At 56.7% G+C, this 69912-nt stretch overlaps 1 protein-coding gene across 1 annotated transcript; it reads left to right on the plus strand.

Moving 5' to 3' along the window:
* Positions 1 to 4167: 4167 nt before the first annotated feature.
* HS6ST1 (heparan sulfate 6-O-sulfotransferase 1) lies at positions 4168 to 47759 on the plus strand. Its single transcript, XM_082630384.1, has 2 exons — positions 4168 to 5008; positions 44362 to 47759. The coding sequence occupies exons 1-2, from the start codon at positions 4482 to 4484 to the stop codon at positions 45068 to 45070; spliced, it is 1236 nt and encodes a 411-aa protein (XP_082486510.1). The 5' UTR covers positions 4168 to 4481; the 3' UTR covers positions 45071 to 47759.
* The last annotated feature ends 22153 nt before the right edge of the window (positions 47760 to 69912 follow it).

The raw sequence follows: 69912 nt of genomic DNA on the forward strand, positions 1-69912 counted from the left end.
TCTATTTATACTCCCACCTCCACCACCACCCCCCGCCCCCCCGCCCCGAAAGGATTTAAGGATGCCTTAAAATCCAGCAGGAGAGAACACAGAAACCAGCCACTGGCCACTCGGCGGTCAGGGCAGGCAGAGAGAGTTAGAGACCGCTGCTCTGGGGCGCCCCTCCCCCAGGCCGGGCCGGGCCCTTTCAAAGTTCAGGTGGAGGTGGGGACAGCCCTTCGACCCACAAGACCGCGCCCTGGGAAGACACTGCGCAGGCCTCTGAGCTGGGCCGAGGTGGAAGGAACTGGGTACCAAGCATAGCCTGCGGTGCAAGCCAGCCCTGGACACCGGGACAGCTCTGCGGCGGGAGGGGCGGGTGACAAGGCTCCCTGGAGGAGGAGGCCTTAAATAGGCGGGTAGGACTCCCCAGGAGACCGGGGCAAAGGCAGGAAGCACAAGGGGGAAGCGTGGGGACCCCTCGAGAGAGGCCTCCATAGAGGGGAGGACGCGCTGGTTAAACCAGAGTGGCCCTGAGTCTCCCGGCTTGGGCCCCTGGCGACCCCACACTCCCAGGTCCCACTGGGCCAGCCCCTGGGGTCACGGCAGGCCGCTCGCGGCCCCCCAGGCCGGTCTAATCGCAGCGACGCCGATTCCGCCGCGATCCAGAGTCCCCCTTAAAAGTTTGTCCCCAAAGAAACCCCTCTCTCTCTCTCTGCCCCGCCGTGGGAAGCGGGACCATCCCCGGAGGAGGCTCTGAGGACAGAAGGGGCTGCCCTCCTCCACCTCCTCGGAAACAACAATGGGCGACCGACCGAAAGAGAACGAGGGAATCAAGCGTGGAAAATCCCCCAATCCTGCAATGTCAATGCTGGGCGCGCGGCGGGCGGGCGGCCGCGGTGCTGCCTCCACGCGCCCTTCCGCGGGACTGCAGCCCGGGAGGGGGGGGTGCCACGGGTTGATCTCCTGGTTCTCGGACTCTGAGGACGCAGGGCAGGTAGGGAGGGAAAGCTTGCGTTTGGGTTCTTCTGGCTATTTTAGGCTCAAAGGAAATTGCATTTCATTCCTAAAGCCGAAATCTTCTCACTGCTTGCACTTTCCCGAAGCAGAAGTGCAACGACTTGTTTTTATTTGATGATCACATCCTACAACTAGCCGTGTTTTTTTCTCTTTCTTCGATATTTAAGCCAGAGATCATACATTAAAGATTTTATGAAGTGAATAGTCAGAGGACAAAGATAGTCATGGATCAGAAGAGCGGCGATTGCTTTTTCCTGAACTTTGAAAACACTCAAAGCTGGGCGCTGCATCCAGCAAACTATTAGCCCTCCTTCTATTCATTCATACACGATCTTAGGACCGTGGGGAACCTTGGCTACCAGGCAGATCAGGTAGGGAGAGGAAGGAAACAGCGTGTGAGGAGGACCCACTGAGTGCCAGGCGCTTGGCGATGCTGTGACCTCACTTGAGATCCACACCGCCCTTTGATGTATGTGTTTCTCCAGGTTGTCAGGAGGATGGTGGAGGCTCAACAGGGAGTAGGTTGATGAGGCTGCCAGTCGGGGAAGGGGAGAGTCTGTACTCCATCCGGCTCCCAAAGGTCCACTGATTCACTGAAGCAACTTCAGTCCATCCGTGGCTCCTCTGACTTGACTTGGAGATAAACTCACCTATGGCCTTGGGGGCTCACAGTGTGTGTGCAGCACTTAAATCAAAGGAGATAACTGAGTAAAATCCTATAGCCATCTAGAAAGATTTTCTTCCCCCTAAAGGAATTCTAGGAAGAAAGGACTTCTGAGCTGAATAGGAGGTTCCCTATGAGCCATTCTGGCAGGTACAAAGCTGGATTAAACAGCTTCCCTGGCAGAGCTGCTAATCCGAGGGTCAGGAAGCTCTGGCTCCCATTACGGCTCCTGGGAGGGGCAGCCACCCACTGCAGACCCTGTACTAGACCCTCTACCCTCTCTGGGCCTTAGTTTCCCCATTGGGACAGTCAGATTGTCACAAGATGGGGCCGCAGGCCAAGCACAGATGGTTTTGGTGGCCTTTCGGTAACACTCCAGGTTTCTCCTGGACATTCTGGACCACATTCCCATCCAGCAGCAGAGACCATCGCCAGGAGCTGAGGAATGGTCCCTCTGGACCCTCTCGCTGTGCCCTGCTCAGGCCGTGGCCCCTGGCCTGGGGGAACCGAGTGGAGTGCAGGGGTGAGTAAGGGCCAGATGGGCCAGGATCAGAATCCCAGCTCTGCTGACTTCACAAGAGTAAGAGGAGCTCTGCCAGGCCTGGGGGCCACCTGGGGTCTCCACGCTGGGCCCAGACACCCAGAGCTGAGGGGATGGGGTGCCCGCAGGGGAGGCTTTGTTCACCCTGCTCTCAGTTTTCTCTTCTGTAAGATGGGTATTATAGTCTCCTCTGCAGATTTGCTGATGGGCTCAGATATGAGACATGTCTGTGCTCCTGCCTCCAGGGCCATAAAGGAAGCCTCCCCAAGCCTCAGCCAAAAATGGGGTCAAGTGACTGCAGACAGGCAGGTGGCTCCAGGCTCCCCACTGTGTGCCAGCCTCCACTCCTGGCAAGAATGGGTCATTGCTGGAGAAGTCTGAGCAAGCTACCCGCAGGTCTGCTGGGCCAGGTCCAGTTTTCAGGCAGCTAGAGGATGGGCGGGGGCTTTGGGGCCCTGGGTCACACTGGGGACTGGCCACCCTACCCCACCCCCGGTGGGCCTTAGGTCACCCTGTATAGTGTTCAGCGTGCTGCATCAGAGTGGAAATGCCTTCAGCCCTTTCTGAAAATTGCATGCTTCCCTCTTAGTTGGATTTTTGGGGTGTCAGTCGTTGGTTTTCCAGTTCTCCGGATTTGCTACCAGAAGGGATTTCTGGCATGATTTTATATATTTTCAACAGTTTAGTTGAAGTAGAATTGACAATATAAATGCTCACAAACCCTCCCCCCGCCCCCATGCTTTCAGGACCCACGACAGAACAGAAACCAGGGGAGCTCCTGACATGGGGTGACGTGGGCATTTGAACCCAGGCCTGGCAGCCGCCTGAGTCCAAAAACTAGGACCCAACCCAGCAGTGCGGGACACTGAGATTCTCAGCAGGTCATTTCTCACCCTGGCCCACCCCATTCCACGGCGGTGCCACAGCTTCTGAGCCCAGTCAGGGCCAGGCGGCGTGGGTTTCGGGGCTAATGCGGGGAGTGTGGCTCAGGGCCCAAGCTGGCAGGCGGGGGGCAGGCTGGGCTGGCGGGGGGCAGGCTGGGCTAACGGGGAGGGAGGCCCGCAGGGCTCAGGGGCACCACCGAGGATAGGAGAGGCCCAGGGCCGCTAGACCCTCTGACCCATCTACCAAAGCCAAAAGTTAATGTTTTTGTGGACCATCAAAATTTTAAATATTGGTTCAACTTTTTATAACTTTTTCATTGGGATCATAATAAACTTGCAGGGAAAAGCGCCCATTGACTGAAATTCCTTTTAAATAACGAAGGACTGCATAAAGCTGGCCTTTGCGGACACTTCTGCATCTCTCCACGAGGGGGGAGGGGGGAGGAGGGGGGAAGGGAAGAGGGGAGGGGGAGAGGAGGGGGAAGAGGGGAGGGGAGGGGAGGGGGGAGAGGAGGGGGAAGAGGGGAGGGGAGGGGAGGGGGGAGAGGAGGGGAACGAGGGGGAGGGGGAGGAAGGTCCCACCACTGCCGTGGGTCCCAGGCTCCCCACCCCCAACCCTCCCTCGTTCCTTCCCGACCCGCGCCCCGCCCCACGCCCCCAGATCCCACCAAGTCCATCCAGCCCGAGCCCCCTCGCGTTCGGATCTTGAGAGTGCCCAGCATGCAAAGCCAAGGCTTTCCCTCCCGTGAAGCGGTGAGGGGAACCCAAGCCCCAAGGCACCCACCGCCGCGAGCCCCTCCAGCACAGAAGGGCCGTCCGCGCCCCACTACACGTTTCTCCAGTCTCTCCCCACGCCTCTGAAGACAGAGATCAGTTCCTAGTCCTCGCTGCCCGCCTCGGAGCGGCCTCCCCAAGGCCAGAGACCTGCGTCCGGGGGCCAGGTACCGGCCTGCAGCCCCGGGGCTCTGGGGGCGGAGCCGCGGATCGACGCGGGCGGCGACGGCAAGAGGCGCGGCGGGGGCGGGCCGGGAGCGGGCCGGGGCGGGGCGGCGGCAGACTGCGGAGACGCGGCGGCGCGCGGGGCGGCGCAGAGCGTTCTCGGCGCGGCGCGGAGCAGAGCTGACCGGCGGGCGAGGGGCCGCAGGGGGAGCGGACCGGGCCGGAGCCGAGCCGGAGCTGAGCCGGGGTCGGGCCGCGAAACGGGGCCCGGGCGGGGAGCAGCCATGGCGCCGCGCAAGGCCGGGGCCCGCGCCGCTGCGGGCGGCCTGGGTGCCGAGTAGCCGGGCCGGAGCGCGGGCGGCGGCGGCGGCGGCGGCGGCGGAGGCAGCTGCGCCCGTGCCCCCCGCTCTCCAGGCCCCGCGCCCCGCGCCCGGGCCTCTGGCGATGGTGACACATGCGGCGGCGGCGCGCCGGCGGCAGGACCATGGTTGAGCGCGCCAGCAAGTTCGTGCTGGTGGTGGCGGGCTCGGCGTGCTTTATGCTCATCCTCTACCAGTACGCGGGCCCGGGACTGAGCCTGGGCGCGCCCGGCGGCCGCGCGCCGCCCGACGACCTGGATCTCTTCCCCACGCCCGACCCGCACTACGAGAAGAAGTACTACTTCCCGGTGCGCGAGCTGGAGCGCGAGCTGCACTTCGACATGAAGGGCGACGACGTGATCGTCTTCCTGCACATCCAGAAAACGGGCGGCACCACCTTCGGCCGCCACCTCGTGCAGAACGTGCGCCTCGAGGTGCCCTGCGACTGCCGGCCCGGCCAGAAAAAGTGCACCTGCTACCGGCCCAACCGCCGCGAGACCTGGCTCTTCTCCCGCTTCTCCACGGGCTGGAGCTGCGGGCTGCACGCCGACTGGACCGAGCTCACCAACTGCGTGCCTGGCGTGCTGGACCGCCGCGACCCCGCCGCGCTGCGCACGCCCAGGTGAGCGCCCGCAGCCGGCCGCGCCGTCGGCCCGGGACGGCGGGGTGCCTGCTCGCGGCCGCTCCCCCGGGCCCGGCCCTCGCCGGGCGGACCTGCGCCCACCCTCGCTCCCTGCCCTCTTCTTCTGCCCTCTTGGGGACCCCACTCGCCGCGGCCCTTCTGGATCCCCTCCTGATCTCAGGGCGTCCGAGCCCCCAGTGGGTCCGCCGCGGTCCGCCGCTCGAATCCCGCTCTCACCTCCTTCTCTGTGCCTCTTTACTTTTCCGCATCACCCGGCGGGCTGCGCGGAGCCTGGGCTTCCCGGGGTCACCGCCCCCTGCCCGCGGCCCGTCACCTGTCGTGACCCAGCTCTGGGTCCAGGCTGGCCTGTGTCGTCGGGCGGGAAGACGGGTTCCTGTGCGAGTGTAACCCACCTGGAGTGCTCGCTTTCCTGCGCCGCTCTCACGCCCAAATCGGAAGTGAGAGAAGTGAGGTGCCTCTCCCCCTGCACCTGCGGGGCCCCCGGCCCACCAGCCTGCCTCGAGAGGGCTGGGGAGGAGCTGCCAGGGAAGGGGGCTGGCTCTGACGTGCCCGAGTGTGCAGGTAGAACAAAGGCCCGAGTGTCCCCTGGGGCTGGGGCCAGGGAGAAGGCAGTGCTGCCTGCCCCTGCGAGTTGGGCCAGAACCAGGCTCAAGCTCGCTCTGAAAGAAGAGCAGACGGAGGCCTAGGGCAGGTTGGGGGGAGCTGAGCTGGGTGGGGGCACCTATGCAGCCAGGTGCCTTCCCTGGGGGCCCCCATTACTGTGGAGGTTGGGAGCACAGGGCTGACCTGTGTTGGGGGACAGCTCTCCAGGGAAGCGCATTGTAGCCAGAAACACTCTCTCTCTCCCCACGGTGCTGGGTTTCCAAGGGTTAAACTTGGGAATCTTTTTCTCCTGTTCACGTGGGTGCCCTGCGGGGCCTTCTCCCCGAGATGCCTGGGCTGGGAAGGTCCTGAAAGGAGGTCTTCTTGTCGGCCTTTTGTTTATCTTCATCGTTTGCCTTAAGAGTGCGGTCACGGGCAGGATGGGCGTCGGGGCGCTGTGTGACCCGTGTAGCTGAGTTCCTCACTCCAGGGTCGAAGGTGCAAGGTCTCGGTGTGTCTGGGTGATGAAGCTTTGGTATCTGGCCAGCTCAGAGCTCTCCCTGCTCAGCCTTTCAGTCGTTCTCCTGTTGTCTTTCCCAGATGGTTAGGAAATTGGGGCCATAGAGCTGCGGGGTCGTGGGGGGAGTGTCTTCCCACTTTCCCTTGGCTGTCCCCCCACCAACAGTAGCTCCCAGCCTGAGAGGTGATGTGCTGGGTGCCTTAAGGCTACATGGCCACCAATCGGCCTGTCCAGGGGCCCTTGAAGCATTGCTTCCTGCCCAGCACTTGGTCTGATCTGCATAGATGCACTTTCCTGGCCTCGTACCATCCCCTCACCCCCTCGCTCCTCGGTGTCCTGTCACTCTGTGCTAGACTGAGCTGGGCCTGGGGGCTTGCAGCCACTTGCCCATCTATCCTTCTGCCCACCAGGGCTGCAAGCCCCCGGAACTGGGCACTAAGCAACCCACAGAAGCCCAGGTGGGCACCTCTCTGCCTGCAGGAGTCGGGGTGTGGAGGGCGGAACGGTCCTGTCTGCCAAAGGCAATTAAGAGAGCTGGGAGGGGAGAGGGTGCAGACCTCGCTCTAGGCGCTGCCGAGGGGCCTGAGTCAGGCTTGCCAGCAGACGTGGCCTCGACCCTCGTTTGCCACCAGGACACTCGTCCTACAGCCCCACCTCCTGAGACTGATTTTCTCTTCGGGTCACCAGGGTAAAGGGCCCCTGGCGTCCCTTCTCCAGAGTCTGTCCACCAGAGCAGGAGGCCCCGCTGCCCCTACAGACAGGCACGGAGGAAATGGGGAAGCAGCCAGGGCCGCCGGGTGCTGCACGAGGGTGGGTGCATGTGGCAGGGGTGGAAGACTCCGTGCGTGGTCCGCGTGCATGGTCAGCCGTGGCTCCCTCCCTCTGCAGTGGGGAAGTTGCTGAGCTCAGCAGCTGCCGGCCGTGGAGGAGGGGTTTCCAGGGTTCTCGGGAGGCCCGCCCTCTGCCGTCCGCTGGAGGAGTGGGCTGTGCCACCAGGCAGGTGACAGAGCCTTGCCGGCCTTGCATGGCGCTCTCGCCGCCTCTCCTTTCAGTTCTGGTCCAGGCGCTAGGTTGATGGCATTTTTAAGGAGCTTCCTGGAGGGGCCAGGGTAGTCTTGGCTTTGTGTGTTTACAAGCCTGTGTGCTCCCCTAGTCGGGCTGGGCCAGAGCGCTGGGGGTTCAGGAGGCAGCTCCCCCATCTGCCCAGGGACCCAGCACCCAGAGGGACGGTGGCAGTGCCCAGCCCCCATGGGATGCCTGCTGTCGGGTGGTGCCTGGTTTCAGGAGACTCGGGTGTCACCCTTGCCCTCTTCCCGCCCTCCCCAGGGCCCTGTGGTGGTGGAGCGGCCACCTGGCTGGTGAACTGAGGAGTGACATGGCACTTTGGAGTCTGGGCCTGGGCGAGAGCCCTTTCTTCCTCCTCTCCGGTCCCCAGGGCCAGCCACTTTGGGGGCTCGGGGTGGGGGGCGAATGTCTTCCCGCTGTGAGGTATGCTTCTAGAATCTCTCCACCAAGCTTCTCCCAGCTCGTGGTGCTGGCGTCCGCAGGGCTTTGGGGCCTGCGGTGCGGGGAAGTGAGGCTTTTAACGGCTCCTGTGCCCACCCCACCCCCACCCCCCCCACCCAACGACGTCAGCCGGGGTAGTTCTGAGATGGGCATGCATCGAGGTGACAAATGGAGATGGACAGGTTTCCAGCGTTTTGCTGGAATATGGTTTGGAACCTGCAGCATCTGTGAGTGCTTCTTGGCATGGAAGAGAGGAGCAGGTGTGTGAGCAAAGCACTGGCAGGTCCCTGTTTCGTCCTGTATCCAGCAAGGGAGCTGCCACACCTGCTGGCATCTGCCAGGAATGCTTGTAAGGCCCCCGGGGAGGCCTGGCCTCAGGCAGGCGGCCGACCGTTGCCAAGGGCCACTTTGGTTAGAGTGTGCCAGTGCCCCACGCTGCCATTCACCTCGTAGGGTCGGGATGGTGCTCCTAAGGTCCAAAACGTTCCTCCTTCCTGTTCCCGTCGGCCTGAAAGAGACGGAAGAGGAGACACAGTTAGGGTCTTGCCTCGGTTGCCCTGGAAATGTCCCTAAAATCGTGTAGGCTTCATCTGAAGCTGCAGAGGGCATTTGGGACCCGAGTACGGCTTCCGGGCCACCTTCGTGGGGTCCTCTCTGCAGGTGGGCCCCCAGCATCCTTGATCTCAGCCGGCAGAGGCTGTGCTTCCTCGTGGGAGGAAGGAGTCTTAGTGTCCGTCCTGCGGCCGCACTCTGGTCGCACACCCTCTCTCCACCATCCCGAGTCCCGTCTGGTTTCAGAAATCTGCCGGTGCTGCCAGCTGAGCCTGTGCCGCCCTCAGCGCAGCACGCCCTCCTCCCTCCCACTGCGCAGCCAGCTGCTCCTGTCACTTCAGCCTCAGCTTTGCTGCCCCTTCCTTCAGGAAGCCTTCCCAGATAGCGCCCTGTTGCCTTAGGTGCCCTTGGCCACTCTCCATCTGCCATCCTGGCATGTCCACGGCATGTTGGCGCAGGCCGGAGCCCGAACGGGTGCTGCCTACATGGGGCACCAACAAGAACGTTCACCTCTTGGTCCTGCAGCTTCTCCGGGAGCTGCAGTCAGCGCGCCCTTCCCACATGTGTTCTGTGGTGAGTCAGGTTCAGGAAGACAGTCTTGAGTGCAGTGCTGGTCCCAGAGAACCTCAGGGGCTTCTCAGTGGGCCCAGACAGGTTAGCTTGGAGCATTCCTATAGCACCGGACAGCTTGGCTTCACAATCACATCCTTGTGTGCAACTAAGGGACAAAACCTGCATTTGCCTGCAGTGGGGCACATGTTACCCAGAGCACATGACAGGGACCAGTGAACAGGGCCCGGCCACCTGAAGGGATCGCCCGGAGAGGTCTTGGGTTGAGACGGAAGGAATCTAAGGTCAAGAAATTCAGAGTTAGATTTTCTTTAAACACGAACAGACAACCAAAAAACCTCTTCTTTTTAAGCAATTACGTGAGAAGACAAACTTTCAAATGACTTACCGGCGATCGTTTTAAATGATGCCCTGGCTTGTGAAATCATCAGGCTCTACAACTCATGTTCTCCTCAAAGCACCACAGAACTTGCAAGACCAGGGCTTCCTGTCCTCCTAGGCGCTTCCCTTATAAAACCCAGGGCAGTGCAGAGTGGGCTGGACACGGTGCAGGGGCTTGTGTGCCCCCCGGGTCAGAGAGCCTTCCCGGTGGGTGCAGCTCCCAGCCCTGGGGCCCGGGGCTGCTAAAGCCCCTGGTCTTTGTGGAATCAGTCAGGGTCTCTTTCTCAGTGGCAGGACTGAGAGGTTTGGCTGCTGCCCTGGGAGAGTGGCAGGCCATCAGCGGGGGCCTGGCTTTGTCATCCTTAAGGGACCCTGCGTCTTTTCGTTTCATATTCTTTTCATTTTTGTTATGAAGTAATGACTGTAGTAGATAATGGGCAGTGAAGTATAAAAAAGGAAAGTTACTGTATTCTCTATGCATCCCTTTTCTTTTTATTATAATTGGAACTATAACGTAAATTGTCTACAGATGTTATTCTGTGTCATTAAAAACAATAATTTAGCGGCTACAGGTGACTCACCTCTGGGTGCACCATAGTTGGTTCTCCTCTGGTGTTGAATATGCAGATTTCCCGTTTCTGGTTCCTGTAAGTAGCGGCGCGGTGGACATCCTTGTACATAAAGTGTTTTTGCATACCCCTGACTTCCTTTGGAAATTCCTAGGTGTGGAATTTCTGAGTGGAATGGTCTGAATGTTTAAATGCTCTCAATGTAAATATTAAATTACTTTACACCTTATTTTGTAGCCAAGTATGGTATTTGAGTACTCACTTCGTTGGTATTCGATACTGTTCTGGGTTTAAAGAGTTTACTTTCTTCAGTGAGCAAACTGTCTGTATCTGGTTTTTATTGAAAAGTCCCGCCTGACAAGTGCACCCTTGAGGGTGGCCCATCACTTTGGCGGGGGGTGGACAGGGCTGTACCCAGCCACCCTGAATGCCAGCCCGTCTGGTCACAGATGTGTGCATTTCACCCCTGCCCAGAGCGGAGGTGCAGTTCTCTGCCATCTGGGGCCAGAGGGGAGGGGTGAGCGGCCACGGGGGCCTGAGTTGGGGGAGCCAGGGTCACAAACGGAAGGGCGCAGACAGGAGGTTGGCTCTTGTCCCCTGAGTGCTCTGCGGGTACTTGGAATGGGCTATCTCATTTCCCCCTCCCCACTTCCACAAAGCACGTGTGACAGTTGTGCCCATTTTCCCCGCAAGGAAGTCAAGGCCCAGAAAAGTTAGGAAGCTGACATCCCGACGTCTGTCCGTCCTATGGCCCGTGTGCCCTCCCCCTTGGTGCCCCCAGCTGGGAAGACCAACCTCGGTGAGAACCGCCACCAGCCACCAGCTGTCGCGTCTGTCCCGCCCGGGGCAGAAGGGCTCCCGAGACCCTGGGCGGACACGGGCGGTTTCACGTGCAGATCTGGGTAGTCGGTGGATTGGAGAACACCTGGCAGTCTTCGCCCCTGCGGTAGCAAGACGGGACTCAGGCCACATCCTTCTGGCTCTGGCAGAGCAGCGCAGGAGGGGCTGCGGGAGGCGTCGGCGCTGCTGACAGCGGAGAGCAGGTGAGGCTCAGGGGCTGCAGGCAGAGCGGGGCCCGCGCCTCCTGCCGCCCCTCCTGGGTGACCGGGTCCTTCTCAGGTGGTCCTGGTCCTGCAGCTGCCAGCCCCACCCCCAGCCCTGCCGGAAGGGCTGTGGAATTCAGGCCAGGACATGATTTAGCTGATCTGCGGGGAGGACGGGAAGGGGAGGGGGCACGTCTGACAGGGGGTCTCCCTGGTGGGCACTTAGAGCCGTGTGGATGCGTCTCGTGGCCGACCCGCTCTCTCGTCTTCCCAGGCCCGTCCTTTGGCCTCGCTGGCCGGCACTCGCAGGTGGGCAGGCGCGTTTGCAGGGTCTCCATCTCTCAACCCTCTTACTCCTGCTTTTTCCAGAACTCAGCGGGCTCTTTCTCTTCCTGTTACATTTTTGCTGTCAGTTTGGTTTGGGGGTTTTGGGGGGGAGGGGAGGATGTTATGCAGAAAAAAGGTCCTAAGCACAAAAACAGGCAGGCACGCGAGTGGTGACAGCAGGAGGTGTGACCTGTGGCGTCGGAGGGATTTGGAGGAGGCACCTCCGCGTGGGGTTTTGCAGGATCCGTAGGAGTAGAGACGGGAAGCAGCGCTCTGGAACCACGGTGACTCGCGTCGTCTGAGACCCGCAGCCAGTCACAGGGACAGATGGTAACAAGAGGGCAGTGGGGACAGGGAGGCGGTGTGCGTGGACAAGGGCCCTCCCAGAGGCCAGGGTGTCCAGTCTGTCCCCGAAGGCAGGCCTGTCACTTTCTGGCTGTGGGACTTGTGGCCTCATCTCTCTGTTCCTCCCGGGGTAAAATGTCCCCTTCCTGGTGTGGTGTTGTCCCAAGTCCCCAGCTTCTAGGCCCTGTTATTTTGGAAAAGCATTGCATGGCCACATCCACACACCAGAGAGCTAACAAGCTGCTCTGAGGCTGCCTGACCCGGGTGGGCACTGTTGGAGGGCATCAGGGTCAGTGGGGGGCTGGGCCCAGGGAGGAGGTGTCCAGCCGCTGGAGACCGCACACATCCTACCCCAGCCTTGGTTTAGACCTGGGGTCTCTCTTCCTAGATGTGGGAGCAGAAACCAGCCAGAGCAGCCCTGCTATCCCACTGCCAGCGAGGCCCCCGGCCAGGCTCCTAGCCGGCTCTGTGGGTGCTGGCAGCTTTGCTGAGGACACGCAGCCCCACGGCTGGCCGGCGGCCTTTCCCTGCAGCGCTGCCTGCGTCCGTGTCTCTGGAGGCTCCTCCAGGACAGCTGGACTGTTTGGAGGCCCCGCCCCACCCTAGCTGTCGGTCTGTTCACTCGCTCAGCCAGGCACCCAGGGTCTGGGGCCTCGGCTTACCAGGGGCTGCCTGCAGGGACTGACACACCCTGAGTTCTGCAGGACCTCCACAGGAGCTCCTGGGCCCTCTCTGGGTGCCCGGGGCTCAGGCTCTGGGGCAGGGCGGAGGCGCGTGGGGACTTGGCTCTTGGGTTCCTTCCGAGAAGCCCAGGCAGCAGCTCTGGGCCCCAGCAGGCCCGACTGGGAAGCAGAGGAGGAGAGAGGAGCCCCGGCAGCCTCTCTCACCTTGTGTCTGGAGCCAGTGGGTCTCATGGGCACAGAGGAACAGCCCTCTGAGCCTCAGTTTCCCCATCTCTAAAATGGGGATGTGGAGCTTGTCATTTGGTTCTGTGGAGAAACCCAGTGTCCTGTTACCCATGACCTCCTGTGACTTCCTGGGCCCTCCGGCCCCAGTTTGTGTCCGTGTCCTGTTGGAGCTGTAGCCACTCGTAACCCCGTAGAATTCTGCAATCCAGGGGTGAGCGCAGGCCTCACTGCCCAGGGGTGGGGCCCAGGTCCTCACCTGTATGGGGGCGGCTGTCAGCAGCTTCCCTCAGCGCAGAGGGAGGGAGGGGGTGGGCCTGGGGCACTGTGAGAGAGTCTGGCCTCCCGGCCGCCCATGAGCCTCTGTCACATGGGTAAAAGGCCCCGGGGTCGGGGTAGGGGGTGGGGCATCAGAGCACATCAGTAATTGTCTGGAAGGGTAGTAACTAGAGAAATTAAAACTCTGGAATTAATTGTTTACAAAGCTGTAGAGTTGAAGGAAGTCAGTGGTGCGGGGGACCCACCCCCTTGGTCACAGGCAGCAGCTGGGACCCCAGCCTCTCTGCAGGCCAGGTACCTTCACAGAAGTTGTGCTCGCCTGACGCACCAGGGTGGACACCTGAGCTCCTGAGTCAGACCCGTCTGGGTTCCCTGCTCCCCTCCTGTACACGCGTGATACTCGGAGCCACGTTTTCTCGACCTGCCTTGTAGAGCCGTGGGAGGACTCGCGGGACATGCCGGACGCCGGCAGGTGGTCAGCTCGGTAAGGTTCTCTCCACCCTCCGTGATAAGGAAGGACAGAGGTCACCTCTGGGCCACCCAGCAGTGAGGGAGCACAAGCAGCAGGCGGCCAGGCCCAGCCTTAGCCCGGGAACCCTGTCTGTGTACCAGGAGTGGTGGAGGGGGCCCAGACTTGGAGCCGCACCAGCCGGGTTGAATCCCGGTTCTGCCACCTGCGAGCTCTGTGACTTCTGTGCCTCGGTTTTCCCATTTGTGAAATGGGCGTAGTGACAGTGCCTGTCTCATAGGTAGGAGCTTGCAATTATGCCTTGTTGCTGGGGACTCCTTTTTTTTTTTTTTACAAGAGGCTACAGTGCCTCCCCTCTCTCCGGGGACAGGGCAGAGCCCTTCAGAGCCAGCTGGGAGCTCGGCTCCTGTCCCCACTCTGAGTTGGTCCGCTCAGGGGTCAGCAGGGCACTTCCCTGGCAGCAGCTGAAGTCTTGGCACTTGGCTGGGAGGCCAGTGACGTCCACAAGCGTCACTGGCCTTCCAACATGATGGCCTGGGGTGTGCTGTGTTTCGGCCCCGGGGGTCTCCTGCTCACCCCAGGCTGTGGCATTGAGGACCCCCTGTTCCTTCCCGCCTGTGCCCACTTGACAAAAGGGCTCGTTCGCTCCCCAGATCTCCAGAAGGCCCCTGCCTTCCTGTAATCATGGCCTGTGGGGACAGTGCAGGTTGGTCCTGCTGTGTGGGCAGCTTGCCCGCCTCCCCCTCTGAGGACCTGGAGACCCAACCAAGAAGAAGTCAGTGGTGAGGGGGGGAGGGGCAGCAAAGCCAGGTGGGTCCCACAGCATTACTCCTCTCCCCTCCCCGGGCCCCCGTGTGCCCCGGCCCTGGGCTGTGGTCACCCACCCACGGGCGTCGACGGGAGGGGAGCGGCAGGCAGCTCGTGTGCTCACGTGCTGTCTGCCATGAGCTGGGCCGCCAGCACCTCCGCCCCTCCCCACCACCGTGTCCCCTGCCTCCTCTTTTATGCTTTCACTCACGGCAAACACATGTATCCCTTGAACAGCACACAGCACCGTTGGGTGTTACACACTGTACTTGACCTTCTACTCCTTGCTTCCTTCACTGGGCCTTGTTGTTGAGATTTATCTGTGTTGGTCCATGACACGCATATTTAATTCATTGACTGCTGGGTTGGTCTAGACACATCTTTTTTCCTGGGCTTTGTTCTGAGAGCAGACGGGAGGCACGTTTCACAGACCAGGTGATGGCGACCGGGCTTGCCCATCCTCCCCCCGTGCCCCTCGGAGTGGAGCGAGGGAGGGCTGTCCCTCCTCAGCTCTGCCAGTGCTCTCCAGACAGGCTGCACTGGCACACACACACACACCCGCCCCAGCCATGCCTGAGGTCCCCACCATTTGGCCTGTCAGGTGCCGCCATTTCGGCAGAGCCAGCAGCCAGGAGCTGGTCCGCTATGGTCTGAGCACATGTTTCTTTTCCCCTAACTGGGTGAGACGGGCATCCTGTTGTGTGGTTACTGGCTGCTGAAGTTTCCTCCAGCTGCTTAGCTGCTCACATCTTTGGGCTGTTTCTCTCCGAGAGGTGGCTTGTCTGTATCCTGGTATGAAGTTCTGTGCGTGGTGTGCTCGGCAGGCATCTCCTCTTGACTGTCCTTCCCCTGCCTGTGGGTCTGGGCATTTGGTTTACCGGCGCCTGTACTGGGACGGGCTGGGTGGGCCAGGCATGCCCTTGCCCTTCAGCCAAGTGCACGTGCAGCGGGGGAAAGGGAGCGTGCCTGCTGACCTCTGAACCCCTCTGGGACGCCCTTGTGCTGGGGGATCAGCCAGAGGCCCGGAAGGTTGAATGAGTGGACAGGTGGCCGGCTGACCGGCCAGCCTCCCTGCGGCAGGAGCGCCCCCAGGGCCTTCCTCAGAAGCCCTGAGGAGTGCCCAGGGCACCAACTGCACAAGCCCAGAAAGCCAGACAAGTAGGCAGGCCCCCTGCTGCATCTCACTCCCATCAGCCCTGGTTTGTTGAGTTGGAAGAAAGGATCCTGCAGCCAAAACCAGAGCCTGCAGCCCACTGCTGTAAAGTCATGGGCCCTCCCTTCCCCTCCTGATGGAAATCTGGGCAGGGCTTTCGCAGAGTGAGGCCTGCCTGTGTCACGCCCCAGCCGGGTGCCTGGTCCCCCACCTGCAGCAGTCCCCCAGGGCTTAGCCCTGCATGGCCCTCCTCTGGAACAGAGCTTCCTGCATCCTCCTGGAAAGGCACATGGGGGCAGGGCAGCCTTGGACCGCAGCAACCCCTCCCCCCGCCAGGCCCCACTTGGCCCCACATTTGCAGCATTTGCCCCTAGACCCCCTCCCCGACCCGGCCTGGGAGGGGTGGCCCGTAAATCACCGTCCGTCTGAGAGTTAGCTCCTGCCAGGGTTCCCAGGGCCCCAGGAAGAAACAGCACGCATTTGTGGCCCTTGAGCAGTGGGTGAGCATCTCCCCTCTGCCTTGCGAGCTTTAAAGGCTCACTTGTAAATATTTACTTCCCTGGAGTGCTGGTGTCCTTGGAAAACGAGGACCTGCAAACACAGAGGTTCTGTGTTTGCATCAGTGCGACAGGAAGTGGGGTCGGGTGTCGTCCCAGAGCAGTGAGGGTTTTCTGTGAGTCCTGGGTCACGTTCCCTGTTAGGGAACCTGACCCTGGCCGGGGAGGGAGGGGCTGGGGAAGGCTCCGGTCTCTGTGCGCCCCACTTACAGGGTGCTGTGCACCGTGCTGGGGGCGGGGTGAGCAGGTGTCCTCGCCCGGAGGACACAGTCTGGGAACAATAAGTGGCCGTGACCAACAGCCACACTGGGTGCCAGGCCTTCCTCACTCCCACCTCACTGGCAGGGCCCCGCTCTGCAGATGAGGAAACCGAGGCTCCGAGAGCCTAAGTAACTTGTCACCACGGTCACACGTGGCAGAGCTGGGATTCATACCTGGCCTGTGGTCCCAGGGTTTCCTGTTAAGCCCTCCCCATGACAGGGAGCGGGCAGGGTCCCCCAGGAGGGGAGAGCCAGGTGTCGTCACCCAGGCGTAGGGTTCAAGCTCGCCACGCTGCCTGCCTGCGCAGGAGGGTGTCGTGGCTGCTTGGAGGGTGGGCTTTCTCAGCAGCCCAAGATGGTACAGGGTCCCGGGGTGGGGCCCGAGTGACCACTGACCCCCTCCTCCTTGGGGCCCCGCTGCATGAGTGGCCGCCCGCCGGAAACAGCCGAGCCATTAGGTCTGACGTGTCACTCCCCAGGGGGGAGGGGATCGAGGCCGGTGGAACCAGGGCAGGCAGAGCAGTTGGTCTCCCAGGGGTTTGCAGGTTTCTGATGTCGCCTGTGAGGAGGGGCCCTGCTGGGCAGGCGTGGAGCTGGGAAGCAGGTGGGCCGTGGAGTGAGAGCGCACTTCCCACCTGCCCGGGGCACCACGGCCTCGCCTGCCCAGCCTCACGGCCTTGCCACCGTGCTCGTCCCTAGCCTCTGCACCTCTGTCCCGCAGGAGAGGCCGCAGCTCGGGCACGTGCCAGCACCCTCCATTCCCTCAGCGAGCGGGTCGGCAGGCGAGCAGGTCCGGGCACCGTGTTTTGCTCAGACAGGTCCAGACGGGAGGCTGCTTGGTGGCCCACAGCATGGACCCTGCAGAAGTTGAGGGCCGACCGAGCCCTGCTTTCAGACCAGCATCCCACAGTCAGAGAGCCCAGGCCTGGGGGGAGAGCCCTGTTCCTTTGCTTTCCTGGAAGCTTGGCTCGCAGAGCGCCCAGCGGGAAACATCGTTTTTATCAAATCGGAGGCAGTCACGTTTTAGCCAAGTGGGTCAAAGGCAGGCAGTGGGGCTGGTGGCGGCCTCCCCCGGGCAGGAGCAGACCCCTGTCCTCAAGCATCGGGTCGAAAGGAGGCCCGGCAGGCGTCAGGTGGGACTCGCCACGGGGCACGGAATGCACGCCAGGCCCACAGAGGCCCAGGACATGCGTGCTAAGGAGGCTCCTCGCTCCCTTGACCCGCCCAAGCCACAGGACACTCGAGCACCCCACAGTAGCCGTCCTCAGGGCCAGCGCTTCCCATGAGACCCTCTCTGGGCGCAGATCAGTTGAGAGGAGTTGACACAGCTCCCCATGGGCCGAGAGACCCCCCAGGCAGCGGGGCGGGGGCCATGCTCACCCGGCAAGGCTGAGGGAGCCCCAGCAGTCCCTCTCGCCCTCCCGCAGCCTGAGCCCTGCTGCCTTTGGTCACCTGTCCCTCTGCTGGTCAGGCCAGCGGAGGCCTGAGGTGGTGCCGGCCGTGGAGGGGCCGTCCCGGAGCTGCTGGGGGCGCTGACTGGCCCCAAGGAGGGCCGGAGACGGGCTGGCGGGCAGGGGTGGCGGCCTCCTGCAGAGCCGTGCTATTCCGCGTCTCTGCCAGAGGAAATGCCCTTCGGAGGGTCGGTGTGTTAGCGCAGAGCCTGGGGGCGGTGGCCTGCGCCGTGTGTGGCGCTTGGTCGCTGGCCTCCCCCAGGTTCAAGGCCATGGCTGAGTGTGTCCCTGGGACTCAGCTGGCCCTGGCCTCCCCAGCCAGAACCACTCAGAGGTCCCAGCTGGCCCTGGCCACAGAGCTGGCACACGAGCCTGAGCCTTGGGGGCCGGCAGCTGTTGCCTGATGAGCTAGCACAGAAAACCCCAGCCTTGACCGCCCGGGGCTCTGTGCATGGACCCCTCTGAGTCTTTTTACATTTCTTTAGTGGGTTTTGATGGAGCCCTCACTCTGTGCAGTCTCCAGAAGGACACTGGTGTGGGATCCTGGCCCCCAGCCCTCCCTTCCAGGGCCACCCAGCTGTGTCTGCAATGGGTGCCCAGCTGTATCTGACAGGCAGCCAGGTGTGGGAGGGCCTGGGGGTCGCGGCATCTGGCATCTCCCTTGGGTTGTACTTGCAGCCCCCCTTGAGTTCCCGGGGCAGTATAAGGGCCTTGGCCCCTCGGGTGGTGACTCTGCCGTCTGTCGGCCAGGCCTTGCTCTGGTTTTCTCCAGGTGACATCAGGTCGGGGTCCCCTCACACACACCCTGCTCTGCCCCGGTCTCGGTGCATCCTGGACCCCCAGTCACTCTGCCGGCCTCTGGGTACTTGGCCCTGGCTTGCGGGGACCAGTGGGCACAGGTACTGTCCCAGGTGCGCTGAGAGGTAGCCCCACTCTTCTCCTGTTACCGGTGGGGAAGCAGAGGTACGGAGAGGTCAGGTGACTTGCCAGAGGTCCCGTGGCTCAGGCAGCAGATCCGAGTGTCCTGGAGCCCCGTCTGTACCACCCACACCTCTGGCTGCAGCTGCTTGGCAGTTGTCTTTCTGGAGCCAGTCCTCAGAGAGGGGGCGGTGCTCTGGTGGGCCGCCAGTCCTGCCCCAGGGAGCAGCGGCTTACCGACTTACCGAGGGAAGGAGGGCCATCACAGGAATGCAGCCAGCATCCTGACAGAGTCAGAGGGCGCCCAGAGGCAGCCCGGTCGGCCCCACGTGCAGCAAAAAGGAAGCTCAGGGTTGTGGAAAATTTAGTGCTAGAGCTGAAAACTATTTAAATATTTGCCTTCCGTTCTTTCTTCCTACAACAGAAGCACATACCGTAGCTCGGGAGCTGGCCCAGGAGTCATGGGGCCCAGATGGGGCGTCCTCCTCTTGCGCCTCTCTGGGGAGGCCTCGCTCGGAAGCAGCAGCGCCAGCTTAGAGTGTGGGCCTGGCTAGAAGCCTCCGTGCTGCGGCCCCACTGTGCGCGGTGAGGGGCCATGCAGTCTGGCAGCCCTCCGGGTTCCCGGGTGCCGGGTGAGCGTTCCTGAGAGATAGGATTGCCTTCGTGGGTCAGGCGGGAGTGTTTTCCGATCAACTGGGGCTCGACGTTATCCAGGGAGAGGATGGTGGGCACGTGGAGGGCTGGCACCCTGCCCCCTGCCCTGCCCCACCCTCAGGCCCAGCTGGGACCTCTGAGTGGTTCTGGCTGGGGAGGCCGGGGCCAGCTGAGTCCCGAGGACACACTCAGCCATGGTTTCCACTGGTGTTGGAGGATGCCATGGGGGCCAGGCTCTGGCGGGCAGGGCCACGGCCTTGAACCTGCACACGTGTCCCCGAGGTGGGAACGAGCGCCTCCACCTCGGTCCTGTGCACAGACGGTGCACACGACTGGCAGCTGCTGGTCCGACGCCCGCTGAGTCTCCACCCGGCTCCCAGCCCCTCCTGCCCCGACGCCTGCTGTGTGTACCACCAGGGTAAAGCTGACAGGCCGCCGCCATGGGGAGCGTGCCTTGGCCCCAGCTCTAGTTTGGAGGCCTTTTTTGAGATGTCTGCTCCACGTCAGGCCAGCCACAGCCCATCCTCCACCGCCCAGAGCAGCGGCCTTGGGCTGGGGCTGGACTTCCTCAGGGACATGGGGTCCCCTCCCCAGGGAGAGGGCCGGGTGAGGGGCCCGGGGGGCCTCTCCCGGGGCTGACCCCAGGCTGCATGAGGCACCCACACTGCCACGCAGCCACCCCACCTGTTCCCAGGCACACGCCCGCGCACACTCCCGGCAGCAGCTTGCACTGTGTGGGGCAGCGGTGACCCAGAAACGTCCTGGAACAAGAATCCTTTCTTCCTTACAAGCGGTTGGCACTTTGAGACATTTCCTCCCCTGTGAAATTCCTTCCCGCTAGCCCCCTTTAAGAGCCGAGTGATTTTTCCACCCTGTGGCTGGGCCACGCCTTCATCCCTGCCACCTGCGAACAGGCCAGGACATCAAGGAGACGTGTGTTCATGGGAAATTCGCTGTTGTTGCAGAAGTGCGGGCAGGGGGCAGCCTGGAGCTGAGCGCTCAGCCCCCTGCCCGCAGAGAGCCGGGAGGGCCGGGCCCTGGGCTTTGCAGGAGGCTGTCGTGGGGTGGAAGACCAGACTCCTGGTCTGGACCTTGGCTTCCTGCCTTCTTCCTCCTGGCCTCCCAGGAGGAGGGAGCCTGGCTGATGACAATGACAGAAGTCCTGGTTTCTCGGGCACGCGTGACGGCACGGGACACGAGGTAGGGGCAGGCCTTGGAATTAGCGGCGGAAACTCTGGGTCAAAATCTTCCTTGAGGGGGTCCCTGGAGAAGTCCCCCCCATTTTGGGGAAGGTGTGAAAAAGGAGGGGGTCCTGGAGTCCGTTTGCCAGGCAGAGCCGGGCAGAGCTCACCTGGCTGGGGTCTGATGTCCTGTTGGGTGTGGATAGGAAGAGGCCAGCAGGACCCCTGGCCGAGCCCCCACCCCCCGCCCCAGCCTCTGCCTGGCAGATGGGCAGTGTTTGCAGGGCCGGGGGCGGGTGAGAGGCCATGAGTTTCTGTCCACCATAGCCGCCCCCACCCCGCCCCTTGTTGGACTCTGTCCCGACAACCGGGCTCCCTCAAGACAGGCTTGGGCCACCATGACTCTTTGCTGAGAGGACCTGGCACAGAGTAGGTCGTGACCTTCAGAGACAGCCTAGCTCAGGCCCCCTGTGTTGTGGCCGGGCAAGTGTGACCAGTCTATGCCTCGGTTTCCCCATCTGTAAAATGGGGCCCGTGCTGCTCTCTCCGATGCCCCTGGGGGTGGGAAGTGCGCCCTGCTGGGGTGCCTGGCGCCCAAAGAGGGCCCCAGAGGAGAGGGCACTGCCCGCTGTCCCTCCTGTCCACCCTCGTGTCCCAGGTCTGAGATCAGGGAATCCTAAAAGGACCATCCGTGGTTTCCCCGTCGCCCTGGGCTCACGGTCTTTGTCGCGTTGACTCCGTGTGTTTGTCGAGAGCTCTGGGGGGGCCGGCGGGGCAGAGGCCTGGGGGCTGCTGCCAGTGAGCCCCACCTCACGGGCGGGTGGGGCTAGGGTCCCTGGCATCGGCGTGGAGTGTAGGGGGTGGCTGCGTGCCCCTGTCCCCACCAGGCGAGGCAGGTGCTTGCTGCGCCCCTGCTGTGTCTGGCCAAAGAACAGAAGCAGGGCTCTCGGCCAGGTCATGCCTGCGGCTGGTGCCCTGGTCTCGTCTTCGGTCCTGTCACCGCCCCCCCATCCCCACCCCGAGAGAGCTGAGGGAGTTCCCCACCCACCGTGGTGGGGACCGGTTTAAACCAGGCAGGCTCCATTTGTTACCCCATCACTGCGGGTCCCCTGGAGCGGCTGTACCCTGAGGAGGGCCTCCTCCTTTCCTGAGAAACCTGCTGTGGTTTTGCCCAAGACTTGCTCAGCCCAGGGCTGGCTGCAGACGCTCCATTGTAGGAGAAACTTTTTTTTTTCTTTTTTTTGATTGTGCTAACGTGTACATAACATACAATTTACCGTTTTAACCCTTTTTAAGCGCACAGCTCAGTAGCATCAGGTGCGTTCCCATTGTCGTGCAGTCGTCACCACCATCCGTCCACAGAACTTCTCCGTTTCCCATAGCTGAAACGCTACCCATTAAACACCCTCCCACCCAGCGCATTACAACCACCCTTTTACTCTCGGCTTCTATGCATTTGATTCCTCTAGGGACCTCCTGTAAGTGGACTCATGCAGAATTTGCCTTTTTGTGACGGGCTTATGTCACTTAGCATAATGTCCTCAAGGCTCATCCATGCTGTAGCCTGTGACGGAATTCCTTTCCTGTTTAAGGCTGAACAACATGCCATTGTCCGCATATTCCTCATTTTGCTATTCCATTTGTCCTTCAATGGACACTCGGGTTACTTACCCCTCTTGTTCCTTTGAATACCATTGCTGTGAATGGGCAAATAGCTGTTCCCATCCCTGCTTTCCATTCTTTTGGTATCTATCCAGAAGTGGAATTGCTGAATCACGTGGTAATTATACGGTCTAACTTCTTCAGGAAACCGCCATCCTACTTCACTTTCCCATCAAGAATGCACATAAGGGTTCCAGTTTCTCCGCCTCCGTACCAACACGTCGTCTTTTCTGGTTGGTGACTTGTCACGGCCTAGGGCAGGACGGTCCAGAATGTGGTGCAGAAGCGCTGGGGTGGGAGTTGCTTGGGGTCTCGGGAGGAGTCTGGCAAGGCCAAGTTCAGACTCCGTGGGCCCAGAAGTTGGGGAAGGCTGGGGTGTGGGACAGCGCTATGTGGAGTTTGGGGCAGGGGTCCAGCAGAGGGTCTGGATAGGTGCAGAGAGGAGAGGGCAGCTGCATGGTGTGCTTGGCCCTGCGGTGGTCTCAGCGTGGACCCACGACCACGGCCAGGCCCACAGCCTGGGAATCCCAGCATGGTCAGTTCAGCTTCTGCCTCGTTCAGTGTGGCCCTTCCATGATCCGAGGCCAGCTGGGAGACTGACGGGGTCTCGTCGTGGCCACAGACCCCTGCCCTATGGGCACGCAAATCCCTTGGCACTTCCCAGGTTGGTTTTTAATTCCTCGGCCCCCCGTGGGCAGCTGGGAGGCAGCCACGTCTGTGCTGCCTGAGGCCGCCGCACACACGTGGGCTGTATGTGCCAGGCCATTCCCGTGTCCCCTCTGCCTGTCCGTCCCCGGGGCCCCATGCTGGCCGGGCTGGGGGCTGCTGGGAGCATGGGCCGAGCTCTCGTGGCCTCGGGCACCCGGGGTTTATGAAGGATCCCTGCACAGGGTCGTCTGTGGCTCTGGAGGCTCCTGGGTCTCAGGCCGTAGTGGACTTACCGCTCCTCTCCTGGGCGCAGGGCTCTGGACGACAGGCAGGATATTTACGGCCCAGCTGGCGCCACTTGCAGGCTTGTCGCCTTCACTTTCCTGTTTCCTGATTCCCACCAAGATTGGTGTCACGTCAGGGACAGTGCAGGGGCCTTTGCCTCTGAGGCCATCACTCAGCAGCCACGGCCCCCGACTCACAGTGGGAAGCCTTCTCATCCGGCGAACCCGCGGCAGCGCCCTGGAGGGCTGGAGGCCACGGCCCTTCGGCTCACTCTCCAGACACAGTTTGGGCCATGTTTTTCTTCTTCCTTGTGAGAAGTTTTAGATGCGTGTGTCCCGACTCCTGAGTCCTCCTGGGGCCTGGCAGTGAGGACCCCTCCTTGTGTATCCTCACGCCTCACCCCAGAGCCCCAAGCAGGATCGACTCTGGGGTACAGAAGGTGTGGGTCTTTGTCCCGCCCTCCAGGACGCACTCAAACCCCATCTTGCGGCGCCTTCCTCTTCTGGGTCCTGGGGGTGCCATCCACGCCCAGGCCCACCCTGCTTCCCCATGTGGGCTGCACACACCCTGAGGTGTAGCCTCAGCCAGCAGGGAGTCCATCCCCAGGTCTCTTGGGGCCCATGGTTCACTACTGCAGCTGCTCCTGCAACCTGGAGGGCTCCTTCCTCTCTAGGGGTCGCAGAGCCACGGTTTCTGGGAAGTCGTGAAGCTGCTCTCCTGACCTCCCCACTCTGTGCCAGGAAGTTGCCCGGTGGGTGGGCGACGGTGGCCGAGGTTACCACCACGGACTGCTTTTGCTCGACGTCTCAGGGAGTGAGCGTCATGCTCCCTGGTCAGTTTCGTTCCCAGCCTCAGAGCCCGAGTTGTTCTCTGAGTCCTCACTCAGGCCCCGTGCCGGCCCTGGGGACCTGGGCAGACGGGCCAGGCTAGTGGGAGACAGGCCAGGAGGGGAGAAGATCCCCATGTTGTGTGCCACGCCATGGTTGAGAGGTGGGCCAGGGTGGAGGGGGTCCAAGGGGTTCCCCGCAACAGGACTGGGGAGCAGCGCTGCTCGGCAAGGAGGCAGCCGCGCAGTTGGGCACCGGGGTGCCTGGTCCGCCTGGGGGCCCCTGCCCACGCCGAGGGCTTGGCTGTTGGGGCAGGAGAGCACAGCAGGGAGGGTTGCTGAGCAGGGGAGCAGCTCCACCGGCGCCCCTGAGACAGAAGCTTTCAGGTCCTGCCCAGCTGAGGGGCCTGTAGCCACACACAGGACCCCAGACGTGGGCCTGGGTACACCCAGGGTGGCCCCCAGGACCCCTTTGCAGCAGGAGCAGGGTCAGAGCAGGAATGGGAAGGGGGGGCAGGCGCTGTCACAGTGGGTGAAGCACGCGGGGCCAGACAGGAGGGAGGCCAGCCTGGACTCAGACCCCTAAGGGAGCCCCCTCCCCCGGGGACCTGGAACGCAGCGGGCAGCCATGGGCCACAGCTGGTCGTGGCAGGCATGCGGTCCTCCCTTGAGCTGTCAGCCCTTGCTCCCAAGGTGGTGGTGAGGGGCTAAGTGGGCTCCTATGGCACGGGGACCTCGGTCCTGAAAAGGGCCTGTGTCTCCAGATAACTCGAAGGGCCTCCAGAGTCCCTCGGACATGCTGGGAGGACCCGGGCTGGGGCGGGCCCAGGTCCAGCTGTGCCAGGGGCAGGGGTCCGCAGCAGTGGGGTGGCTCTCCATAGGCCCGCCCTGAGCTCCCAGCGGGCCAGGCCCAGCAGGGACCCCACAGACAGGCCTTGGCCATGGGTTTTGCCCTCCCTGAGCCTTGGGGAGACAGATATGTCCAGGTGGGAACGTTGGCATGACCCTGTGTGTCTGGGGGAAAGAGATACAGGGGGGCCTGCCCTCCAGCGGGGGGATGAGCCTGTGCTGCAGCCCCTTGGACTTGCCTAGAGATGCCCTGAGGGGGTCGACGCCCCACAGTCAGGGTCCTGAGGTGGGCCACTGCCCCGCCCTCCCCCAGGTTCCTGCACACTGGCCACGCCCTGCCTCCGAGCCGGGAGGGGGCCCCGGGTCCTCCCTGCTGCTGCAGTGGGCGGCTGAGCAGCCTGTCGGTGCTGGGGCCTGTCTCCTGCCCCGGGAGAGGTGTGCTAGTGACCAGAGGCGTAGGTGTGACCAGGCAGAGGCCCGGCCGCAGCCCCTTGCATGGCCTTTTTCGGTATCTCCTGCGTCTCGGGCATCCTCCCACGTGAATCAGGCCGTCTTTTCAGGATGGAGCCTGCCAGCTGACTGCCCGCCCCCCACTCCGCCCCCATGCTCCCAGTGAGTCACATCTCGTGCCCTGGCCTGCAGCCCTCGGAGTGCCCCAAGCATAGGGCCCTACCCACTTCCTCATCGCCGCTCCCCTGCTTCAGAGCACCGCTGTCCCCACCTGAGCGCTGGGACATCCCTTGCAGGCCAGCCCGGGCTTCTGCTCGGCGCCCACAGCCAGGAGAACTCTGGCCTCGCGTGCTGGCGCTGCCCGTTCACGTTGGCATCATGCCCGGGCTTCCCAGTTACACTGTCAGTGTTCCCCCAGGGATAGGGTGCTAGCCCGGTCATCTCCCATCACCCAGGCCTGGAGACCCCTGCTGACAGGGAACACTTCAGCCAGCTTCTCCTGGCAAGCAGGTCCTCCTGAGCTCCTGGGCACCGAACACACTTTCCCCTGTAGTACAAGGCTCAAGCCCTGAGTGTTTCTGTGTCCGGGCTGGTACAGGCCTGGGCCCGCTGCTTCCTCGTCTGCATGTGGTGTGGGTGTCCCTACCTCGAATGCCAGGCCTGAGAGTGTAGTGCTAGATGGGCCGGGATCCCGTCCAAGCCACTGTCCTGCCAGACTTGGGCTCCGGAAAAGGACGGGCACGGGTAGCTGGGGGTGGCCCCTCTCAGGTCACACCCCTCTCACCCAACTTGGTCCCCGTGACAGTGGGAGGGCCTGGTGCTTCCTCAGCCCTGGCGCACTGGCCTCCTGCCCCAGCTCTTTCTGTCCAGGCCTTCCTGCTCCCCGCTGCCCAGCTCAGCCTCCCCCAGCTGGCTCCCTCCACCCTCAGATAGGCCCGGGCTCCTCTGCCGGGCACACAGAGGCCTTCTCCTGGGTCAGACCCTCTGCCCGCGGCCACCCTGGGGTCAAGGAGGTCGGCAGGGGGATGGTTCGCCCGGGGAAGGCCAAGGGAGGAGCGTACATTCGGATGATCCTGAGCCAGGGAGGGCTGAGAACCGCTTACTGGGAGGCACAGTTCTGCTTGGGCAGAAACGCACCCATGGGCCGCTCGGCCAAATCAGATGAAGCGTGAGCAGGCTCTGGGCCCAGGGCCTTTTGCGCTCGGGGCAGAGCTGTTAGAACGCATCCTTGCGGGGGCTGTGCCCCTCCGGGTCTGTCTCTGTTCCCTGAGCACACCCGCATCTCCCACAGACAGAGAAGGGGCCAGCTGATTAAGGCAGTGAAGGCCGGTGCCAGGAAGCAGGAAGCAGGCTTGGAGAGGCGTGGCCCCCATCCTGCCACCACGTGAGCGCTGCCCGTCCACTTGCGCCAGACGGGGCACCGGCCTCTGGAGACCCCAGCTCATGCAGCCAAGGGCCTCCCCCTCGGGGGACCAGAAGCTAGCCCACTGAGCTCACTCAGAAGCGGGCACTCTGGCTGACGTACCTGCTGAGCTCACCTGGGGCCTGGGGCCCTCCCTGCCCAAGGCCCAGGCCCCAGGTAAGCTCAGCACAGGGAGGATGCAGGCCAGTAAGGCCACCGCTGCTCCAGTGGCATGGCTGCCCCGAACCCCCAGAACCCTCAGCCCTCCAAGAGCCACCCAGACCCTTAACACCAGGCACTCCGGGACCCAGCAGAGAGCACAGGGCATGCGAAGCAGCCCCCTCCCGCGTCCAGGTTCTGAGGGTGAAGCCCCAGCCTGGTGCCTGCACACAGGTGCTCAGCAGAGACGAGGTGGACAGACAGGGTCCTTGTCGTTTTATCGCAGGAGTGGAGAGTCGCGGCCCGGGGAGTGGGCGTCTTTGCCCCGTTCCTTGTCTTAGAGGAAATGCATCTGAATCTTCCCCACGAGGACCATGTTGGTTCTGGGTTCTTCTGGATACTTTATCAGGTTAAGGGAATCCCCTTGCAGTCATGAATAATTATTTAATTTTAGCAAGCACTTCTTATACATCTGTTGACGTCTGTAATCCGTGGATGTGATGAATCAGATACATGGATTTTCTCGTATTAAACCATCCTTGCATACCTGGGATTACCTGACTTGGTCATAGTGTCTTATCTTTTATATGCTCTACTGGATTTGATTTGATAAGATTTCTGTTTGCAGTTTTTTACGTCTATACTGAGAATGAAAAGAGCTGTAATTTTCCTTTCTTCTCATGTGTGTGATTTTGTTGGCCTAATAGAACGAGCTGGGGGGTGAGCATGTGCATTTCTTTGCTGTTATCTAGGAGAGTTTGGTAATCTGTTCTTTTAAAATTGGGTAGAAATTTTTTTTGTAGGAATTGTCCCCCCCAACTTTTTATTTTGAAAAAATGTCAAACCTACGAAGCAGTTGAAATAGTAGTAAAACTTTAGCGCTTTGACTTAGACACACTGCTTGTTAACATCTGTCATCTTGGCATACGTGCTGGTAGGTATGTGCTGTCTCTTGTTCTAACACGTAGGAAGATTTTTAACGACTGCTTTGTTTTTTTGTTTTGTTTTTAAGCTTATGGGGCTACTTGTGGTTTTTATATTTGACTGACGGCTTCCGTCTCTCTCCCTCTCCCTCCCTCTCTCTCTCTCCCTCCCTCTCTCTCTCTCTCTCTCTCTCCCCACCTCTCTCGCACGTTCTCCCGGTGCCCCTACCCACGCTTGGCAAGAGCAGATGAGTTCGTTCTGGCTGTTTCCTTCCCTCGTGACCCTCCTCCTTCCCTCTGGCTGGGCTGGAGGTCCCCGGATGGCCTCCCTCATGTGGGGGGCATGGTGTCTGTATCATGTGGTAAGGAGACAGATGCAGAGACATTCCTTGGGTTACCCGTCAGGGCCACACAGCAGCTAAGTGGCCGAGCTCGTGGCAGGTAGGGAGCCCCCTTCCCGGTGCGTCCTGCCCCAGCTCCTCCTGGGGACCCTGTGTCTGAGGTCAGTCAGCGGCAGACACACGCACCGGGGGTGGACGCCCCTGATAACTGGGGAACTTCAGCGGCGGACGTTGGCCCGTCTGCAGAGGGCATCTGACAGCGGTGCCCGCCCCAGAGGTCGCAGGAGTAAAGCGAGTGTGTGCCAGCTACGCCCCACCGCCAACCCCAGAAGCACCTGGTGGAGGGGCCCCTGGGGTGGCCTGGCGGTTCCTGGTTCTGGAAAGGTCCATTTCTCTGGCCCCCAGGACCAAGGGTCACTGCTGAGGTGACTGCCCTCCCAGCTCACGCGGTGGTTGCCCCTCCGGGAGCGCAGGGCCCACAGGCCAGGAGAAAGCAGGGCACTGCAGTCAACCTGGGCATCACGTGGCTTCTGTCTGGGGTGTGCCGTTTCGGCTCTGGATTTCTGTGTCTGGGGAAAAATAGTTTCTGTTCAAAGAGCTTGTGAGGCCATCATCCCCTGGCTGACTCTGCTTATGTGGGAGGATGTGTGTGCACGGAGCGGGGGGCACATGCCAGCCCCCTCCTCCCCTTTCACAGGTTCAGTGTGGCTGCGAGAGTGAACCAGGAGGATTCACAGGGCTTCGCTCGTGGGAGCAGGCATGTTGTGGGGTGTGAAGCCAGCCCCCCACCGTGGGGTCAGCAGGCTGAGCCTGGAGGGGGTGCCACGGATGCCCCCAGTGGTCCCCAGACCAGCCCAGGCCCTCCTGACCCCCAAACAGGCGGATAACTGGTGGTCTCGTGGCTTTGGAGACGTCTGCACAGCCACGGGGGAGGCCCAGGGCCTCCCAGGCCTCTGACTCCGAACCTCTAGTGAGAAAATCAGGTTAGATCAGGTACACAGAAGGCCTTTAATCTGTTTGTTTTGTAATGCAGGCTTGGTTGCATGAAATTGGAAAAATACAAAAAACTGAAAGCAGAAGAAAAAGTTGCCCGGAGCCGCAGGCCCGGGGACGAGCCCCCGCCACGTTTGGCGTGTGTTGTGTTTCTGCCCCGTCTTTCCCCTGGTACCAGTTTCTGTGTTTTCCAGAGCTGGCGTCAAGTTGTAACGTGAGCTTTGACGCCGTGCATTTGCTCATCACGCGTACGTAAGTGTGTTCCAGTGTCATTGCAGAGTCCCCAGAAGGGCTGTCCCTGTCGTAGGTTTCGAGTTCCCTGAGCTCGTTTTAGGCCCTGAACTGTTTGTGACCTGGAGGGGGCAGTGTCCAGCGGGCTGTGCCCGGCTGCGTGGGCCTTCTGTGCTGGGTCTTGACTGCCGTAGGATGTGTCCCTGGCACAGAGACCCAGAGGCTACGGCGGAGGCAGGGGGAGCCGGGCGTGCGTGCTGTGTGCCCGGGGCCACACTCGCGGTCCTCGGCGTCACCCTCCTCGGGCCCCGGCGGGTCTGCAGTTACAGGCTGGGAGGACAAGGGGGACCAACGCCAGCAGAGGCCTGCGGGCAGAACGAGTGAGATGAAGGCTCTGGAGGCAGGTCTCAGGCCCGGTTGGCGAGCGCACGTGGGGACGGAGCAGGGCTCGGCCACCTTCCCTCTACCCCGGGGCAGGGGCCTGTGTGTTCAGGTGGAAGGGAAGCCTCCCCGCTGGTATCGAAAGCCAGAAAGCGCCAGGCGGGCAGGCACGAAATGTGAATGGCAGCCCCGCGGGGTCCCGCAGGTGCCGGGCTGGGTCACCTCCGGAGCAGCGCCCCCTTAGCTGGAGCACAGCCCGGGAGCCGAGGCGGGAGCCTGGTGGAGTTGGGGGGCGGAGGGAGACTCCCTACGGCCTTCGGACAGCCCAGAGGAGCACCGTTTGTGACACTCGGTCGAGAGTCCGAGGCTGAGGCCAGCCCTCAGAGTTTGGGAACAGCAGACAAGCTCCCAGAAAGCCATCCTTTGCTCATTGGAGGGGACGTCTGTGGAAAGGTCCGTGCTTGGGTAGGTGGAGTGTAAGCCTGGCCTCAACTGGGAGGACATTGCCAGTATATCCTCCTGTGGCTCCGACCCCTGGCAGGGCTCCCAGAACCCCCCGCAGCCGCAGCCTTTCTGGTCACCTGCCAGGAGGGGTGGTCAGGGGCCTGGCATCCATCCTGGGTCCCTCGGCATCAGTGCTGTGGGAGGTCTGTTGTGGGTCTGTGCGCCATTGCCAGGCACAGTGTGGTCTGTCCCTGCGTGCATCTGGGAAGGAGACCTCACCTGCATCTTCGTGGGCGGGGCACCCGAGCCCCCAGTGCTGGACGTGCCCACTGAGAGGTTCTTGCAGGGCAATCACCCCTGGTCAGGAATGGAGAGTGACCGGCACACAGGCTGGAACCAGGGGGGCAGACGTGCTGGGGGCCTGGCTGGAGGCCCAGGCGGGACCAGTCTGTGGCCACACCTGCAGCCACCAGCTCTGCCCATCGTAGTACCCGGCTCTGGCTTTGGGCCTTTCCTCCCTTCGGTGCGTACAGCTCCCCACAGTGTGTGTTGGCCTGGTGGTTAAGTCACACGCCCCTCCCCCAGCACCTCATGGCTGTCCTGGGGAGCCTTGTGAGGGTCCAGTGGGATCACAAAGGTCAGGGGGCTGGGGGGGGAAGCTCAAGCTTCCTGCAGACCTGGGGTCCTTGCCTTGAGGGGGAGGCAGGGGCTGCAGGCGCCTGGAATGCACCCGGGGGGCCCTCCTGCCTTGGGGACCCCCTTGCCGTCCCCCGCCCAATCGGCAGTGCCTCGGATTCTCTGGGTCGCGGAGCCAGGGGCTGAGGTAGCCTGCTCCGCTTCCCTGAAATTTTGCTAACGTGTAGAAATCAAGGGAAGCTTTTCATCCGCCCACGGAACTCTAGGTGCTGTCAGGGGACGGGGAAGCCGGCTGCAGAGGTGCTTCCGAAGCCTGAACTAGGAACACTCGTTTTCCTTCATATGGATTTTTTCAGCCACCTGGAATTTTGGAACAAGGACGGAAATTTCCTTTTTTCCCACGGTTTGATAACAACGTCCTTTCATCGTTGAAACCAAGACCTCCTTTCTGCTTCTCACCGACCTGTGCACTTAGATGAGCTGGTCTGTGCCGTGGTGTGCCCGCCCCCAGCCTGGCCTGGGCGTCTCCTCTGCGGGAATGCTGCCCCGCCCCCACCCCTGCCCTCTGCCAGGCCTCCTCCTTCAGAGCTGAGCTCAGATGTCACACCTTAGAGGCCCTGCCTGACCCTGACCCGGCATCAGGCACCCGATCTCTTGGCACTTGTTCATCTGGGGGTCTCACGGTCACAGGTCCAGCCCTTCAGATGCTGCAGGAGGGCAGGGCTGCACCGATCCGACACACAGCACGCACTCCTGTGACGGAGGAAAGGATAAGTCCAACGGGAGGGGGCCATGGGGTTCGAGGCAGGGTGTCGATCCCGGACACGGAGGGATGTGGTCCCCCAGCTCCCTGCCTCTGCACCTGCCCGGGCTGCGAGTTCCTCCCCTTTGTGGATCGCCTAGGCTGCGAGGCTACTTGACACATTCCCTTTCACCTGATCCTTGCAGGAGCCTGGGAGGCACAGGAGACAGTAACGGGCTCCGAGGGGCAGGCATGGAGGCGGGGACAGGGGGCGGGGCGGGGGGGGGTGTGCGGCAGAGTCTGACGCTTGACCCGCCCCCTCTGCGAGGATGCCTCACGTCACAGGGACAGGATGCAAAGCTCCCTCGCCCTACATGCTCAGCCTCCTTACTGGGACAGCTGTTTTTGGGACAGACAGCGCCCCTGTGTCCCTGCTGGCCCAGGGAAGGGATGCAGGCTCTCAACACCCCAGCAGCGCCCCGCTGAGCCAGCACTAGGCAGTAATTGGCAGCCAGGGCACCCACGTGGGTAGGGAGACAGCGTGTGAGCCTCCAGGCAGGATTTAGCCTGGCAGGAGATCTGCAGGTGGAGGATGCCTGGGGAGGGGCCTTCTGCTGTGGAGGCCTTGCCGGAAGGTCCCATCCCCAGGTCCCGCAGCCCGGGGTCAGACAGCCCCCCCTCACCCTCACCCACTCCCTTTTTGGGTCCTGCTGGCACCTCCACACAACTCTGATGGCCCCCTCCCGGCGACTTGTACAGACCGGCCCTGGGGGCAGTGGGCGCACTGCCTGCGGGGGCCAGGCCAGCACTGCCCTGCGAGCCGTGTCCATCCCTCCAGGCGCAGAATCCCAGAGGCCCTGGAAGCAGGTGGTCAGAAAGGCCTGCATCTGGAGCTGGGGGCCCATGTGGCCCGTACGCCCCCAGCAGGCTTAGGCCTCCAGCCAGGCCCTCCTCCTTCAGGTGGGAGCTCCTGGGGGCACGGGCTTCCCCCTGGGGTGGGGGGCAAGGGCATAGGGGCAGGGCCACGGAGGCATTGGGCTCAGTGTGGACTCACAGCAGCCCGGCTCTCAGCCCTGCTGCTCCTGCCTTGGCAGGGACACGGGGCCCCATGAGAGTCAAGCCCTCCCCCAAGCTCTGCGTCTGCATTAGTGTCATCAGCCGGCTGGAGCGGGGCTGGAACCAGAGGAGAACCTGTCCGGGAGGCCCGCCCCGCATCCCACAGCCAAGGTGCCCAAGTCCAGGGCCGGGCAAAGTCCAGGACTTTGGCTCTTCCCCTCCCAGGACGGCCATCAGGAAGACGGTCACAGCTGCTGGGTAAAGTGGTTCGCCTCAGGGCTGGTTCTTCCTCTCTGCAGGTCTGGATGTGTTTTTTCTTTATGCAGACCACTCTGACTCTTAATTAACTCACTGTACTTTAAAGGAAACGGATCGTAAATTGTGTCCATAGTTTAGTTAAAAATACCAGCGCTCCTGACTGTTGTTTGGCAAGTGGTCAGCAAGTGGCCAGGGCCAACCTTGCCAGGTGGCGTGTTCATGTGCCTTCTGGGGCCTGTGGCTCAGCAGGTGACCAGTTCTCCCCAGGCGGTTACAGGCTCCGGGGGCCTGAGCTCCAATCCCAGCACTGCCACCAGCCAGCTCTGTGGCCAAGTTTGCTGTTTAACCTTTCTGGACCTCAGTTTCCTTATCTGCAAAATGGGAATATTTTCTTCCTATAGGGTGTCTGGCAGTGTCCAGGATGACCAGGGTAAAGCCTTGAGGGTTCACTAAATTAATGCAGTTATTACTGAACCTCTGCTACCCCAGGCCTCGCCCCAGACCTGGCTGGCCTCACCGCTGATCGTGCCTGGGTCCTCGTGCATTGGCCCTGGAGTATATGGTTAGGTTCAGAGACCAAGATAGGGTGGCAATTGATTCCTCTCTCTTTGAAAAGGAGCCCACCGTAGGCAGGGCAGGCAGGTGGTGCAGCCGCAAGAAGCACCAGGAACCCAGGCTCTTCTCTGGCCCTACCATCCCCAGAAAGCAAGGCTTCTGCTTCATGGTCCAAGACGACTGCTGGCCCTCTGCAGTCACATGCATGCTGCAGCCAACAGGAGGAGAACGGTGGCGGGGAGGAGGTGTCTCTAAGGACATCCTGATGGCCAAGCTTAGTCACACAGCCGCACCTGGCTACAAGACACTTCCTGGGCTGCTTCCTCCTCGGGGATTTCCATGCTGTTTCCTAAACCTGTGGAGCCACCTGGGGGCCCACGTGAGTGCCACTCCCAGTAGCTGGACTCTCTCCCCGCTGTCTGTAAGAATTCAGCTCCCTGGGTGAGCCAAGGAGGGCCTTGCCACCTTGTTGGAGGTGGGCAGGGCAGGGAGCAGAGTTGTGAGGCCAGCTGGGCCCCAGCCTGAGGAGGGCACGTGCCTCCGGGCGTGCCCCCTGCTGGGGAAGGACGGCAGGGCTCCCGTGCCCAGGTGGCCTTGGGCTGGCATTCTCCTCGCCACCCATCCCGCTGGGACAACAGCGAGGGGTCTGCGCCCGCCCCAGAGCTTCCATTCTGGTCCTGCCAAGGATTGTGTCCGCTTTAGGCTCTGCCTGTCCACAGCGCAGGGGCTCTGGGAGGACTGGCCCGCCTGTGTGCACACTGCACCTGACCACTGATGCCGCGGGGCTGCTCTACCGACCCGGGTATTTTGGGAAACAGAGTCAGTTAATGGACAAAAATAACAGCTGTGAGTTCACAGCTGCTCTGCGGACACGTTGCCCAGGAAGAAAGCCTTGAGGCGACTCCTACCTGCCTCTGGAGAGGGGCTCCCCAGCCTCCACTGCCAGCTCAGCGCTTGCTGATCTGGGTTTTTCCTGCAGGTACCCGGGAGGGGCGCCGTGCTTTGGTGCAGGGAGGTGAGTGCTGGCCAGAGCCAGTAGAGACGGTCCGTTCCATCAGCTGGTCCACTCTCGTGCTGCCCGGGATGGTCCAGCTCCCCAGCCATGCCGCTCAGAGCAGGGCCCCCCTCTCCTCCCACCGGGCCCCTCTCGCATGGGCCCGCACTGCTCACTTAGCCGTGGCGAGGAGAGGGAGGTGACACAGCTGACAGCTGCTGGGCCCTGCCCTGGGGAGCTGTGCCTGCAGCCCCTTCCTGTGACAGGAAGGGAAGGACGCAGCCAGCCAGCCCACATGGGCACTCAGCTGCTTCCATCTCACCGTGGGAATCAGAGCTAGATCAGACTTGGGTTTTTTCTAAGGCCTCAGATCCCTCATCTGGATTCTGTGCTGCGTTGTTCTATGGCGTGAACTGCGCTCTCGGAGCCGGCCTGACCCACATGCATCATTGTCTAAGGCCAGGGGACCATCGCGGGCAGCAGGCGCTTCCAGGCCATGGGCTCTGCGGGGCACCTGGCCTAGGTGAGCAGCGCGCAGTGCTGACAAGGGCCCAGCTCAGTGGCCTGATGACCAAGGTGGTTCACGCCATGACCTCCCGAAGGGTGTCATCTTCTTGCTGGGAGGGGGACCCAGACCTTGGTGAGCAAGCTGGCACCCCCACCCCGGGATGCTCCCCAGGCCCTGGGCTGGGACGGTCATCAGAGCAAGGCTTTGGGAGGCTCCTGCACACCTGAGCAGGCCCCATGGCAAGTTCTCCCCCGGGTCCTCCCTCTGAAGTTCTAGAGACCTCGCAGAGTATGGTTTTTTTGAAAATTAACCGTCTGGATACTGGCTTCACGGTGTGGCCTCTTCTCATGAAGGGACTCCTGGTCCCTGGGAGACCACAGTACAGAGTTGGGGTAGAGGGGGCCTCAGGTACCCCTCACAGAGTTTCCCTTGCTGCTCTGGGACCCCAAAGCTCGTCCTGGGGGAGAAAGTGGCAGTGAAGCCAATCCCCCTATGGCATTAATTTTTTTTCAGTGACTGTATATCTGGAAGTAATACAACAGTATTTCTTTAAAAAAAAAAGAAAAGGTTGTAATTCTAATGCTAAATAACAGTGTCCTCACCCGCAACTAGGGAGCTGCGGCTCTGCTAGAACTGGTAGAAAAATCCACCTTCGTTTCAGGGTCTGAGTTTGTCCCTTGAGTTAGAACCTTGTTCACAAAAGCCCTGCCCTTGGAGCCCCCAGCCCGGAGCGGAGGGGGCAGCTGGCATCCTATCACAGAGGACACGTGAGCACAGAGCTTGCAAAGCTGGCCGTTTCCGATGGCCTCTTTGCACACCAAGCAACAGGGATGTTTTATAACCTTTATTACTTGATTTCAGTTACGTAAATGACGTGTGCTCACTGCAGGCAATACAGACTATATAAAGAAGAAAATGGGGTTTTTTGTTTTTCTCTTGTTTTTTGGGGGGGGCCGCACTGGGTCTTCGTTGCAGCACACAGGCTTCCCTAGTTGTGGCACGCAGCCTCAGTAGTTGCGGCGTGTGGCCTCAGAAGTTGTGTGTGGGCTTTCTAGTTGTGGCACGCGGGCTCAGTAGTTGCGGCGTGTGGGCTCTCTAGTTGTGGCGCACAGGCTCCCTAGTTGTGGCGTGTGGGCTCAGTGGTTGTGGTGCGTGGGCTTAGTTGCCCCGTGGCATGTGGGATCTTAGTTCCCTGACCAGGGATCAAACCCACGTGCCCTGCATTAGAAGGCAGATTCTTAACCACTGGACCACCCGGGAAATCCCAAAAAATGTTCAAGTCACCCATTTGGGCATATGAGTGTTCACTGAACTTTCAACTTTTCTTTAAGTTTGAGTTTTTCATAATAAAATGTTGGGGAAAATCCATAGTTTCGCTCTTCTGAGAGCCACTTAATAATGCCTTCTGTCTCCGCACAGGTAGGCACAGGCCCTTCTGTGCACCAGCAGCCTTGTGAGCATCTGTGCCCTTGGCTGCAGGACCATCTGCCGTGTGTGTCTGCCATTGACTTCTGCGTCCGTGCCTCCTGTAATGGCCGGCGTGCCACCAGCATCCTGCAGCAGACTTGCCACATCTCAGCCCTTCTCTTTAGAGCAGACTCCTTCTGGAAGCGTCATTGCTGATCCAGCCCCTCACCCAGCCACAGAATTGTGCACCCACCCCGGCTCTCCCGGCTCCCAGGAGGAGGGCCAGGAGTGGGGTTTGGGGCAAAAGAGGGAAGCTCCTCCAGCCATGGGTGTGACCCGAGGGAGGGGAGGGGCCGTTTCTGCTTCCAAGCCTTGCATCAGCCACCCACCTCTGGGAGCCCAGTTTCCTCATCATTGATAAAGTATGCAGGATACAGAGCGGACCTCCCAGTTGGGACTGTGGGCTCAGACTTGCCCGATGCCCACAGCAGCAGGCAGGAGGAGGAGGGGCTTCTGAGGACAGTGAGAAGGGCCCTCTCCCTGATGCCAGCCCTGCAGCAGGACAGGCCCCCCAGCCCCTGCCACTTAGCCACCTCGCAGCTGTCACCTTCCAAGGAAGGAGTGCAAAGCTGCACCTTGCAGAATTTTCCCAGAGGCCGTCTGAGTGTTTGTCATCAATAAAGCAGGGCTTCCTGGCTGCTGGTCCTGTGAGAACTCAGACTCTTAAAACTTTAGAGCTGGCCTCTCCCTGACAGCAGCGTTTGCACCCAAGGACAAAACACATGCCTTGTTCACTAGGATGTACATGATTGTGGGATGCACCGAACCAGGGCACACAAAAATGTCAGAACAGCCAAGGTCGCAGAAAGCATTAAACAGAGCATAATTAAATGCAAGGAAGCATGACGCGGTCGGTTCACACGTGGGCTCTTGGGAGCGGTTGTAGCCCGGGCAGGCTAGAATTGTTTCACGGCATGAAGTTTCTTTGAAGTCCTATGTTCTGTCTTTGAATCCATGTGAATTTTGCACTCTGTGCCACTTCCTGTCCGAGCTTGTTTTCCTGTAAATGAACAAGACCCTTCTCTGTCCGGCCCCGCCTGCACCTCAAGCCTGCACTGCCCCCTTCTCAGGTCACGAAGGGCTGTGTCCCCACCGTCTCTGAGAAGCCTTCCTGACCTGCCCCGTGGGTGAGCGGTGCCATTCACCACCTCCCGCTGCCCTTGTTGGTTCCGCCCCACGCAGCCCAGAGCGCTCTAAGAGCCCTGCCCGCCTCTGAGCCTGGGCTTATCCTCTGTGAAAGGGGAGAAGTGCCTGGGTCCCGGGCTCTGCCTGGCACGTCGCAAGCCTCTTGGCTGTGGCCACTGGTGCCACTGTCAGGGCCCTGGGGGCATTGCTGGTTTATGTCCTTTGCTGTGCGTCCATGGAGTGCCAGGGCAGGGCCACAGGCTTCCACCTCCTTCCTCACCCCATTTCCGCCCACCCAGCTGCAGCCGTTCCCACTGTGGCTCCGCCCACTTCCCAGGGGACAGCCCCCAGCCCAAGGAGTTCCGTGGGCAGCTTGGGTGCTGAAGGCAGAGGTATTGAGTATGAGGCCCCCTCCCTGTGCACAGGCCGCACGTGCACCCTCAGCCGAGCCTGAGCACTGAACACACTCCCGTGGCCACCACCCAGCCCACGGCGGGGCAGCGGGCCCTGGATGCCGTGGGCTGTCTCCGCGCTGAGCAGGGCACTGCGGTGTCCCCAGTACACAGGCCTGCCTTCCAAGAGCTTGCCCCCACTGTGGTGAGAGGGTGGGGTGAAGACCCTGGGGAGAGGGATGGCGCATGGTGGCGGCCCGAATGACCTTGCACACAGCTGCAGAGGGACGACCTCATGCCACGTCCTGCCGCCAGCAGTGGACCGTGTGGGGTGCCAGCTGGCTGGCTAGATGGTGGCGAGCAGCCAGTGGTGGAAGCTTCAGAGGAAGAGGTGTGAGCAGGGCCTCCTTGTCATCCCTCCGGCCCCAGTGTGTGCCCCGCCAGGGTGACAGCGCTGTGAAGCCTGCCCCCGACTCACAGACAGGACGGTCTGGGCTGGGGCGTGCTCTGTGCCGCTCCCTGGGTCTGTCCTGGGACGTAGCAGGCAGCCCTGCTCCAAGGAGACCGGCCCTGGAAGTTGGGGTGCAGTGGGCTCCCGCTTAGGCCAGGATGTGGGTTAGGGCTGTGCTTGCAGAAGGTGCCAGAAGCCTCCCACCCTGACAGAGCATAATTTGCCTGACAAGTCACTAAACAGGGTCCCTGGTCTCCCGCGTTGGGCTTGGCAGCAGGAAAGGGGAGCCCCAGGGGGTGGGGCGCACTGTTTGCACCCCAAGGCCCTCCTGGACGGGAAGCCGGCCATCAGCTGGGAGCCCCAGCTCCGGAGGAGCTGTGGTTCCTTCCCGGAGGCAGGAGCGGCTGGCTCACTATCATGTGGTTAGTTCACAAGCCACAGGGCGGCCCCGACTGACCCAGAAGCCTGGCCACCCTCACAGTTCCCAGAGGTGATGCCCCCAAGGGGTCCTCCCCTCCCCCGTGGAGCTTCTCCCTCCTCACATTAGCATGTAGGAAGGGGTCGGGTAAGGAAAGGGCTGCAGACACCTGGAATTGGCTGGCACAGAGGTGGGAGGGGAAACCAGACGCTTTGAGGAGCTGAGGCTCCAGGTTTGGCGAGAATGCTGATCCACCTGCAAGGCCAGCAGGGGCCTCGCAGGCTGCCCTGGAGAACCTTGGTTTTAAAACTGCTTTCCTCATCACACAGTGTTTGGGAAATACAAAAGAAGTTGCGTGAACGTACATAGGGAATAAAGCACAAGGACGCACCCTCGCTTCTGCCTTAAGCACAAGGGCGTGATCAGTGCCATGGACGCCACCACGGACTAGCGCGGTCCCTGCCTCCCCCGCCGCCACCCCCCAAGACACCGAGGCTGAGCTCTGACTGGAAGGCTTCTGTGTATCACCTCATCACCTTTTTCTTTTCACTGTTTTCAGTACGTATGTACGTACCACTAAATAGCATTTTCTTTGGTTTTAGCAACTTGATAAACCATATCGTTGCACTCTGTTACATTTTCTTAATTTGCATTCTTTCTGCAACATCTTATTCATCATATTTACCCGAGTTGCCGTGAGTAGCTGTAGTTTGTTCCTGTTTGTTGCTGAGCAGTGTTCTGTTGGAAGAATATACCCCGTTCGTGTACGCATGCCTCTGCGGCGGATGTTTGGGGCTGTCACCAGCAGAGTGCGGTGGACTGTCTTGTCCACATCTCCCAGGGCGCATGGACAAGGCTTCCCCATGATGTGTGCCTAGGAGAGGACTGGGGCGGGGGTTGGAGTGTGAGGGTCACGGGGTGAGTGTGTGTGCGCCTTCCGCCTTCCCGTGAAGTCACTCCACGACAGCTGTCCCAGTAAGCATTTGTCAAAAGTTGGCCTTGCCCCACCTTGTTTTGCTGCTCCAGTGGGTATCACGTGGCTGAGCGTGCTGTTCCCTTGATGACTAATGAAGAGGAGCGTGTCTCCAGTTTCCACATTGTTTTCGTGTTTTTAGTTACAAGAATTCACACATACTTCAAGACAAATAGCTCCAAGCGGTTGATGATAAAAACCAACAGATCGACTTTTCCTTTCCAGCGTCCCCAAAGGACCTCTTGCAGCTCTTTTTGGTAGTCTTCATGTATTGACTTCCATGTTTCTGAGTCGTGTATGGTGCTATTTCTTGTTCCATTGATTTAAATGTTATCTGTGTACTTTCTGTTTTGATAGATGAAGTGTTCTTATGCCCTTATCCTTCTCCACACCCCACCCATTCTCCAAGGAGAGTTAAAGTTCAAGTTTTTATTCAATCACTTACCACTGTTTATATCATGATGTCTCTAAAACCATTGTTTTCTTCTGAGCCTAGTGGCATATTTCATTTTTTGTTTTATGTGACTTTTCATTTTTCCTAGAGTTAACGATTGCCCTACTTTTTTTTTTTTTTTTTGCAGTACGCGGGCCTCTCACTGTTGTGGCCTCTCCCATTGCGGAGCACAGGCTCCGGACGCGCAGGCTCAGCGGCCATGGCTCACGGGCCCAGCCGCTCCGCGGCATGTGGGATCCTCCCAGACCAGGGCACGAATCTGTGTCCCCTGCATCAGCAGGCGGACTCTCAACCACTGAGCCACCAGGGAAGCCCAGCCCTATTTTTACTTGCTTTGTCTTCCATCTTCATAGACTCCGTTTTTTCCAGGTGATTCCAAAGATCTGCCATGTACCTACCATTCGGTTTTTTTTTTTTTTCCACCAATGCTGTTTTGTCAGGTCATCTGTCTGGGCCCCTTTTTCTGGAAGCCCTGTGCCTCTTCTCCTGACAGACCCAGTGGGATGCCCAGTGGACATCTGGGATCTCTCCTGGGTTCAAGCTCCTGTGTCCCACACTTTTTTTTCTTTCTCATCTACTATATGAGATACATACTCCAGTATCTTCCTAGAACAGGATTCACAGAAAATAAATTTCCCAAGCCTTCACGGGTGTGAAGCTTGGCTGGGTATGAGATACAGTTGGTCTGTTTCCCGTCAGCATTTTGAAGCCATCACTTCATTGATTCTTAGCATATGGTGTTCCATAGAGAAGTTGAGTCCCACTCTTTTCGTATTCTGGTTTTCTGTTCACGTGCTTCATGGGTCATCTCTGTAATCCTGGGTCTGGTCTCCACGTTCACTTGCTGGGCAGTGGGCGAGCCACTTCGCTCTAAATGAATTAAGTGCTTGACTTCTCATTGTTTCTTTCATCATCTCCTCCGCCATGTCCTCCCTGTCCTCCTAATGGAACCCTTGTTGGTGAGCAATTGGACGGCCTGGATGGGCAGATCCTGCTGGAGGGTGAGAGGCAAGAGGCCCCCTGTTTGTGGGCGACCCCAGATGTGAGTGCAGGGGGAACTTAGCTCTGGGGCAGAAACCCTGAAGTTTCCTCTGGGGGGCAGCTGGGGCAGAGGCTGGGTCCCCCATGAGCACGCAGGCCGTTGTTTGGCCCCTTGCCCAGTCCCTCGTGTCTCTGAGCCATGAGCGCCTCCAGAGAACACACACCTGGTTTCGTCCTGGGCAGGGAGCTGCCTGGACGTGGACGGTCGGTCGTCTGGGGGGTCTTCTGCCCCCGCCACACCTACCCTCTACTCACTTTCGACCAGTGCCCTGGCTCCCCCTTCAGTGGCCGGTAAAGCTGCCCTGTCTGCTGACGTGCCTAATGGGCAAGGGGGTGCAGAGCGAGTGAGACGGGAGCAGGAGTGCTGAACAGAGGGTGGCCGGGGCACAGGCCTGTGGCCACGGGTGCCTGCTGTGTCATGACAGCGGAGCAAGCAAGGGCCGGGGTGGACCGGGAGGCGGAGCTGGGGGTCAGGCGCATGCGCTCCTGAGGAGGCCAGCCAAGTTCAGGGGTGCTCACCCACAGGGGCTCCCATGCCGTCCAGGCAGGAGCGGGGCGGGCGCTGGGCAGTGACCGGGGGCTGCTGGCCCCGCACACAGGGTCTAGGGTCTGCCTGGACCCTTAGTCTCCACCGCAGGCCGTGTTGGGAGCACAGAATCGGTCACCATGGGCGAGCCCCTGCTCCTGTCCAGCCAGGCCAGCATCCAGGGACGCAGCGATGAGCAAGGCCGCCCCACTCAGCGCCCATGTGGTGCACAGGGGAGCCGCGGGGGTCAGCGTGATCCCAGGGGCTCCGGGGGGCTCAGTCGGCTCTGGCTCCAGCACGCCGCAGGGGGGCTAGCGGCCCCGTCCCCTCTCAAGGGCGCGTTGAGATCTCTGAGGGTCTGGGGGGCAGCTGTACTCCAAGCCTGCCCTCGTGGCGGGCGGTGACAAGTGCTGACGCAGGGCTCCAGGCCTACGTGACTGCAGAGGCCTGCGGGGACACAGACGCTGGGGCAGGCGCTGGTGCCCCGCTGGGCACAGTGAGCTCTTGCCCTCAGAGGTCACCTTGCAACCAGGTTGAACCCTGAGTGGCTTCGGTGGGGCCACGTAGACAAATCTTTGTCCGCTGACACGTTGTACTCTGGTTTTCTGTGTCCAGGAGAATCCACCCCGCTGGCCTGCCCGTGTGTGTGCACACGGGGTTGGGAGGGCCGAGGACAGGACAAGGGACCAGCCGGGCTCAGCAGTGGACACGGTGTGTGCCAGCAGCCTGCACGCAGCACTGTGTTTGTCCACGTGTGTTTCTAGGTGTATCTCTGTGTCTGCCTGTCTGTCGTGGCCTCTTTAGAAGCAGTTGTCGTGGTCAGGATTTATAAATGTCATATACTAGGTCTCTAGAAGGCTGGCCCTGGGATGAACTGACCTTCTCGTCCTGGCTACACTGAAGGTCTTTGTCACCGGTCCCAGTCCACCTAACCAGGGTCTGCAGAGAGGGGCCTGGCCGCCCGCCCTACCCAGTGCTGAAGCCACTGGGGGTCTCCAGGTAGCTGCCTAACGTCTCAAGGCTTGATTTCCTCCGCCGCAGGGTGCTGAAGGTGCTGTGTGAGAGGCTTGCCCCGAGGCACCTTCTGTCTTGGACCATCTGGCCCCTCCCAGTCTTGTCCCCGGGGAGGCACCACGGCCATGCTTAGCGCACACACAGGAACCAGCTCCCCGCCGCCCCCTCCCTACCGCAGGGTGAGCTGAGAGGTCAGTGGAAAGTTACCACTGCGACAAAAGCCCAAGAGGGAGCCGTGTCTGCAGGACGAGGCTTCCCTGGGAAGTGGCTCTGGCTGAGGTCTAGGGTGTGAGTCAGAGTCAGCTGATGAAATAGAGGGAGGACACTGTTCGTGCAAAGGTCCTGGGGTGTCTTCTTGGGAGCCAGCAAGCGGGGGGCGGTCCCAGTGGTCAGAGAGGAGCTGGGAGGGCACAGGTGGGCCTTTGTTCTTCTCCCAGGGGCAGCCAGAGCCACCAGGGCACGTTCCACAGGAGCTGGGGGAGGGGGTCACATTGGGGCTGCCAGTCATCCCCACCCCACCCCAGGGGCTGGGACATGACCGCCTGCAGAGGCCAGGAGCGCGCTGTCAGCACCTGGGCTGGGGCAGGGCGTGTGAGAGCTGACGGGGGCCCGAGGCACAAACAGGAGAAGCCAGGCTTCGCCCATCCTGCTCTCTCCTCCCTGCGGACTCCCTCCCCCAGCCCCCTGGGTGCCCTCTGCCCAGGCCGCCTCCCGCTGTCTGCCATTCCTGCGGTTTTCTGAATGTGCCCCCCTAAGGCTGGGGTGACCCCCAGTGGTACCCCGTCACCTTCGCCCTTGCTAGTTATCATGCCCGCACCGCAGGGCCCCCTTGCCCCCTGGGAGATGCGGTCAGATCAGGGCACTGCCAGACCCTGCGACGTGTCTTGTGCCCCCGTGGCGTCGCAGAGGGCGGTGTGAGGGCTGCTCTTGTTGGGCCTCAGTGATGAGGGGGCAGTGTGGGTGCAGCTTCCATGTTGCCGTCAGGCAGGGGCCGGGGAAGGGGGGATGGACCCCCCCAGGAGTGGCGTGTGGGACCCAGTGGGCCCCTGCTGCCCACTTCCGAGGACACTCTAGGCTGCCCGCCCCAGGCCCTGGTTCCCCTTGGCCTGGGACCTGCCCCACCTGCACAGGCAGCTGCTCTGCCAGCCCTGGAGGTGGGGCTCCGAGAAGAGCCGCAAACCCCCCCTGGGGCGACCCACGCCCACCAGGCCCGTCACAGTTGCTGGCACTGGGGCCGATCATCACAGCACACCCTGCAGGGACCTGAATCCTCCCGGCTGCCTCTCACCCCGAGGGAGCGGGGAGAAGGGGTCACAGCCCTCCTTGAGTCAGGTCTCCCATGGTACGGATGGATGCCCCTTACCCACAGCGTGGGGAGGTGGCATCGGTGCCCAACTCCTTGGGGGCTAGAACAGTTCCTGGGAGACGATAAAAATGATGAGTTACGGCTCACCCCGGGGGCTGGGTGGTCTCCTGGTGCCCCTCCCCCACTGGACCTCCACAGGAGCCTGGGGTGGAGTGGGCCCAGTGGGAGGCCCTGACCCAGACCTGCCCGTGCAGCCTGGGACTGTGAGTGACTTTTCAGTGGCCCCTTGGGCTGCACCAAGCCTGCCACTGTGACAGCTCTTTAAACGTCTGTGTGGACTCCGGGGCCACTCTCCTCCACCCCCTGCAGGGCAAAGTCAGGTTGTCCCTCCCAAGGTGCGAGCAGGCAGGAGGGCACGCCTGGGGCTCGGGGGAAGGCCCCAGAGGAGACCCCGGGCCAGGCTTCAGGAGGGCACCAGGGCTGGGCCCTGCAGGACACTGCAGCGGTCACACTCGGCATTGTGGTGGTGGCCTGAGACCTTTGCAGGTTACATCACATCTCACACCGGGGTTTCTCATTCAGCAGTGGCCCTTTGGAGACCTGAGATGTGATGGCTGATCTCAGAGGTGAAGCCACCCCCCGGGGGTCCCACAGCGTAGACGCTGAGCAGAGCCACCAGACTCAGGGCTGCAGCCTTCCCCGCTCCTTCACCCCACAGTGGTCCCTGCGTGCCCCACCGCCGCCTGGCGCCCCGGCCTCACCTCCCCTCCCCCCGCTCCCCGTCTCGTTGCAGGAAGTTCTACTACATCACCCTGCTGCGAGACCCCGTGTCCCGCTACCTGAGCGAGTGGCGACACGTGCAGCGAGGGGCCACGTGGAAGACGTCGCTGCACATGTGCGACGGGCGCACGCCCACGCCCGAGGAGCTGCCGCCCTGCTACGAGGGCACGGACTGGTCGGGCTGCACGCTGCAGGAGTTCATGGACTGCCCCTACAACCTGGCCAGCAACCGCCAGGTGCGCATGCTGGCCGACCTGAGCCTGGTGGGCTGCTACAACCTGTCCTTCATCCCCGAGGGCAAGCGGGCCCAGCTGCTGCTGGACAGCGCCAAGAAGAACCTGCGGGGCATGGCCTTCTTCGGCCTGACCGAGTTCCAGCGCAAGACGCAGTACCTGTTCGAGCGGACGTTCAACCTCAAGTTCATCCGTCCCTTCATGCAGTACAACAGCACGCGGGCGGGCGGCGTGGAGGTGGGCGAGGCCACCATCCGGCGAATCGAGGAGCTCAACGACCTGGACATGCAGCTCTACGACTACGCCCGGGACCTCTTCCAGCAGCGCTACCAGTACCGGCGGCAGCTGGAGCGCCGGCAGCAGCGGCTCCGGAGCCGCGAGGAGCGCCTGCTGCACCGGGCCAAGGAGGCGCCGCCGCGGGGGGACGCCGAGGAGCCCGGCCGCGTGCCCACCGAGGACTACATGAGCCACATCATCGAGAAGTGGTAGTGGCGGCCGGCGGGCGCAGGTGGGACCAGGCAGACTGACCGACGCACTCGGCCCCCAGAGCTCCGTGGGAAGAGGACCCCCGTCCGCTCGCCAGAAGACGGACGAACGGTTGAGGGAGGGGAAGGGGTGCGCCTGGCGGCTCGGTTCTTCCCACCCTCCCAGGCCGGGGCTCTGAGCAATCAACGTGGGAACCCACTGGGTCAGAGGGAAGGGTGCTCGGAGGACCCCCCGACCAGGCCTGCAGGGCTGGGAGCAGGTACGTCCCCGCTCTCCCGTCCTCCTGGTCACGACGGCCACAAGTTTGAAGACTAGAAAAATCCAGTGCAGTGGAAGGCGGACCTGCCAGGCCAGGTGTGTGGTCACGCCCACCAGGCACACGCCCGCTCCCCCCCCGACCCCCGCAGGTAGCTCAGCCTCCAGGGAACCCCCGGGCCCCAAGGCCTGCGTGGGGACACGGCAGCCCTCCGAGGTAGCCTCAGGAATGGAGCTCCCAGCTCACCCATCTTCAGGGTCAGGGCCCACCCCATCTAAAGCCAAGAAGACTCTAGTCCAGCCCCTGGGAAGCCCACTCCCCTCTCTAGCCCAAGGTCAAAACCCACAGTGTGGCTTCATGCTTCGGGTCAAGAGATCAAAGCACATCACCTGGGGTCCCCCACCCCGTTTTCCTCAGTCCCCAGACTGAGGGGCGCTGTGGGGAGATGGTCCCCATGCTGCACTGCCCCCTTGCATGGGTGGAGGGCATCCCAGGAGTAGGAAGGCCGTGGGTGAGGATGCGTCCACCTGTGTCCAGGCAGACCTCCCAGCCAGACCGGCTCAGACAGGAAGGCGGACAGAAATCAAGAGCTCTCCCTGCCCGCATTGTCCCTTCTGAATCCTCTGGGCTTTGTTAGTGGGCTGCCCCCAGCCCCAGGCCCGTGACTTGGACGTTTATGTGGGACTTAGACCCATTCCTCCCACAGCCCCGTGTATAATAAAGTTCAGTCAAGCCTCCGTTGGCTGGAACACTGCAGACCACAGCCACTGCCCACGAGCCATACTTTGGGGCCATGGTGGTTCAGGACAGCCAGGAAAGGGTACTCGGGCTTTCAGATTCTCCTCCAGGATTGGAAGAAACAGCTCTGGGTGGCTCCCCTAGTACCCAGATACACAGCCCCCCGACCCTGGGCTCTCCCCGCGTTTTCCTGCACCCTTGCCCCTACCAGCTGGTCAGGTAGCTGCCCCTACCTACCAGGTTCCCTGCAGCCCTGCAGATTGGAGAAGCCATGTTCAGTCCATTGTAGACACTTGCCCCACGCCCGTCCCTCCTGTGCTCGAGGAGGCCAGGCCAGCATCGCCTCTGGACGTACACGCCCCCACACATGAGGCCTGAGACCTGGTTCTGGGGAGCTGAGTGTGAGCCCCACGCCCGAGGTGGATGGGCATCCCGTCTCCCCAGGAGAGGAAGCACACATGCCTGGCAGCTACAGGCCAGATTCGAGGGTGGTGAGGGCCCCAGGCCCCCGGCAGCCTCATGGGCAGATCCTGCCAGGGTTCCCTGCCCCAGGTTCCCCTTAGCCACCCTAGCTGCCCTCCTGTGGAATGAGGGGGTGGGAGCCAAGACCCTTCCGTAAGCACCGGCAGGGTTAGGTGGCCACCCAGGAGCCAGCAGCTTTAGTCTTTGCTTGTCTGGCCTGAGCGACCCCCCTCCCCGCCCGCCAGCTTCCTGCGCTGACCACTTCATCTTGCAGTCCAAGGACAGCGCAGTCAGCAGGCCCCCGAGAGCGGACACATCATGCTGAGGAGGTGAGTGCTCAGGTGGCTCTTTGTGAAGGTCAGCAGGGGGGTCTGCTCCAATACTCATTTGGGGCGGCCGTGCTCCAGGGAGGAGGGCGGGACACGTTCATGAGAGCTCTGGGGTCTTGCACAAGCGCCTGCGACGCTAGGGGTTTGCTGTGGCCTCCCACCGGGAGGAGAGCTGTTGTGCGTGAGCCCCCGGGCACCTGGCCAGTGGCCTGGCTCAAGCAGCCCTCCCCAAGGTGCGCTCCTGAGGGTGTGGCCGGAGTGCAGGATGTGTTTTGTACATAATGGAGTGTTTTAACTCATGGCCCGTTGTCCCAAGTCACACGGTCTCCTCGGTTTCTTCACTGCATCTGGAAGGAGGTCCTGGCCCCGGGCAGCATCCAGGCAGGGGTGCCAGTGACAGCACCAGCTGGCAGTGCCCCTCGGCCACTTGGGTCTCCCGTCCAGCACTGCCGGCTCAGGACGCCTGCTTTGAGGTAAAGGCTTCTTGTGCCTGCAGCATCTCCTCCAACACCACGGGCTGGGGCTCCAGGGAAGGGATGGCCTCCCCAGGGCTCTTCCCAGGGCTGAGGGACAGTAGCGAACATGCAGTGAGCGAACGGCTCCCCGCTCCCACCACCCCAGGCCTTCGGTGTCCTCTCTCGGAGGAGGCGTGAGGGACGAGAGAACTGTCCAAGCAATGAGTCTGTGAACGTTTTGGGAACTGGAAGCGTTTAACTTGAACCCAGGAGCGTTTAAAGCTTTATTTATTTATAGCTTCTTATTAAAAAAAAAAAAAAGTGTTGAGAAGAAACCTTTTGGTGACTCATACAAAAAATGAGTTGATGATGGAAATGCAAGTCATAATCATCTAATTGTTTTTGTCTAGGTCAAGATGAATGTTAGCAGATGAAATAAACCCTGAAAAGGAGCGCTGGTGTGTGTGGTCTGTGGTCACATAGCAACGCGCCTGGCGTGGCGCCGTCCCGGTTTGATTTTCGAAATGAGCATCTGTGAGCTCACAGGAATCACACAGGAGCAGACGGGCTTCCCTCAGGAGCAGGCGGCGGCCCAGTAAGAGAGGAGTTAACACACTGTGTCACTAAGCCTTGCTTTGTGAAAGTAAGAAATGTGACTTTCACCACCGCAGAGAATAACTTAGGGACTTCCCTGGCGGTCCAGTGGTTAGGACTCGGCACTTTCACTGCCGAGGGCCCAGAATCCATCCCTGGTCAGGGAACTTAAGGTCCCACAAGCCACGCGGCGTGACCAAAAAAAGAATAACTTATCAGTCATTAATTATAGGACTTGAAAAGATGAGGCCCGCTTAAGGGAAGACAGAGCAATGCAGACATCGTGTGCTTACTTTCTGAGCCTCCTTCCCCTCAACTTTAATTTTGAAACATTGCAAATGACAGGTTGAAAGGGTAGGTCGTGGACACCATAAACCCTTAGCTGAGATTCCCCTGGTTTAACGTGTCACATTTTGTTATCCTGCACTCCCACTCGTTTTCTGTCTCTGTGCACACGCATCACACGCATGCACATGGACACACGCACATTTTTCTGAAACATTGGAAATCAGTTGCAGTCCCCAGAATACTTCAAAATACTTCAGCATGTACCTCCTAGGAATGACATTCTGCCACATACACACACACACACACACACACACACACACACACACAAAACCATTATCATATTCCTAAAATTTAACATAATATTAGCTGATGTACAGTCCGCATCCAGATTTTCCAGTGGTCCGTACAGTGTCCTCAGAATGTTTCTGTGACCTTTGCAGTGCTCAGCTGTCACGCCTCTACTGTGTCCTTTAGCTAGACAGAGCCCCACCCGCCGCTTTCCTTCGTCTGTCTTAGCGTTGGCATTTTAGTATAGGCCAGTTGTCTCTCTTAAGGTCCACGTATGTCTGTTTTCTCATGGTCAGATTCAGTTAAAGGTTTGGGGCATAAATGCGCAGATGAAGTGTTTCTCTGCCCGCCAGCGCCGATGAATTGTAGTTTTCTGTCCCACGGGACCGGGAGGGAGGCCCTTACTTGATGTCTGGGTCCTGATGTGATCACGGGTCTCACTGCTTTTTCTTCATGGAAACCGATCCGTTGTGCTTGAGGGTAGGGCTGGCCGTTGCTGGACGATGGAGGGCCGGGGGCCTCAGGAACCGGCCCCTGCACTTCCTCCAGTGGGCACTGTCGCACACAAGACTCTGGAAAGGCTGTGTTCAGACCCTAAGGTCTGAGGGTCTCTTCCTCCTCTTCCCACGGTCTCGATCTGGAGGCTCCTGCATCCAGCCCAACTCCCCATCCGTCCCCATCCCCTGCCTGCAGAGAGGAGGGAGGGCAGTCACAGCCGTGCCAGGGGGCGGAGGTGGCCGCTTCCTAGTCACCAGAACTTCCCCGCCCAGCGTGCTCTTGACCCTCCGGGTCTGTGAAGAGACGTCCTCTCTCTTCTCGGAGCGGAGCCTTGCAGGACCAGGGAGCGGACGCCCCGTGCAGACCCAGCCTCAGCCCCCTCCTGGACATCACACGTGGGGCCTCAGCCTGCTACCCGCTCAGCAAACCCAGGGGGAACGTGTCCTCCCGCTGCAGTGGCTCCATTCAGCCCCGCAGAGCCAGTGTGTGAAAAGACAAAGGGGGCTTCCCTGGTGGCGCAGTGGTTGAGAGTCTGCCTGCCGATGCAGGGGACGTGGGTTCGTGCCCCGGTCCGGGAGGATCCCACATGCCGCGCAGCGGCTAGACCCGTGAGCCATGGCCACTGGGCCTGCACGTCCAGAGCCTGTGCTCCGCAGCGGGAGAGGCCACGACAGTGGGAGGCCCGTATACCGCAAAAAAAAAAAAAAAAAAAAAAAAAAAAAGACAAAGGCCAAATGATCCCTGAAAACACCTCCCCCGCACAATGGGGGTTTCCGCCTGCCTTCTCCTGTTTAAAGTTGAAGGTCACTTCTGAGTCTTCTGCTCTGTCTGCGGCCTCCCCTGCGCCGGCCCAGCCTGTCAGCCCGTCCACCCCTTCTGATCCCCTGCCCCTCCCGCCTGACCTTGCTCCTCCTTGGCCTCTCCCGGCCACCCCACCTCCTCTCCGCCCACCAGCTGCCCCGCAGCCCAGCCTCCCACCCCTGCATCCCTTGCTGTTTCCTCTTCACGCCAGCCGTGCCCCAAGTGGCGGGCCTGCCACCTGCGTGCTTTCCCTGGATCCTCAGCCCCAACCTTCAGGCGAGCTCGGGACCGCTCAGTGCTCCACATCAGGTCCCTCCTAGGGAAGGCTGTCCCGACTTGCCCACCCACCCAGGCAGGTGCCCTTGGCAGGGACACAGGAGCATGCTCCCAGCCCAGAGCACGGGAGATCCCTGGGGGCCATCACCAACCCAAGAATCTCTTTCCAGAACATGCACCTGGTCCCAGGGACCTCCTCCCCGGAGGCCTTGGGGAGGACTCGGGGTGCAGGTCCTGGGAGCCTTGGCCCAGCACCCCCGGCTGACCAGGCCCCCTGCCCTGGTGGGCGGGGATGGGCGGAGGGCTTCGCCCTTGGCGTGGGGGGCTGGTCTGGGCTCCCCTCCACGCTGCAGCAGCGGGCGGAGCCTCCGGGAGTACAGCCTGTTGTCAGGCCAGGTTCGGAATCCAGCTGGACCACGGTCCCGGGTCGGCCCTTCTCTGTGAAACGGGAAGGCTGCTGTAAGGGGTCACTTGCTTCCGGAGGACGAGGCGCCGGCCGCGGGCGGGGCCACAGCGAGCCACGCCTTCATCTCTCCTCCAGCCCCGATGACCACCGAGCCGCAGCTGGGGAGGCCTGACGCTGCCCACGACCCTCTCAGCCTCACCCACTGCACTGCCCCCACGACGAGCCAAGCCACATGGGCCTCAGGTCCCCTGCGGAAACAGCTAAGGACTGTCCTCTTCCTTTCTTCCCCTCAAAGGACCGTGACAAATTTCCAGGTCCCCCGCCTGCCAGCCCCATCCATTGCCCCGGCCCCAGTCAGCGCCATCTGGTTTCCCGCCCCTAGGAGTCAGCTGGGTCACCCAGCTGCCTTCTCTCTCTCTGGCAAAGACAAGACCCTCCTGGCCCCACGCCTGCTGGGCCTCCCGCTTCCCTGCACCCCCAGCCCAGCCCACCTGGTCCCGGGGTGTCTCCCCTGGCCCAGGCTTCAGGTGGGACCCCGGTTGCTGGCGGGCCCAGAGGAGGGGTCTGAATACACAGCAGTGCCCAGACTTGCCCCCAAACATGCCCTTTTTAGAGAAATTGCTCATGTCCTGACTTTAAATTTCCATTCCCTCTGAAGTGTGATTGAATTTTTAAAATATATCCCTTCAAGTTAACAGTCTCTCCCGGTTAGAGCCAGTGTGTTAGGAGTCGTCCTCTGAGTCCCCTCCCCTCTGGGTGGCATCTGGGCATACGGGACATTCCTATCCCCCAGTGACGGGTGGCAGGGCGCTCACACACACACACACACCCGCCTCGTCCCCCTGCCACCTCGTCAAGAAGGCCATCGGGCCCCCGGCCAGGACCCCCAGCCTCTCCTCACCGACTCCACTGCAGGGCGTCCAGGACAGTCGGCACTTGGGATCGTCCTCTTGGCTTGGATAAGGCACAGAGGTCTCCCCCGGGGGCTGACCCTCCAGCCCCGCTGTTACTGACCAGGGTTCTTGGCCTCCTCAATCAATAGAAATTGTTAAGAGACCAGACAAGAAATTCAGGCAAGGCTTTACTGGGGCCCAGTTTCCCTTGCTCACTTGCTCCCTGAGTGAGGGACAAGCTAGTTCCTTATATGGGGTGAGGGTAGGCGTGGGTCCAGGGGTCAGGCTGGAGGGGTGGCTTAGGTGGTCTGCCCACCCCTTTGGTGGTGTTGAGTGCAGGGGGCATGCGCGGTACCCTGCTTTTGGTCCCGACCCCCTGCTTTTGCTCCTGTCTCTTTAGAAGTGGCAGTTGGGGGATTTTTGGTCTTTTTTTATCTTATTGTCCAGAATTTGCCCCAACTGCACGGGCATGCAGTTATTTTTAGTCCCTTATAGTTTCTTTGTATTTTGTTGCTCAGAGACATTTGTCTAGCTACAAGCACTGCAGCAAAGGGTCCCAGATCCCAGCTCCCAGCCTGTCTCACTGCCACAGAGAGCCCCACACACACTGGCAGGTTCTTAACCTCCCCCCAGACAGGTGTCCCCAGCCCACCAGCCGTAGGAGGCCAGCTCTCTGCCTTGGTTAGCCTGCCACTCCGCTGCAGCTAACCCGTCCTGCAAACAAATAGCTCCAAGGCCCCAAACAGGCCACACGCAGTCCCCTTTCCTTCTTCCCTCTCAGCCGGGCCACGCTGTTTCCAGTGTCTGACCCTGGCCAAGGCCACTGGCATGGAGCACTGAGACCTCCCCTTCATCTCTGCCTGCGAGGCCCCCTAACCCCGGCCCCCAGCAGCTTCTCCCTCTGAAGGGCCTGTTCTCGCTGACCCCATCCTCCCACCCCACTCTGTGGCTCATCGAAACCCTGGGATTTCTCTGTAAAAGGAAGCCTAGGGACTGTGGAAAACACTTCTTTCGCAAACAAAAAGCCACGCATTCAAGACACAGCCTCTCCAAGACAAGAGAGCCGGCCTGGAGCCTTGCAGCTGGGGCTCCACAGGCTGTTTTGTCCTGTATCACCCTTCTGCAGAAGCCGCAAGGCTGGTATTCAGGCCCCGGGGGACTCCGATCAATATTGTGTGCTGAACAGGTCAACCTGGTGTTTTCGCAGTGCCGTCGAGGAGGGGGGCGCCTCACACAGGGTGCTCTAAGGGACTCTGGCCAGAGGGCTTCCTGTGCAGCAGAGGCCGTGTTGTACAGTTCACACATTGTTCTCTAGGAAAGATGTTTAACGCACAGTCTGCCCTCGTGCTTCCAGAGCGCATTGAGAGGTCCTGCACGGGACCTGGCCCAGACTCTCTGCCCATTTCCAGCTGGCAATCCACACAGGAAGTGATTTGTCCACATCAAAGGATCTTAAACCTCTGGCATTGCAGCAGAGCCTGCTGGTTGTCCCCTGATACTTGTCCCCCACTCCTTCCTTAGCAAGAGAGCCTCCACGGATCAGTGGGCGCACAACCAGCCAGGGTCAAGACCACACTTCCCAGCCCCTCACAATGACACATGGCTACACTACGGAACTCTGGCTGACAGAGTCTTAACCACTAGACCACCAGGGAATTCCCCCTTTTGTACCTTTTGAATTTTGCAACATGTGAATGAATTACCTTTTTGAGACATAGATGGCTGAAGATAAAAAAACAAAAGTGAAATGGAAGATAAATGTTCAATTCACAACGGCGATTTTTCTCAGAGTTGGCAGAGCAGGGAGCGGGTGGGGCTTTGGCTAAAGGAATAAGGGAATTTCAACTTTATCTGTAACACTTTACGTGTTATAGTTAGAAAACAAGGCACACCAAAGAGTAACAACTGTCACTTCTGGGTGGTGGGTCCGGGGGCGGAGGTCGTCATGTTATTTTCTGTACTTTCTGTATGGTTTTCTGTCTCTCAAAACAAAATCATCGGGCTTCCCTGGTGGCGCAGTGGTTGAGAGTCCGCCTGCCGATGCAGGGGACACGGGTTCGTGCCCCGGTCCGGGAGGATTCCACATGCCACGGAGCAACTGGGCCCGTGAGCCATGGCCACTGAGCCTGCGCGTCCGGAGCCTGTGCTCCTCAACGGGAGAAGCCACAGCAGTGAGAGACCCGTGTACCACAAAAAAAAGAAAAAAAAAATTCATCTATGTGAAAAGCCTGCATGCAAGGCAGGCACAGAAGCTCAGGAACTCGGGCTGGCTTCAGGCTCCTGATGCAGGAAGGGGCCCAGGGAGACAGCCAGGCCCAAGAAGAATTCCTGGCAGAGACGTGGGACTGAGGGATGCGGGGCTTGGAGCTTTTGCTTCATGTCATTTTGCTGGATGAATATGGAGCAGTCGTGACGGTCCCCAGTGTGGACCCAGCCTTCCCACACGGCTGTTTGTCCCCTTCACTGGAGCCCAAGTGGAGGTAGAAATCAGGTTCCCCACCGGCCTCTCATCCAAAGTGGGGCTCCTCAGTACCGATCTTCGTGGGGGCCTTATTACCAGCCAACGGGGTAAAGGCCTTCCCTGACACCTCCACCCCCAGCAGGGATGCTGGGACCACGGGTAGTCTAGGAGCCCCACTGGGCCTTTGCCACTGGGGGTGCGAGCAGGGCCACAAGGTTTTCTGTGCTGACTGGCTGCAGCAGGCTGGTTACTGCCTAAGCGTTTTCCACTCTGCTAGGCCGCCCCTTTCCTAGTCTTTTGGCTAAGACAGCGGGCTTCCCTGGGGCTCTGCTGTGTATGCCCACTGGCGTCTCTGGGTTCAGGGCTGCTTCTCCTCCATCTCTGGGATACCTGAGGCAAAAAGAAAACTCAGGAACTTACTACCATGTCATTCCTTTGGTCTCAAAGTCCCTAGTTGGTGTGTTTCTTCTTTGCGTTCTAGAGCCTAGGTAGATACAGATGATAAATAGATGATAGATAGATAGATAGATAGACAGATGATAGATGATAGGTAGATAGATGAGTTGATAGATAGACAGATGATAGATAGATACATAGATAGTGTTGAATCTAGGTAGTAGGTGTATGGGTGTTTATCTAATTATTTTTTCAACTTTTATACATGTTAGAAAAATTTCAGAAGAAGAAGCTGGGGAAAAATGTTGGATCGGCAATTTTGTTTAAACGTAACACTGACCGACAATTGTAGAACATGAATCACTAGCTTGAATCGAAAAACCCACAACTTCATTTTTATTTATGTGTTTACATGTTTCTTTTCACAGCACAGTGCCCGAGGGTTAGGGATCAACCAGTTGTGAACAGCCCTGCCACTGTGCTCCGGGGGCCACAGACAGCCAGTCCCTGCAGGAGTGGCCTCCCAGCTTCCTGGGCTCTATGTATTTCCATACATTCAACTGGCAGCCAGACAGCTTCCTGGGAGGCCAGTGCTCGGCACTTAAGTGTCCTGGGGCCCCTCCCCACACGCACACTCGGCCTCCCTCTTGGGCAGAAATGGCTCCACTTCTGAACAAGGGACGCACTGCATCTCCAGCCACAGCTGCCCTGTCACACCCCAGAGCGGTCAACTCAACCTTGGCCCATGAGCTTCCTGGCCAGCAGCCCCGAGCTCAGGATGGCCACACAGGGCCAAGTGCTAATGAGGCCTCTTGATTTGTGTTTCTTTCTAAGTGGATTAATCAATCAACCGATTTGTGTCTACCCTCAAAGCACATCTAATCCCTTCTCATCCCTGTCACCACCACCCTGGTCCCATTGATCACAGCAAGAGCCTCCCCCTGGGCTTCTGGCTTCCCTCTGGACCCTCCACACAGCAGCAAACTGAGCCATACCAGTTTACTTCCCTGCTCAAGATCCTCTGGTGGCTCCCTCTGGGGAAAAGCCCAAGTATTAAGCACGGTCTACAAGGCCGCATGTCAGGGGTCAGCAAACTATAGCCCACAGGCCAAATCTGGCCCACAGCCTATTAGTTAAATACAGTGTATTGGACCACGATCACTCACATTCATTCACTATTATCTATGGCTGCTTTCCTGCTGCAAGGGTTCATCTGGAACCACCCTAGATGTTGCCATGAAGACATTCAAGTAGCCCCGTGGAGCGGCCCACTTAGAAAGACCAAGGACCCCAGCCAACATCCAGGCCTGCGCTGCCAGCCATATAAGGGCACCACGTGGAATGGGGATCCTCCAGCCCAGTGAGCCTCTAGACGACTGTGGCCCCAGCTGACCTATAACCTCTGACACCAAGTGGAAACCGCCCAGCTGAGCCTTTCCCAAGCTCCTGGCCCACAGATTCTATGAGCACAATATGCAGTTGTTTCACACCACTTGCATCAGGCCTGCTGGTAGGCCCGTCCTGCCATTCTGCCGTGTCCCTATGGTAAGCACAACTTTAATTACATAAAAACGTCTGTATGTATGTGCATGTGTGTAAATATATTTATGTGTGTGTGACACTGTATAGAAATGCGTGAGAATGGGTTGCCTTTATTTTATTTTATTTTTCTTTTTTAAATTTTTTTTGCGGCACGTGGGCCTCTCACTGTTGTGGCCTCTCCCGTGGCGGAGCACAGGCTCCGGACGCTCAGGCTCAGTGGCCATGGCTCACGGGCCCAGCCGCTCCGCGGCATGCGGGATCCTCCCGGACCGGGGCACGAACCCGTGTCCCCTGCATCGGCAGGCGGACTCTCAACCACTGCGCCACCAGGGAAGCCCGGCTTCCTTTATTTTAATCCTTTTTTTTTCTTCTTTGCTTGGCTCCACATACAGCCCTCCTCTCCCATCTCATCTCCCACATACCCTATATTATAACCTAATTTCCATATATTAGGTTCCATATATTCTCCATATGTCCCTCCATATTCGTATGTAATAATAACCAAGCATATAGATGCACTTTAATACATACGTACATCTATGCATCTGTATGGATAAAGGGTGTTGGCTAGTTGCCTTTACAAAGAGGGATCCCGTTTCACACTTTTCTGCATCTTGATTTTCTCACTCAATGATATCTCGTAGAAATCCCCATGAAACCTTCTGCTCAAGCATTCGCTGGATCTTCTTTGTGGCTGCCTTATGTTCCATAGGTAGATGAGCATAGCTTCCCTGTGCACACAGCCTCACCCACTGTGTTTATTTCTATTACAATGGCCCAGAGTGGCTGCTGGGCCTGGTGCATTTTTTTTCTTTTTAAAGATTTTTTTGATGTGGACCATGTAAAATCTTTATTGAATTTGTTACAACATTGCTTGTTTCATGTTTTGGGTTTTTGGCTGAGAGGTATGTGGGATCTTAGCTCCCCAACCAGGGATTGAACCCACACCCTCTGCATTAGAAGGTCTTAACTGGTGGACTGCCAGGGAAGTCCTGGGCCTGATGTCTTTTAAATTTTAACAGATGCTGCTCTGCTGCTTTCCAGGAGGTCTGATGTCCAGGAAGACCTGTGCTTTTTCTTGCTGTGGACACAGGCCCGCAGTGTGCAGGGCTGTCATGGCTGCATGGGGACCAGCCTGCCTCAGCCCCCCACATGCTCCACATAGCTTTGTGCAAAGCCTTCTGCAAAACCACGTCCCATTGTTTCTCCAACTTTCCTCAGGCCCAATTAAACTTCATTAGCTGATCAACACCACTAGATGTAGATAAAAATCACTCCCAAATTCCCCTGGAGAGTTTTGCTCTCAGAGAAGAAACACTGCCCATCAGTGGTCCAGGGGACAAGGGCAGCTTGGACCTCCACCCCTGCCCTTCCCCTCTCCCCATATCCCGGCCCCTCTGATGTCCTGCTTGTCCAGAGGGAGCTGCCAAACCATACACACCTGTAGCCACCCGGCCTGAGAGCAGGTGTTAATTGTTAGAGGCAGAACCATCTAAAACAGGTGTCCCTAAACCCTCTCAGATCAGACAGCCCTTGGCGTCTCAGAAACACCTAAGGGGTCCTTTTTTTTTTTTTGCGGTCCGCGGGCCTCTCACTGTTGTGGCCTCTCCCGTTGCGGAGCACAGGCTCCGGACGCGCAGGCTCAGCGGCCATGGCTCACGGTCCCAGCCGCTCCGTGGCATGTGGGATCTTCCCGGACCGGGGCACGAACCCGTGTCCCCTGCATCAGCAGGCGGACTCTCAACCACTGCGCCACCAGGGAAGCCCCTAAGGGGTCCATTTATTAAGTAGTCAGGTCCAAACACTTAACAAGTATGTATATGCTAATAACTTAGTAGCTGTCTAAAAGCTGTACACATGAATTTTAAGAGACTATTTTTAGTTCATTTTTACATAACTGCCATTAGTTACTGACTGGGTATGTGGGCTTGCTGGGCGCTGCCCAGCTTCCCAATCCTCGCAATCAGATTGTACGCCGCCTGGCCCACAGTGACTTCTAAAACCCATCTTTTGCATGGGTACTAAAACCTATCTTCGCGAAGACAGGGAAAGCGCCGCAGCATCACCTGGTGTGGAGACCTCGAGCCAGCAGCTCCCCCCATGTCCACCGGAGGGCGCTGCGTGCTCCCGGAACTGAGCATGCGCGGCCCAGCCGCTCCTGCCTCCCGCTGGCTCCGGGCTCCCCCGCCGGCTCCGGACTCCCCCGCCGCTCCCCCCTCCGCCAGTGCCTGCAAGAATCAGGTAAGGTCAGGAAACAGAGGCGGGTCCTGGGCTGGGACGTCGGCTAACCAGGTAGGAGCCTGGCTCGGGGAACGTCGCGAGCATAGAGCACAGGTGCCGTGGCGCCTGCTCCCGGGACCCCATCTGTGCGCAGCTTGTCCCCGCGCACGCTGGGGTCAGAAGGGGTCCGGGTGGTGGGAACACGACCGTCCTCGGACACCGCCGGGGGAGGACCCTGACGGACCGCGGGGACCGCGGGCAGCCCATCCTGGGCCACGTGATACAGAAACCGAGGCCGGACTCTCTCTGGCAGCGAGCCAGGTGTGGTCCACTGCGGCGTCCCCACAAGCCAGGACTGGCCCTGGGTCTGCGGCCTCTGCGGTCTCGGGAGCCATCCAGGGCCGGAGACCCGGCCTCGGACACAGCTGGGGACACAGAAGATGCTCTATAAAGGCTTTTAAAAGAACGGACTACACAGAATGAAGACAAAAGATACACAAGCAATATTCACAGTATTTACTTTTTTTTTTTTTTTTTTTTTTTTTTTTTGGTACGCGGGTCTCTCACTGCTGTGGCCTCTCCCGTTGTGGAGCACAGGCTCCGGACGCGCAGGCTCAGAGGCCATGGCTCATGGGCCCAGCCGTCCGCAGCATGTGGGATCTTCCTGGACCGGGGCACAAACCTGTGTCCCCTGCATCGGCAGGCGGACTCTCAACAACTGCGCCACCAGGGAAGCCCAGTATTTACTTTTGAAGTGAGAATATAGACTGCTTTTCTTGTTTTTCTGCACCTTTCAGACTTTCTAAACTACATAGGTATCACCAGAATAAATTTTTTAAGCAGTGGTTTGCTCACAAAGTCGTGCATTCCTCTCCATCTAGGAGTAAAGTCTGAAAAGGGGATCGCAAACACAGATGCATCCAGATGCCTGGTGAGTTGCTAGATGAGGGCAGAGCTGAGCATAAGGCAGTAGGGAGTGGTGGGGACTGCAGAGAACCAGCTGCTCTGAAGAAAGAAGGCTCCTCCAGCTCCAGATCATCTTTAATCTTCATAAAAGCCTAGGGCAGGCCCATTTTGAAGATAAGGAAAAGGGGAGGCAGAGCCCAAGATGACAAAGCAAGAAGCAGCTGCAGGGCGCTCGTGGGAGGGGGCGGGCGGTGCAGGGGCGCGGGCACCACCTGCCGGTCCATGTGGTTGCACTTTCCCACGCCATGCCTGTGGCCCAGCCTGCTGCAGCATCTCTGGCCCATGGGGGAGGAACAGGGGGCTGCTCCCTGGCCTCATTTCACCCGCACAGCAAAGCCGTTTGTCCGACCACGCAGAGGTGTTGTAAGAGGGGTGAGGGGGCAGTGGAAACACTTGAAGGGTGTGCAAATCTCCAAGTATCAATATGGAAAGCATACCAATGAAACTTAAAAGGGTGTACACAGGAGAATCTTTACGACCTTGGGGCAGGGAAAGATGTCTTAAACAAGACAAAAAAGAGTGTAAACAGAAAGGAAGAGATTGATATTTAAAGCTTGTCTACATTAAAATTAAGAAGTTCTGGTCCTTAAAAGACACTGTAAAGAAAATGAAAAGAAAGCAGCAAACTGGAGAAAAGAAAAAGATATTTGCAATACATATACTTGAAAAATGATTTCAACCCAGTGTGTGTGTGTGTGTGTGTGTGTGTGTGAGTGTGTGTGTGTATATATATATATTTAAGTCTATGAACCAAGAAGAAAAAGACACAACTCAACAGCTTAAATCCTAATATTTCCTACTTCCTAGGAAAGGAACCAGGAGAGGGCCAGTAAATGTGTGAGAAAATGTCCAGCCTCATTTATTTTCAAAGAAACATAAATTAAAACAATGATATTCAATATCACACTCATTAGATTAGAAAAAATTAAAATTTCTGTCAATATAGAGTGTTAGGAAAGACTTAGGAAAAAAAAAGAACTTTCATGCACGGCTAGTGGAATTGTGAAATGGAGCAATCACTTTGGAATACAGTTTGGCATCTAATAAAGGTGGACATATAACAAAGGTGCCTCCCCACCGCCCAGGATTCCACTCCTCATGTATGTACCCAAATGGAATGCAAGCACATGTGCACCAGGACACATGTAAAAGAATGCTTGTGGTAGCAATGTTTGTAATAGTAAAAAACCTGAAAACAACCCAAATGGCCTTACTGGAGAGGGAGTGGATAGCCTATACTCAATTTAATATGGACGGACCTAATACATTGCTTTAAATTAAATATGCAGGATGGAAAACTATTAAGAAAAGTAAGGGAATGATTAATACAAATTTTAGAAATATAATAACCTCTAGTAGGAAGAGATGGGGCTATGATTAGAGAGAGGCATGTGGGATGGGGGGGAGGGGAGGAGTTGCTTCTAAAGTCCTTGTAATGTTTTCCTTCTCAACCTAGGTGAGATATATTTTATTTTGAATCTTTAAACTGAACAGATGTGTTTTTTATACACTCTTATTTGTATAGGACATATTTCAAAATTAAAAGTTAAGAAGAATGTAACGTAAAACACCATACAGATATGTACTACAGCACATTTTCTATGTGTTGGTCCATTCATATCCATTGTTAAACACCCGCCATTGGGCTGGACCAGAGAGGGAAAGAATTTTCCCTGGCTCTCCAGCCCTGCCTCTTTGTGCCTCCAGTCCCCACTGATATGAAAAGATGTGCAGGACCCACACACCATAAGGTACAAAACATTGCTGAGCTAAATTAAAGAAGACCTAAATAAATGGAGAGAAGCTGTGTTCATTGGTTGGAAGACACAGTATTGTTAAGATGTCAGTTCTCCCCAAATTGATCAAAGGGGAATGCTGTCCTAATCAAAATCCCAGCAAGCTTTTTTGTAGAAATTGACAAGTTGACTCTAAAATATATTTGGAAATGCAAAAAACCTAAAATAACTGAAAAAAAGACATACGTTACCTGGTTTCAAGACATTAGGAAGCCACAGAAATCAACACAGGGTGATATGGGTGGACATATTGATGAATGGAGAAAAATAGAGTACAGAAATAGACCCACATATATATGGTCAATTAATTATCAATAAAGGTGCCAAGGCAATTCAATGGAGAAAAGGTAAGCTTTTCAACAAATAGCAATATGCAAAACGAAACAAAACATCTTGATCTTTACCTCACATCATAAAAAAAATTAACTTGGAATGGATCATAGATGTAAGAGCTTAAAGTATAAAACTTCTAGAAGAAAACATAGGAGGAAAACTAAGTGACTGTGGTGGTTTTTAAAGAGATGTTCACAAATTCTCTGATATTCCTTCTTTCAAGATGTGGAGCTTAATTTCCCTCCCCCTGAATGTGGGACAGACTTAATGATTCAGCTCTAGCAAATAGAATTTGGCAGAAGTCATGGGCTATCACTTCCAAGATTAGGCTATTAAAAGACTGCAGCTTCCACCTTGGGCTGGTTTGCTCACTCTCCCTCCCGTCCTCCGTCCCTCCCTCCCTCCCTCCCTCTCATTATTCACTTTGGGGACTGCCAGCTGCTGTTATTAGGAGAGGCCCATATGGTGAGGAACAGAAGGCCTGCCATCAGTCATGTGTGACCTCTGAAGCGGATACTCATTTCGAGTCTTAAGATGCCTGCAGCCTCATAAAAGACTGAGCTGGAACTATCCAGCCAAGCGGCTCCCAAATTCCTGATTCATGTGAAAATAACAAATGTTTATTTTTTAAGCTGCTAAATTCGGGGATAATTTATGATGCAGCAATAGATAACTAATACAGTGATCTTCAGTTTGGCAAAAATGCCTTAAAATGACACAAAGAACATTAACAGGAAAAAAATCCATAAATCAGATTTTATAAAAAGCAAAAACTTCTGCTCTTTTAAAGAAGCTGCAACAGGGTTCCAAACAAGATGATGTAGACACCATTTTCCCCTGTTCCTTCCACTAAGTACAACTAAAACCCTGAACATAATACAATTGACAATCATAAGAGGACTGTCTTAGCTTGGGCTCTTATAACAGAATACCGTACACGGGGTGGCTTAAACAACAGACATTTATTTGTCACGGTTCTGGAGGCTGGGAAGTGCAAGATCAAGGTACTGACAGATTCAGTGTCTGGTGAGAGCTGGTGGAGGGGGAGAGAGAGAGAGAGAGAGAGAGAGAGAGAGAGAGAGAGAGAGAGAGAGAGAGAGAGAGAGAGAGAGAGAATGAGAATGAGAATGAGAATGAGAGAGTGAGAGCAAGCTCTGTTACCTTCTCCTGGTCTTTTTTTTTTTTAAACTATTTATTTAATTTATTTATTTGGCTGTGCCAGATCTTTGTTGTGGCATGCAGGATCTTCGTTGTGGCACGCAGGATTTTTAGTTGAGGCATGAGGGCTCTTAGTTGCAGCATGTGGGATCTAGTTCCCCAACCAGGGATGAAACCCAGGCCCCCTGCATTGGGAGCACGAAGTCCCAACCACTGGACCGCCAGGGAAGTCCCTCCTCCTGGTCTTAAAAGGGCACTAATCCCATTATGGGAGACCCACCCTCATGACCTCATCTAAACCTAATCACCTCCCAAAAGCCCCACCTCCAAATACCATCATATTGAGGATTAGGACTTCAACATATGAATTTTGGGATGACACAAACATTTAGTCCAAAACAAGGACTTAAAGATGGAAGGCAGAGTGGCTATTTGATGGTAGCAGACAACTCAGGGCAGCCCAGATATGGTACTTTGGCCAACATGTGATCAGTGGAGAATGAATAGAGAGAGTTCCCCTGCACCCAGGAGCAGCAGGTGGCCCAGACTGGATTGCTTTCCCTCTAGCCATGGTGCCAGCAGAGACCAAGTGGTGATTCCTGACTCTAGTCCCCCACCCAGTGGTAGCAGAAAGCCTATGGCAGCACAGCAAGACCAGAGGACCTGGGGCACTTTCTTCCCCGCTGCCTGCTGTCTTAGCCAGGCTGGAGTCTGGACTTACACCACCACCCAGCAGCCTCTGAGACTGCAGAGCTTTCCTTCCATGTGGGTAGCATCACTGGAAAAGGAGTGGGAAGTTTGGACTTCTCCTGACCCAGCAGTGGCAGGCAGTGCCCCTCGCCCTCCAAACTAGGGAATGGTGGGAGGAATTTGGAGAGAAGAGAACTGGAAAAAGGGATTTTCTAACCTGTATAGGTTATTCTGGGCAGACAGCTGATTGACCCACATGAGAAACTGGCCAGAATGAACTCACCAAAAGGTTTGAGACCCAGGCTTTCATGGCAGCCTTTGAATAGCACACAAACAAAGCAGACCAGAATAGCATTGCAAGAACTCAGAAACAAATTGTCATTGGAACCACAGTCCACAAAAGTAGGCCAGGACCAGCATGCATCCTAAACAGGATGACTGCTAGAATAGACTATTTAAATAGGATCCAGAGTCTTATAATATCCACAATGTCCAGGATACAGGTAAAAAAAAAAAAAAATCACCAAGAACCAGGAAAATCACAACTGGAAGGGGAAAAGACAACAAATGCCAACACTGATATGGCTCAGATATTGGAGTTATCTGACAAAGATTTTGAAGCAGGCATCATAAAAATGCTTCAGTGAGCAATTATGAATACTCTTGAAACACAAAAATAGAAAATCTGAGTAAAGAAATAGAGGATATAAAAAGAAGTGAAAATTAAAGAATTAAAAAATTCACTAATCAAGATTAAAACTCACTGGATGGGCTCAATAACAGATTGGAGAAGAGATAGGAAAGAATAGTGAAGACAGATCAATAAAACTTATCCAATCTTACCAACAAAAAGAAAATAGATGGGGGGGAGAAAAACCGACCTCAGAGACCTGTGGGACAACAATAAAAGATCTAACATTTGTGTCACTGAAGTCCCAGAAGGGGAGGACAAAGTGTGGAACAGAAAAAAGAAGAAATAATGGCTGAGTACTTCCAAAATTTGGTGAAAAGCATAAACCTATACATTTAAGATGTTGAGTGAACCCCAAAAGGGCAAACCTAAAGAAATCCACCCCAAGACATATTATAATCAAACTTACGAAAACTAAAGACAAAGGAAAAAGTTCTGAAAGCAGCTACAAAGAAATAATGTGTTGCCTATAGAAAAACAATTCAAATGACAGCAATTTCCTATCTGAATCCAAGGAGGCCAGAGTAAGTGGCACAACATTTTCAAGTGCTGAAAGAAAAGAGCTGTCAATGCCAAACTATATCCAGTGAAAATATCCTTTAGAAATGAGAAATGAAGTCTTGCTTAGGCAGAGAAACACTAAGAGACTTTGTCACAAGCAGATCTACTCCTGAAAACTGGCTAAAGACATTCTCTACACAGAAAGGAAATGATAACAGAAGGAATCTTGGAACATCAAAAAGAAAAAGAAAAAGAAAGGAGAAAGTGAAATGGTAAAAAAAGAAAATAGGGGTAAATATAATGTTATCATTCTCATAAGTTTTTAAAATTATGTTTGATGGTTGAAGTACAAATTATAACATGATCTGATGTGATGCTTAATATATTTAAAGGAAACACTTAAGGCAACTATATTTTAAGAGTGGAGAAGGTAAAAGGACCCAAATGGAAATAAGGTTTCTACACTTTTTTTGCAGCAGTAAAGTGTCAGTACCAGTGGTCTGTGATAAGTTGTGTGTCCGTACTGTCATACCTAAAGTAACCACTAAAAAAAGTATATGTAGAGAAATGAAACTGTGAGAAAATCATAATTTAGTCCCCCACAAATGTTCAAATAACCCAGAGGAATACATGAAAAAGGGAACAGAGGAATAAGAAACAGAAGAAACAAACAGAAAAATATTAGAAATATAGAAATATTGATGATCCCTAAATCTCTTACTTGGATATGTACATAATAATCACCTCCTTTGAGCCAAGCCTTTTGATTATTAAAGTAAGCTCTAAAATCATATTTATTTAAACAAATCAAGATGGAATCCTAAAAAATGCCCAGGCAGCCCAAAGAAGGCAAGAAAAGAGAAACAAAGGAATGAGAAACACAGAAACAAACACAAAACAAATAATTACATGGCAAATTTAAACCCTAACATATTAATAATTACTTTAAATGGAAATGGTTTAAGTCTTAGCAATTAGAAGACAGAGGTCAACAAAGTGGATTATAAAAAAACACAATCCAACTATATGCTATCTACCAGACACTCATTTCAAACATGACAACATAGGTAGGTTGAAAGTTAAAGGATGGAAAATGATACATCAGGCAAACATAAATTTAAAAAAAAAGCATGAGTGGATGTATATTAATAAAGTAGATTAAAGAGAAAAAATTACTAGGGACAAAGAGAAATATTACATATGATAAAGGAATCAATTCACCAGGAAGACATAATGATTCTAAGTATGTATGCACCAAACATCAGAATCTTGAAATACATGAAGCTGAAAGAAGAAGTAGACAGATCCACAACCATAGCTGGGGACTTTTACACCCTACTCTCAGCAACTGATAAAACAACTAGACAGTAAAGACAGAGAAGAACTGAGCAACACTATCAAGCAGGATGTAACTGACATTTATAGAACATTCTAGCCAAGAGCAGCAGAGTGCACATTTTTTTCAAGTGTATATCCCGGGTCATACAGGAAGTCTTAACAAACTTAAATGAACTGAAATTATATAGCATATACCCCCTTACAGTAATGGAATTAAGCTAGAAATCAATAACGGAAAGACAACAGGAAAATCTCCAAACACTTTGGAATTGAACTATCCACTCTTTTGTGATGGCTAACAGATTCTGGTCACCAGCGCTAGCCCCCACCACTGCAATGCCAGGAGGTGGGAGAGATCACTAGCATGGCTGTGAGGGAGGAGCCAGCTGCCCCTCAGAAGCGGTGACACTATAGAGCCATTTTCTAGGCAGCGGAGTCCAGCTGGCAGTGATGCCAGCTGGGGCTGTGTAAGCAGTGTTGGGGATATGAATGACTGAGCCACACAGTTAGAGGTAATGTGTGAAGTCCTTCCACTGGGAACAGTTTTTTGTAAACATGCTAAGCCATGGGGCGTGTGATCTGCTACTAGGTGCAGAATAGCCAAGGACTAGATATACTATAATAGTGTCTGTACTGTAGTCAGCACAAATCTCTACATTTTGTTGAAACAAATTTGCTTGTTGGAGCTTTGGTTAAAATACACTTTAATTCCTTTCAAAAAAAACTTCACACTTACAATATGAAAATAAATGCTTCTTTAATGAATAATTAAATGAAAACTATCCAGGACCTTACAGGATTTTTAGTATGTACCATGTGTATCTTAGAAGACAGGACATTTGCTTGCTGGGATCATTAGGATATGACTGAAAATGGGAGACAGTAATTTATAAAACAGTTACCTAACAGCTTTCCCAAACAGTAGTACCCCTGAAATTAAAACAGGAGATAAAATTAAATAAAAAGAAGAAGTCCTCAATGAAATTAAAAAACATAGAACTGAATGAAAATGAAAACACAACATGTAAAAATTGGTGAGATATGGCTAAAGCAGTGGTGAGAGGGAAATTTATACTACTAAATGCTTACATTAGAAAAGAGGAAAAATTCATATCAGTAATCTTGGTTCCCACCTCAAGAAACTAGGAAAAGAAGAGCAAAATAAACCCAAAGCAAGAAGGAAGGAAGGAAATAATAAGAGCAGAAATCAGTGAAATTGAAGATGAGAAAAAATCAATGAAGCAAAAAGCAAGTCTTGAAAAGATTAATAAAATTGATAAATCTTGAATTAAATTGATAAAAATAAAAAGAGAAAAAATACAATTTACCAATATCAGGAATGAAGGAGGGAATATCAGTATAGATCCTGTAGCTATTAAAAGGATAAAAAGGGAATATTATAAAAACTCTAGGGGCTTCCCTGGTGGTACAGTGGTTGGGAGTCCGCCTGCCGATTCAGGGGACGCAGGTTCGTGCCCTGGTCTGGGAGGATCCCACATGCCACGGAGCGGCTGGGCCCGTGAACCAGGGCCGCTGAGCCTGCGCGTTCGGAGCCTGTGCTCCACAACGGGAGAGGCCACAACAGTGAGAGGCCCGCAAACTGCAAAAAAAAAAAAAAAACAACAGTGGTTAAAGTGGTAAATTTTATGTTATGTATATCTTACCACAATAAAAAAGTGCAAAAAAAACATGGATTTGACAGACTAAAAGAAGGAATAGGTTACTACATTATTAGACTTGGCGATTTTTAAAAAATAACAACAATCATTTCTTTTTTTTAAATTGAAGTATAGTTGATTTACAATGTGTTAGTTTCAGGTGTACAGCAAAGTGATTCAGATATATATATAAAAGAATCTGAAAAAGAATATATATATTATATATATATATATTCAGATACATACATATATGAAAAGAATCTGAAAAAGAATATGTGTGTGTGTGTGTGTGTGTGTGTGTGTATATACTATTACAAAATACTGAGTATAGTTCCCTGTGCTATACAGTAGGTCCTTGTTGGTTATCTATTTTATATACAGTAGTGTGTATAATTTAATCCCAAACTCCTAATTTATCCCCCCCCTCCCCTTACCCCTTTGGTAACCATAGTTTTTTTTCTATGTCTGTGGGTGTATTTCTGTTTTGCATATAAGTTCATTTGTATCATTGTAAATTGAGGTTTTGATTTGCATTTTCCTTATGATTAACTAGGATATTTGAGGATATTTTCATGTGCTTATTGGTCATTTGTATATCTTCTTTGGAAAAATGTCTATTCAAGTCATTGCCCATTTTTTCAATTGAGTGGGTTCTTTGCTTGTTTTTTGTTTTGTTTTTGCTGTTAAGTCATAGGAGTCTCTGTATATTCTGGATATTACTTTCTTATCAGATATGATTTACAAATATTATTCTTGTTCTGTGGCTTGTCTTTTCACCGTCTTGATAGTGTCCTTTGGTACACAAACTTAAAATTTTTTTGATGAATTCCAATTTACTTTTTCTTTTACTATGGGTGCTTTTCGTGTCAAAGTTAAGAAACCATTGCTAACTTGGTAGGGTTCAACCTCATTCTTTTGCATGTGGCTATACAGTTGTCTCAGCACCATTTTTTCAAAACAAGGCCTTTACCCCAACGAATTGTCTTGGGACTCTTGTTGAAAATCAGTTAACCATATATGTGAGAGTTTATTTCTAGGCTCCCTATTCTATCAGTCTATATCTCTATCTTTATGCTAGTGCCATACTCTTTTGATTACTATAGCTTTGCAGTAAGTTTTTAAAATTGGGAAGTGTGGGTCCTCCAACTTTGTTCTTCTATATCAGGATTGCTATGGCTATTCGGAGTCCCTTGAAATTCCATATGAACTTCAGGATGAGTTTTTCTGTTTCTGCAGAAAATGCCAGTGGGATTTTGATAAGAATTGCATTGAGTTTGTACATAAATTTAAGAAGTACTGTCATTTTAACCATAGTAAGTCTTCCAATCCATGAATGCAGTATGTCTTTCCATTTATTTAGGTATTCTTTAATTTCTTTCAGCAATGTTTTCTAGTTTTCAGTGTACAGTCTTTCTCCTCCTTGGTTAAGTTTATACCTAAGAAGATTATTATTCCTGAAGCTCTGCAAATGGAATTGTTTTCTTAATTCCTTTTTGGATTGTTCATGCTAGTGTATAGAAATGTAGTTGATTTTGTGTGTGTTGATTTTGTATCCTACAGCATTGCTAAATTCAACTTTCTTCGTAGATTCCCTGGGGTTTTATATTGGACTGGCCGAAAAGTTCATGAAAACCCAAAAGAACTTTTTGGCCAACCCAATACATATCGTGCCTTCTGCAAACAGATAATTACCTCTTTTTTTCCAATTTGAGTAACTGTTGTTTTGTTTTTCTTGCCTAATTGCTCTGGCTATAACTGCAGTACTATGTGGAATACTGACAAAAGTAGGCATCCTAATCTTGTTCCTGATCTTAGGGGGAAAGTTTTCGGTCTTCCACCACCGAGTCTATTAACTCAGTTGGGTTTTTCATATCTGGCCTTTATCATGTAGAGAACATTCCCTTCTATACCTAGTTTATTGAATGTTTTTTTTAATCATGAAACGGTGTTGCACTTTATCAAATTATTTTTTTTTGCATTGATTGAGATGATCATGTGGTATTTTTCCTTCGTTCTATATTCTTCGTGGTATATTACAATGAATAATTTTCATATGTTGAACCACACTTGCTCTGGGGCTAAATCCCACTTGCTCATGGTGTATAATCCTTTTAATATGATAGAATTCTATTTGGCCGCATTTTGTTGAGGGTTTTGGCATCTGTATTTGCTAGGGGTATTGGCCTCTAGTTTTTTTGTAGTCTATGTCTGGCTTTCGTGTCAAGAAGCTAGCCTATGGAATGAGTTAGGAAGTGTTCCCTCCTCTTCATTTTTTTGGGAAGAGTTTGAGAAGGATTGATTTTCATCCATCTCAAATATTTGGTAGAGTTCACCAGTGAAACCATCTGGTCTTGGACTTTTCTTTGCTGGGAGGCTTTTTAAATTACAGATTCAATCCCCTTGTTATAGGTCTAGTCTGATTTTCTATTCCTTCTTGAGTCAGTCAGCTTTGATAATTTGTGTGTTTATAGGAATTTTCCCTCTTGTCGGCAAACAATTGTTTATAGTATTCTCTCATACTCCACTTTATTTCTGTAAAATCAGTAGTAATGTCCCCACTTTCATTTCTAATTTTGACTGAGTCTCTCTCCCTCCTCCCCACCCTCATCAACCTAAAGGTTTGTAAATTTTGTTAATATTTTCAAAGAACCAACTTTTGATGTCACTGATTTTTCTCTGTTGTTTTTCTACTCTCTAATTCATTTATCTCTGTTCTAATCTTTGTTATTTCCTTCCCTCTCTGCTTGTTTGGGTTTAGTTTGCTCTTCTTTTTTTTTTAGCTCCTTAAGATTTACATTTAGATTATTAATT

This window comes from Mesoplodon mirus (genome assembly GCF_964341445.2).
Source record: "Mesoplodon mirus genome assembly, chromosome: 8".
In the NCBI taxonomy this organism is placed as follows: domain Eukaryota; kingdom Metazoa; phylum Chordata; class Mammalia; order Artiodactyla; family Ziphiidae; genus Mesoplodon; species Mesoplodon mirus.

Bases quoted from the DNA above. Each gene is read 5' to 3' on its own strand.
- HS6ST1 (XM_082630384.1), top strand. From the start codon at position 4,482: ATGCGGCGGCGGCGCGCCGGCGGCAGGACCATGGTTGAGCGCGCCAGC. The intron at 5,009-44,361 runs GTGAGCGCCCGC...GTCTCGTTGCAG, and splicing joins GCCGCGCTGCGCACGCCCAG to GAAGTTCTACTACATCACCC.